The sequence below is a fragment of the Melanostigma gelatinosum genome, assembly GCF_949748355.1.
Source record: "Melanostigma gelatinosum genome assembly, chromosome: 17".
In the NCBI taxonomy this organism is placed as follows: domain Eukaryota; kingdom Metazoa; phylum Chordata; class Actinopteri; order Perciformes; family Zoarcidae; genus Melanostigma; species Melanostigma gelatinosum.
The window spans coordinates 12,742,463-12,814,551 of record NC_136650.1 but is presented as its reverse complement, the minus strand read 5'-3'; the positions used below and the strand labels follow the sequence as shown (position 1 = coordinate 12,814,551).

General features: G+C 42.5%; 1 protein-coding gene across 1 annotated transcript; it reads left to right on the top strand.

The window, feature by feature from the left end:
* The first annotated feature begins 53,978 nt into the window (after positions 1-53,978).
* Positions 53,979-59,738, top strand: cibar1 (CBY1 interacting BAR domain containing 1). Its single transcript, XM_079287774.1, has 9 exons — positions 53,979-54,109; positions 54,550-54,784; positions 54,904-54,972; positions 56,009-56,110; positions 56,370-56,414; positions 57,005-57,109; positions 57,293-57,406; positions 58,433-58,552; positions 59,361-59,738. Exons 1-9 carry the CDS (start codon positions 54,081-54,083, stop codon positions 59,481-59,483), a joined length of 942 nt encoding a protein of 313 aa, XP_079143900.1. The 5' UTR covers positions 53,979-54,080; the 3' UTR covers positions 59,484-59,738.
* Positions 59,739-72,089: the final 12,351 nt, after the last annotated feature.

Below are 72,089 nucleotides of genomic sequence, written 5' to 3'. Positions count from 1 at the left end.
GATTACAGAGAATTTCAGCTGTACAAATGGCTGCTGTTTTAAGTGACCACACCGCAGAGACAGCATTAAATAGAGTTAAGCACTGGCAGGTTCCCGAACATGATCATCTAGCTTTGGAGATCTTTTTTTGGGTGTGTGCATATCTTTATGAGTTTTTCTCATTTCTTTCTGCCTGTCTCTTTAAACATCACTCAGTCACACTCCCTCTATTCCTCTCTCTCTCTCTCTCCATCACTCCTTCTCTCAGGCAGTTAGACGGCCTTTAATTGCCAGACATTAAAAAGAATGCTAGAGGAGAAGAATCCCCCGGGGCTATTGGCAGGCTAAATGGCAGCTCGGCTGCCATCGCCTCCTCCTACATGCAGCAATGAAGACGTGTCAACATAATCTTGGGCAATTTGCAGTCATCATCAGGGGGACTGATTCATTTTCCAACTGAGTGTCAGTCGTAAACAGCAAGATTGTCTTTCTACATTTTCATGTCTTTTCATGTCTCTTGACTAAAAATGCTTCAAAGCAAAGTTGAGATAAACAATCAAAACAGTGCATCCACCTGGATTCAGACCTCAATCTGTGTTAATACAGTAAAAACATGTTGTGAAATGCAGATAATCGATTTGTTTTAAAAAGTGGCTTAAAGCTCCTTAACTCCGTATAACCATAGCGATCTTACAGGTTTATTTTATGTCGCACTGTGTGGGACACATCTAACGAAATTTTAGTCACAATCTCCGTCTGACAGTATCAATGCTGAGAAGTGCGATTAGGAAATAAATTGCTGGTGAATTGTAGTTTTATGAATTAATTGGGGGGTGAATATGTTTGCAGAGACCCTTCAGCAACTTCAGAAACGTTCACGTTTTGAAAACGCAGCCAGTGTATTCTGCAACATTCCATGCCGTATTCAGATCAGTTTGTTTATAGATGTGGGTTGTAGCAGCAGTCATATTGTGAGAGTTCGCTCATACAGTTCTGACTCCAAAACAGCCAATGGTGGACATGCCTCACAGTGCTTTGGTTGATGAATAAAATGTTCACCACATTTCTCGAATGAGACTCTTTCACCTGGGACAGGCAAAAATCTAAAGTGTTGGGGCCTTTAGAATCTAGAAGTCTGTTGTCATGGATACTTGACATTCCATAATCAAACTGAAATGTTTTACAATTCACTGTCCTACAACACATACTGTCGAAATATACAGAAACACACTCTACCCTTTCAATTTTGTTTTCTGAATTCTTAGAGACGGAATTTGAGAGATTTCTTTTCATTTCCATCCTCAGTCACATTATTGGTTTGGAGGAGACGACACAATTCTTCTTCCTGTTAAATATTCTTATCTCGGTTTCTCCGCTATGCCTGCAGTGTGCGGTGGATTCTCCCCCCCCCCCCCCCCCCTCCCTTTCTATCTCCCAGCCCCAGAGTTCCCTCTCATTGACGGGGAAACTGTATCAGCACAGATGAAATTAATTCAGTCCTCGTACAAGAAGTAAAAAGTCCCACAGACCTAGAGAGATAAGTTATCCTACAATGAATTTCGTCCTGTTTCGCTCCAGTGATTATCCTGTATCGAGGCATAGCGACTCTGATGGCTGGGAGTTATCCTCCAGTGTGTGAGGAGGGTTTGGATGTGTCAGGACTATCGCGACAGACTTTGTGATCTGCAGCAGTTGAAAAAGACTTTCGAAAAAGGGGGGTGCAGTCCCAGGTGGGAAACAAAGTTGAGCATAAAACACAAAACCAATAAATACAGAAAAGTCATACTTTACCCAGCTTATTTTATCTGTTTTGACAAATGTCTTTGTGAAGAATCAAGACAAATAGGATAGTACGTGGGTGAGAAGATCAGCCTTTAGCCTTCGTCTTTTAGTATATTATTACATATGCCATAAAGTGCATATTTAAGTCCCTTTTCACAGTTCATTTGAATCATAAAGAAGTCCACCAGTAACGGTATCAACAAACTCATGGAGCACAGATTTGCTTAATTAAAATAATTGCCATCAAGCAATTTCTTCTATGACATCAATGGAAAAAATGTTACCTCGTCTTGCTAGAGAGCAGCTTGGGGTTTTTTTACCTACCGGTAATATGACTTCAACAATGGCGTTTTACATGCAGCTTTATTTTCTTAATTTACTGGGATCCCCATTAGCCTCCACAAAGTGGTGGCTCGTCCTCCAGGGCTCCACGTGTGCTGCCTTGTTATTCCTGCCGCTCTCATCTACTGTTAGTTACATGACAATGCCGCCCCTTTTGGATGCGAAAGGAGGTCAAACCACAGAGCAGTGTCTACTTCATTCTCCCAAACACAGTGCTTGCCTGTCCCCCCCAGCTGTGTGTGGTGACTGCCCACACTGAGTTTTGGTGTTTATGCAGGTGCTGCAGCTGGATCTCCACTATAGCCCCCCCCCCCCCCCCCCCCCCCCCATGGACACACTGCAGACCGGCTGGCTGGACCAGAGTATTTCTTTTCACTGTTTACTCTGCCAATTCAAATCTGGGCCCTGCTGAGAGCTATTCTTGAGGCGCTTCATTTTTATCACTTTGACTCATGTGGTGATCCACACCAGGACAGACACATAAGCACTCATTCTTTCTCTATTTATCTCAAACACACTCACAGACACACGACAACTTACTGACTCACTCTGTAAAATACCCGTAATAATCCACATGACATTCACACACACACACACACACACACACACACACAACCATCCACATAAACCTCAGCTACCCTGCTAACTAAATTTGGTACACCCCACCATTACCTCGCCTGGTTGTCACGAGACAGCTGCAGAGTTCTGACATGTTAATTTCAGCCCTGAGTTGACCCCCAGCTAATTATCCTTCAACTCTGTAAACACTAGTAGCACCAGTTAACACCAATTAATGGCCACTAATCATTGCCAGATGCTGCATCTCAAGTAATTTGCCCCACTTCCTACACTTGCACTTACAATTTCACACATTCCCTTGATTCTGGTTTCCTATGGTTTGTTGATCCCTTGCAAAGACTATTAACAAAGGGCATTTGTGCACCGCTGAGTTCCTGCACTCGTACTCTTTCACATATCATTAAATACACAACTAAATGGCAAATGTCTCTGTTATTTAATAATCAAGCCTGAAGGTCTTCCCTAAGTAGTCCAAATTTGGCAGTGCCATACCTATTACAATATGAGATGAATGCATGTGAATTCAACTAAATAATCAACACAAACATGCCAAATATAAGAGTTCATAATATAATAGTTTTGCAGGGGCTATTGCCGCAAAGACAAACAAGGGAATCCATTTCCTCACGCCAACAATCTAGACAAGAGACACAATGTGACATTTACTATGCATCCATTGTTAATATTCCCTTAAACACACACAGAGAGCAGAGTTAAGCATTATGAAAACACATTTAACTAGATCCCAAAACAAAATCATCTCTGAGCCGCAAATAATCAAAAGCTGTATTCTGTCTGCGCTAACATTATTCTTGATTTGCTGCTTCATTGTTTGTATTGATTAGTCGAGTGCGTTGTGCTTGCTGTCTTGTCTGCCAACTGTACTGTTGCCAAGGGAAAGCGTGAACAAACCTCTGCCAGCACCAGCCTCCTCCGGCAACAGCTGTGCCACATATGCTGCCGATCAATATAAACAAACATGGTCTCCCTGCACCAGGGAAGAGAATTGACAGGTATGATTAATCTTCCGTACCACCGGCGGGAGGTGCACGTAATAATAAGCAGAGACAGATCTCTTCCCGTTGCGGAACGACCACTGGGGTTAGTAGGGGTAGGTCGGAGAGATCTTTCTTCGCCCCCCCCCCCCCAAGGTAACTGGCAGGGTTCCCCACATAACCCCTCACAGTTCTTCTGAGGATTAGAGCAGCATGAATCCACCAGGGCTGTAATTTGCGGCGTTCCATACACAGAGCGAGCAGCGAAGATAAATGGGGAACGGGCATGGATCATTGGTGCCGTGCCAGTCACACTGCAACTGAGCATATTCAACACAGACAGTAGGGAAGATCACAGTATCCAAGTGATTCATGACACTCTGCCTTCTAATAAGCACTTTGTAAGCTGCACCACTTCAGCATATGAACAGCTCATCAAGCGAACGGTGTTTGATGCATTTGACTCCCACAATAATGATGAAATTGCTATGCAAGAACCATTTAAGGATTTTGATCATCGCGCTGTGGTCCTTTGTGGGTGCGTGACAGGAGTTCAGCAGCTTGTACATCACGTTTGCCATTGTCTCAGGGGCACAGCTGAAGACACGGGCCATGGAGGACAATAGCTGCATAGAGTGAGTATGACGTCCCCCTGATGAAGAGTAATGGCTTGAAACAATATTTCCCCACGGAGTAGAATTGAAATCTGAACACTGTGATCGCCATGTCATTTTGAGATGTCAGATCCGTTTTGCTGGGGCCACCACTGGATGAAAGAGCAGAGCACAACCAACGGAGGAGCTGATAATACACAGATAGCAATGCTGTGTTCATCATCCGCTCCAAACGTGGGATATCTCACGGTGAATGGGTGAATGAATGTCGTTTTTGAGAGTAATGTGGAAGTTTGAGTCTGTTCCACAGCGAGGAGGCCAGAGCACGTGTCCGGCTGCTTTGTACAGTCGACACGCTGCAACAATAAATCTACCAAACCTGGTTTACAATTAAAAGGAATTTAATCCCACTGATGCAAGTACAGTATTTACAGTGAAGTACACTATTTCCATGAAATATTAAATCAATAAAACCCCGTTTGCAAAAAACTCAACTCAGCTCCTCAGGTATAAAACCCGTCCGTCCTCTGAGAGCCATCACGCGAGAGAGAAAAAAGACTTGAAATTAAACCACCCACATCCGTTCGAAACACCTCCTCTTCCGTTTATCCCGATTCCTATTGGCTAACTTCCAGGAGTGTATTCGCCTGTCTGCCTTTCTGTCCCTGAGTTTACTGACACATTCAATGACCGTCAGTTACGGTGTAATCCCTTCTATGATAAACATTCCATATAATAGATAAGACTTTGCAACTTTTGGCAAAAGCTTCATGTCTCAAATTCTCCATCTAGCTGGTTATCCTAAAACACTTTATGCTTATCTTAATTATGCATTTCCAAAACACTTATGATTATGACTAATTATGAATTCTTAATGATGAATTATTAAACACTTTTATTGTATCTACTGAACACAGTTCTTTGCTCAAATTTCTTACAGTGAACAAGAAATAAAGTCAGATGTTTTGATGCGTTAATATTCCTCATGCTTAAAGAACACAAACTGAATTTTTCGTCAAAATAGTATTCACTTACTCTAGACTCTTTCTTCGGCTTTTAAACGGAAATACAAGTCACTGAAGTTTACAACAGCTCATCAGTTCATTTGAGGACTTTTTTCCGAAGGTATTATTCCTTTTTTAGCTCTACTGCCAACATGGTAATTAACCAAACTTCAATTAAATTCCATGCAATAATTTCATACTCTTAAAACCAGATATTTTCACACCTAATGTCTCCGTGAGCTAAGATTATTGGAATAATTAATGATCAAATGTCTTCAATCAGTGCTACTAATATGGAGCGACTTAATAATCAGGGTTGATATTTAGATAAGGGTTGATTGGTGCATTTAAATCAGGCCCATTGTGCGACGCAGTCATTAACAAGACCACGACTCTGTTGGAAACCTCCATCACGCTGGCTGTCAAAAGTCACTGCTGACAGTTTCCTCTGGCAGCCTCAACAACATCCAAAAAAGTTACGGCTGCGAAGGATGAAGTTAAGAAAAGTTTAAGGCACAAGACAGTTGTAGTATTTCGGTGATGGCTTCAACTAAAACTTAATGGACAAACACATTTAAACAGAAAGTCAAAAGAAGTAGCAATTATTGCAATGTTAACAAGAAACGCTCAGAGGAAAAGGAAACGTACACGGCTCAATCTAAAACAAGCATCAACATTGAATACTAATGCATCTCAAGTCAAGGCCATGGCAACAGTCTTTTTCTTGCCGATTCTTTGACTTGAGCTGCACAGCTGTGGAGATAATTTATTTGTTTACTGTATTTACCAGTCAATTACATTTTAATGCGACTTGCCTAATGTCCGCATTCTGTCTTCAGATGTGGCCCGTGTAATGACTGTGATAGCTAAAAGACAGTTTAATTACACGAGACCCTAATTGTCTGCACGCAAAGCCCTCCATTACAGCCGCCTCGAATCTATACCATCATCGGGAAAGTCTTTGTCTGATGGCTCCAAAGAAACGTGATGTAAATGTTGCCTGTGGGGCCACGGGCAATGACAAAAGATTTCAAGGTAGCTATACCGACGCTGGAAATGGGAAGGATTGAGGGAATGTTCGAGCGAGGAGCCCCTGCACCTCCAAACAAAACAGCTGAGGTAAAAGATGATGAAGATGTAATGGACGTTTTATGGCAACAACAGCTGCATTCTTTTATCCCAGTGACACACACAGCAACCGCCCACACGGTTATCATTCTGTGCCTGCGACAAGTTGTTAAGAGGAAATAGAATATTCTGGTCATTCCTCGCAGTTCGCCAGGTGTATGTCAGTCCCAGTGTGGTGCCATTCATTACTGCTCTGTCGGAGCTCTCACGACTCGGGGCTTAACAACTAATTGAGATGACATTTCCAAATCCACACACACACACTGCCCACGTTGCTATGAGCTACGAGCGGCTACAGCACACACAAGCACACAGAGCCCGATGTGCTCAAACAATGACATACAACTTCCATTTGAGGTCATGTCAACAGAGTGGACTCCTCAGTGCCTCCATTATTTTCCACTATTTCGCTCCGCAATAAAAGCAGGAATGCTCTTCTTATTTTTTTTTAACTTGGCAGAATATAATACAGCATCAATTAGCACTGAAAATAAATTCCCCCGCTGCATCAAACATCGCTATCCTGTCATTTACTCCATTATAACTTGGTAATGTAATTCTTTAAATTAACATTTGTTAAATGTGTCAATTGACGATAGATCTATTGATGAGAACCTAACCAGTGGTATCAGAAACGCGTGTGGAGGCATTGTGCTGGTAAGACTGCACGGTCACACGTTTTACAGATCCGCATGAATAAATTCTCAAGAATGTTATTTGTATGTTTCCTGACATTATTTGTATAATTTGTCAAATGTTAATTATAGGTAACAGAGACAATATTAAAGTCTTTCATTCCTATTTATTGCTCGTGTAAAAAATGTGTCAACAGCTAAGCACAAAACACAATATATGATGAATAACGTTTTACATAAATATATTTGCTGGAGTTCTTTCCGGGAAATTCCTATTTTACCCATATTTAACACCAAATTACATGGACAACCTCCTAATAAATAATAGGAGTAAGACATTTTATGTCCCTTGTCTTCCTGCTACCACTTTCATGATGAAGTATCCACTGCCTTCCTCCATCCCACTTTGCAGAGAGCAGGACTCAAAGGAGTCTTAATGTGTGGGCGCTCAAATGTGCTTCACAGAGACACCGCTGCAGGTTGGCTGTGTGTTTATCAAGTAAGAGTTGTTGGTTTGTGCTGTTGGAGAAAAGAGACAAGGAGGATAGTTTTAATCTTTTTAACTCAAAACTGGCAATTGAAAAGCATTAAACTGAATGTCATTTCTTTTTTTTTAAATCACAATTTCCTGAGACAATAGTCTCATCAAACCCTATTTGAGGTTGACTGACATGGGGGAGACATGGGCAAAGGCTTGTTTAACATCGTTTCAGTGTGCAGGGGCATGAATAAAGACAGTGCAGTTGCACAAGGGTGTGTGAGGAGGGCAACATGAACTATAAAAACTACAAATAAAACATAAAAACGATGTAATTGAATAATTTATTCGTTTCATCTTGTAATTATTGTCAATATGCAACGATTGCTTGGTATGTATTTGTATTTATGTTGATGTTGTCCAACGTTTAGTCTCTATCTGATCCTGTGATGAGACGATTTGATAGGATGCGTTTGTGTTCGCTTCATAACTGGTAACTAGCATGCACAGGGCCCATCATAGTGGTGTGCACTGTGGCCCATCATAACTACAGTACGCCACGACCAGTATGCTTTGAAAATCCAGATGGTCAAGATGGATTCTCTCATCAGACATTTTGGCCTTTAGTTTCTGGCTGTTAAGTTGGCAGCAGCATGAACACAGTCAGTGTCAGTCAGGTCCCTGAACCCTCAACCTGTCTCTGAACAGGGTGGACTATCAACAGGAGAGACTGTGTACTTGTGCTTTATTGGTTTCAAGGAGAGGCCAGTACGACGTTAAACTAATAGTATCGCAATCAGTTGTCAATTCAGTTCACTTTTTTCCCAGTTCTTCCCTCAACTTCTTGTGTATTTTCTTTATTCTTTACATGGAGCTGCATGAAAACACAGAAAACTTACAATTTGTTGTTTCAACTTATTGCCCAGAAGGCAATAATGTTTTCCAGGACTGCAAATTACCGTACCACTTTATACTAATATATAAGATGATAAATAACTAGAGATTTTTGTGATTAGAAGACCATTAGGATTGTCCGTATCCATAACTGCCAAACTTGTTTGGACAATAGTATTTTAGTATATAATAGTATTAAGTATTAGTACAAAGTATTTTTCTTTATTTAAATGATCCAAAATCATTGTTTTTGTTAAAGGATATTTGATTTACTATAAAAGCTGGGCAGCATTTATTAAACCAAAACATTTTCAGATAACTTATTAGGAGGGAGCTGGGGTCAGACCTTTTAGTTTGTTGTTTCATTTTGTAGTCAGCTAAAAGCAGTGGGGAAACATTTGTTGTTAACTAAGGGTGCTGAATAATGACTTGATTAAAACACAGACATACACACACACACACACACACACACACACACACACACACACACACACACACACACACACACACAGTCATGCACAGACACTGGGTCCTTAAAACCTGGGAGACATCGCACATGAAAGGTGCTCGACATCAGAGGGAGTCAAATTGGCCTTGGCTGGGAGGATTGGTCCAATCAACCTCCAACCGTATAATTAGTAATTAGATTGGGATTAGAGTCAACTCTGAGTGGAGGAGCGTGGCCAATTCAAATCAGCATATGAAATGTGATTAAATTAATAAGAGAAAAATTGAAATATTAATGTCCTTTTCTTCCCCACTGGGTCTCAGTTTGATTTGTTTGAACTTTGGTTAATTATAGACTCACACAGAGTAAAAGATCGGTGGCTATTTGTTATCTATTGTACATTGAAGCCATTTTATTCAAAATAGCAACCAGTCAAAAATCTCACATTGAACCTTTCAAACTCGCATTTAAATAGGCAGAAGAGTCTTTCTCCTCTCGTCCCTCTTCTCTGCCGGTTTGCATTGGTTTATGTCACCAGTTAGGTCAGGAAAAGAGATTTTGATATCAAGAGAATATCCTTGAAAAAAATATACATATACACACCAAACTAAATGATCTTGCCAATTTGGAGGAGTAACGCTGCTGCCTCCAGCGCCCGAGGGTTATGCCCTGCACCTGAGATACTCTAAACTTCTCTGGCTTGATGAAGAAAACTCCTGTTCACCTTGAATGTTCACACTTTGGCTTCCTGGAGTCCTGCAGGTCAGAGAGGACTTCTTAGACGAATGGCCATAGAAACAGGAGCTTGCCTGCACAATTAGACACGGTGATTGAGCTCCCTTTCAGTTCTCCGGTAATCATTTGTGTCAAAGGTTTCCTGCGTGATTCTTGCTTAGGCATTAAAAGGATTAATTCTTAACAATATACCTGTCATTATGATCTGGACTTTTAAAAAAAGATTGAATAAGCATAGTGATCAAAGGGGTTCTTATGTGAAGCTGACAACCACTCATTTAGAAGGGGCAGGTATTTCTCCTATTAAGACCTAATTTATAATGTGTCTAACTTCCGTTATTCAAAGGTACACTGTTCACTTTAGTCTTGCACTGGAAGCCACTTGTCTTTTGAAGGTGCAGATGCCTATCTCTGGTATTAAAAGGTTTTAATTATTTTTCACATGACTGATATTATTTTATGATTATATCTTAAACCGGTGCTAGACACTGCTATAGTTTTTCAGCACCTATGAAAAATTCAGGTCCAACAAGACGTGTCTGAAGGGAGGAAGTTAAATATTAACGAGCTAGATGTGTGTTGTGTTTCAACAACAGGGAATAGTGGATTTCTACCAGCAGCCAGGTGTGTTTTACAGAAAACAATAACAGTCCTGTGATGGTGGGATGGACAGAAGACAACGAGAGAGGGGGGGGGGGGGGGGGGGGTTGGAAAGGAGGGAAATAAAAGGGATGTAACTCAAGCATGTGCAAACGTGCAAATAAGTATCTGCCGTGTTTGAGTCCCCGGGCTTTGCCCAAAGCCAACTGCCTGAGCCTCAGGTAACTTCTGCACCAGCCAATAACTTGATGTTGTATATTTTCACACATGTGTAGAGTTCCAGATTCAAAACAAAGTTAAGGTGGAAACGGAAGCAATTATTTCCCAAAAATATAGGTAAGCTATTACAATTGTTTTGATTAGAATGTAATTCTGTGATTGATTGTGGTTTAATGTGACCATTACAATCAATGTTTTGTATTAACAATGGTTTAAAGGTCGACATGCTCATAATAATGAACCCAGAGAGAGTTAACAGTCACCCGACTAAGTGGTTTCTCCTTCTTATTCAGTGGGCAACTTCATCACATTTCAGGAACTAAAGTAAAAATAAGTAAATAAATACGGTGTACCTGGTAATCTTTTTAATAACAACATTTTCAGAATAAATGTAAATGTTTTTGATGGTTTGATAACAACACCTGAAGATGTATGTGATTTTCATATGAATGGATAAGTGCTTTTATGCCAGCCTGCTATACGCCATATTTATTGGAAGGGAGTGACTCTTGGCAGAGGCATCCATTATGTTTTATTAATGAAGATGCTTGTACTACAGAGGGAGGGGTAGAAAAACTCGCACACACCGCTTGCGGGACGTGATCACTCAGAGCATTAAAATGTATGATACAAGGGAGTTAGTGAGACGGTTATACGCGGAGGAAAAAAAGATGAATAAATATTGAAACGTGCTTATGAAATATTTACAGCAACACAAACAATGAAAGTAACTATGGGATTTAGGAGTGGCCAAAAAGCCCGCAGGGGATACATTTTCAAAGGCAGCAAAGCTGTATACAGTCTTTTAGACATCTCTCACTAAGAGGGAATCGGAGCAATTTTCTGAAGCATCTCAGATGAACTGCTTCACAGCATGAGAAAATAAATATTTCTCTGAGATCACAGGTTTCTCCTCAGAGAATCCTGTGTGTTTAATGCATCACCGGGAGACAGAGGGGCAGGAAAAAAGAGCCGCGTATTAAATATGATGACTCCTGAGATGTGTGATTGATGGTGGTGGGTGTATCTTTTGATGCAATATTTGCCTAAAAGAGCACTTCTGAGAAGAGAGAACCTTTTTTTTGGATGAGCAGGTTTGTCGTGCAGCGCTGTTATCAATGTATTCATTGTCGAACTGGTAATGTTTCCATCTGTTCCTTTGATATGCTCGTCATCCTATCAATCCCTGCTGTAGTGTGTATGCAGTCTTAAACGTGTGCATCTCATCCTGACCTCTTGTGTCAACACAATAATACAATAAATATCAAGGAAGATTTTACATTTAAACCTGTATTGGTTCATATTCAACGGGTTTGTGGGATGAGTTTAAGAAAAATTGCAAGAGAATTCTGTCTAAACTTCTGTCTAGTTTTCATTGCCCCGAAAAAAGTTTCAGCTTTTTCTTTATTTCCTTTTTCCTTTCCAGGGACTGCACTGCAGATATAGACTTGCATACTATCGGATACCGTTGCATAGCTCAAACCTGTAGAAACATACAGACTACCGGGATCCTCGAGGGATTAGAAAGGGCAAGACAAGTATACAACCTCTCAGACACCCTCTCACTGCAGGAGCAAGACAAGGAGACAATGCCAGAATGCTGATTGATACACTTTTGATCTCTGCACAATGTTCTGGGAGCAGAGCTACCAACTGCGGTGAGATTGGGGAGAGAGAGACTCTCTCTTTTGGGAGAAAGACATTTGAAAGATACAACAAGCTGTCCATTCAAAAGAAAACCAATGTGATGCACTGCACGTGTTCTGAAAGTTTGGAAGTCAGAAAGAATGGAAAGCAAAAAGAAGCGCGAATGCATACGGAATCAAGAACAATATGCTGAAGGGAATTCAGCACTGGTTGAAAAGGTTTCAACTCGGGCAAAGATTGGTGCTTATTGCAGGGATAAATCAATGTTGAACATAAGTGTACATAGACAAAACAAGACTGTAGGAAACCAACAGAAAGAACTGAAGTTCCTTGTGAGTTCTGCAATCATTAAGAGTCAGCAAGTTCTGTCTGAAATACATCGATTATAAAGCTGCGTGTGCCTTTGGGATGGATGTCGATTCTTTTGTGAGTACTTTCTGTTTTCAGCCAGAGTTAAAATGGCTGAAAATTCATTCCGACAATCAAACTTACTGTTGTCTCTCTCTCGGAGCCTTCTCTGCTCTTTGTGTCTTTATCGACACTTTTCAACACACACAATGTTTTCTATTTTTTGCAGCAGGATACGGTCTTATAGTAATTGTCCGCTGGCTATACCCACTGATCCCTTCATTACCCACGCTCACCAAGCAAATACAAAGGATAGTGACAGGGTTCCTGCTGTGTGGCAGAGCACAAGGTATATCTCCATGTTCTCCACTCAGCGCTGTATCAAGCATGACGCGGGGCCGGAGTGGGAATTCATCGTTGGAAGTGGGAGATATTCAAATCAAATCTCACACACAACGCACTTTGTCACTACCGCAAACAATTATGAACCCTTTCCGTAAGTCAGCATGGTATGCTGACTTAGCCTAAGGGAATTACCCACAAATCATTGCAATGTGACTTTAAACACGGGGTAACCAGTGGACGCATGGAGGCGTAAAAAAAAAAGGTTCACGTGTGTTCAGCCTGTCATAATAAATTTACTCAGAAACATCAAGGGTTAAAGATGGAGCAAAAAATAAACATGAAATCAGAAGATATGTATTTATTTATTCATCAAATATTTGATTTAGTCATTGAAGCAGTTTTGACAAAAACAAGTAAATAGATGATATAAAATGACCTCTCATCTTGTGAGGAAAGAGCCTGGAAGACATTCAAATCAGGGAGTAGAAAGTATAAAATAGATACACACAATTATACATCATATTTTTTGCAGTTGTCATGGTAACGTGATATGTTGCAGCAAAGTACTGTCCCATTCCTATTTACACCATCGCAAGCCCTCACAGACTCTCACACTCACCAGGTGACGTCAGGAAGTCCTTGAGGGTTCAGGGTTTGAGGATTTAGGGGGGACATTGGGATTTGGCCAATGTGTTGTAACTCTGTTATGTTGTTCACTCTGTACACATGACATCTATCGCACTTCTGTCCATCCTGGGAGAGGGATGCTCTGTTGCTCTCTCTAAGGGTTCTTTCTTTTTTCTCTCCGTCAAAGTATTTTTTTGGGGGGGTGTTCCTGTACCGATTCGAGGGTCCTGGGACAGAGGACGTCACGTGTACAGATTATAAAGCCCTCTGAGGCAAATTTGTGATATTGAGCTGTACAAGATAAATGAAATTGAATAATGGGATACAATTCACGAACACAACCTGATCGTAGTAGACTTGTTTAAGTCAGCATTTCTGATGCAGGTGAACAACACTTATCAATACAATAAGCATTTTGTTACATATATGGTTTTATGGAACAGAAATATGGGTAAACATGGTCCATTTATACTATTTATTACAGTGGGAATTCAAATTAAAGACAAGACTTTGTCCGTTTCCTTCAACATCAACTCGCGAACCGCTCAATTAACAACTCTTTTAGTAATACTAATAGTAATATGGTTTAAAGAATATTATAAATTGAAGACAAAATTAGAAGAAAGTGAGAAAAAGTAGCTTTTACAAATCCGTCTGCTACTTCAGCACCACGGACCGCGACATGGATTTATCAACACACAGCACAGCCGGGCTGCTGATATTTCAGACCCATGGTTGATTCTAACTCCCACAAACCTCAGTCACATGAAGGGCCAATGAGTCGGGCAGCCGCGACTGACATTATTCAACCGAAACAACCCTTCTGTCCCTGCGTTCTCTCTGGGGATAGAGAGGGGGGAGTTTCAGGTTAACAAGTGCAGCGCCCACCCTCCGGTTCCCACTCAGGTAAACACTGCTGCTAGCTGCAGGCTGAGTCGTTGCCATGTTGAGAGCTGTTAGAAATAGAAATGCTCCCAATCTCATTTATAAATGTAGCCCTGGCTAAAAATGATTTCAGACATCAGGATGTAAATAGTTTTCTAAAAACCAAGTTAAAAGTATGGATAAAAATAGATATGCCAATATGGCACCGGTTCCTATACGTCCGGTATCTACTGGACCGAAACGCAACGCAGATTTCGGTGCTTCCTTTCGGTGCCTGAGCCGATTGAAATACTTTTTTTACACTACTCTGATGACTCCGTCCTGGCAGCAGGACTCGGTCCTCCGCTCCTCACTCATAGTATTATTACAACGGGGTACGTAGCGCTGTCGCTCATGAGCACAACAACACAGGCAAGCGAAAGCTTCTTCTTCTTCTTCTTTGAATTGGCATTACCGCCACCAACTGGTAAAATAAAATAAGTCATGAGATGTGTCGTATTTTGCCAGAGAAGGAAAATATGCTCATATTTCTGCAAAATAATTGATGAAGTTTGAAGCTGTAGTGTGTACAGCGTGTGTGTTTTGTATTTATTTATATTTATTTAAGTATACTGTAAACTGTTAACATATTGTTCATAGTTAAAAAGTTTGAAGCTGTAGTTTGAAGCCAAGTGTTTTGTATTTATTTATATTGATAGTGTACTTTAAACAGTTAATATATTGTTCAATTTGAAGAAAAAAGTATCTGTTCAGGCACTGTTTAGGCACCGGTATCGTTTTAGGCACTGGTATCGGAAAAAACCCAAACGATACCCAACCCTAGTTAAAACAAATGGTTTGGAAAGCCTGATGTGCTGACAAATGACGGAAAGGTAAAGGATTGTGTCTTTCCTCCACACAGTGCAGGCCTTCTGAAGTTTAATTGAGGTTCCGACAGCATCCATCATTTTAATTGGACCGAGAGTAAGGTAAATAAGACATCGCTGTCTTATTAAGGACCAGAATGCTGGTTTGCTGGGCAGGATCTACCTTCCTCACGTTCCGTCACACAAACATACATTTAGAATAATCAATGCAGCTCGGCATTATGGACACACTGCAGACAGAATATAGAACAGGCAATAAAAAAAAAGACACAAAAGAACGCATGACGACAACACATTATCTCCCAGGTCACACCGCCTCCTCCTTTCCTCTTCCTTCCTGCCACCACCGTAGGATATCACAGTCTCTACCAATCCATCCCACCCACCTCCACCCCTCTGTCATTTAAGTACCAGGCCTTCAGGTGGGAGCCTGAGGGAGGAGAAGAAACGTGTGTGTGTGTGTGTGTGTGTGTGTGTGTGTATCTTATGCGTAGGAGTCCACAGCTGCATGGCGCGTCTGCTTCCCCTGCCTGTAGACATGCTGCCATTCATCGCCTCATTACCATGAGGGAGAGGAGCAGAGGATGGGTGAAGGTAGGCTGCACAGACTGCAATCAGCTCCCTGTTGCTGGGTTGTTTTTTTTGTGCACTGCATATCACATTTCAGTTTCTACATGCTCCATAGCCTCCAGCACCAAAAGTTACCTCAACTAAAATACGCTTAGTAACTCTTTTTGACAACGTCGGCAGTTTAACGCAGTGGTGTGAATCATAAACATGAATCGGCAAGTACAGTAAGTGGCTTACCATTGATTTTAATTCGATGCCTTGATACTCTTTATGATTTTTCTCCTGACCTGGATTTACTATATGGCGATAATTGATTTTGTGGTGTAGCCTCTATGACCTGTGCACAGAATACATAAGATTAGCAGGCTCTGTATTGGATGTTATAATATTTAACGAGGCAAGTCATTTCGGATAGCGTGTGTGCATGCGCTGGCGAACAGGAAATGGTGTACGAGAACAAAACTACCGGTACATGCAGGACTTTTTGAGAGTTGTCAAAGCAAGATGCACGCAACATGTGGAATTATTCTGTTTATCATGGTCAGGATATTGTTTAATGACTCGAACATAGATTGGTGGGTTTCAAAGCATGCTGGCTCGGCAAATAATGTAACAAGATGGATTTTCACATAGTGGCGTCTCCTGTGTTTCAGCGCTATTTAAAGTTTGGCCATAAATTAAGCGGTAATGCATTATTCATGACGCCACTTCGACACTCTCCCGGAGGGGGTTATGCAAAGTCTCTCTCTCTCTCTCTCGCTAATGGTCTGAGTCAATGAGTCACACTTACAAAGCCACGGGATTGTACAGGTTGTTGATACAAAGTTAACAGCAAATTAATTGTCTTCAAAAACACAGTACAATAATTCAAACAAACTGAATATTATTGTGGTCAAAACACTGACTTGATTGGATTTAAATGCTAGACAACTTTCTAGATTTGTTTTCCTTCATTATATCAATGTTGGTTACAGCTGCCTGGAATAAAGTAGCACTTTTCATTCAGCGGCAGTACCGACAGTTACAGAGAAATCACATGTTACTACTGTCTAATTCGCCTGCAAAGTAAAGCGAGCTGTCAAAAACAATTCGCTTGCGGACTCCTGGTTTTGTGCAGCAGACCACAGCAATGAGAGAAAGCAAGGTATCGCCAGAAACGCACGATATGAAGAAAACAATCATTTTCTCCACGCGCGTTTGGAGAGCCGAAGGTAGGAAATGTGGAGTTGTGGATGTAGCATGGTGCTCCTCCCAGTGGGGGAGGTGTGGATAGTGGACAGAGCAAGCCTGCTTACCAGAGCCTACCAACGCTGAAAGGAGGGGAAATGTGTTGACAGCAATTTCACCGCAGGGTAGGAGCACACACACAGAGCGCTCCAGGTGCCCCGGCACATACAGTGTCTGATTGCAGTAAATTGGGGTGCTGCTTTTAGTACACAAACAAACCTTACAGTGTGTCTGGCTGCTCCGTTCACTGAGCAGGGTTTATTGAGGACAGAGGAGAGGCCGCAGGGTCTCTTGGTGAAGATTTTTACGTGTTCCAGTGAGTTTTCTCTTTTGGCGAGGCAATGAACAGTGATAGTTTTATACGTTATGTCATTTGGTATTGAGGACTCTTGTTTGTGAATCGAAATTAGGGTCAGAAAAAAATTTGCTAATTGTATTATTTATAGATATGTAATTACTTCAAGTGCTCTGGTTTGTTCACGAACAATCAATTATGAAACAAAATGCACTCCCCTAACTTCAATTTCACAGTCACACTTTTTGCCATTTTATCAGTCATAGCTTTATATATTTTATCAAAAGCTCCCAACACTTAAAAAGTTATTACAGCAAAACGTTTGTATGAAAAAATGAAGCATGGCCATACTAATAGGCTGCGACATCTCATCTGAGATTCCCACATCGTCTAACAGTGCACTTATTTTCCAGAGTGAAAAGTGTTTCCCTCCTATCTCATCCATCTCCCTTATGCAAATTAGTGTCTTAATTTGGTTTGGGGTAGAGTCATGTGGGAGATAGCAGAAAGTACAATCTTGTTTACCTTAATGGGGAATGTTTTCAGCCCAGTTAACCAACACGGAGGCTCATTTAGTCAAGCTGGAAGCAGGGATGAGGAGGCTAATAGAACATGAATTTGACCATAGCTTAGGAAAACATCTCGTGTTTGAAAATGAAAACATTAAAGCACTGGCTGCGTACTGTACACCAATTATATAATATTATTATATGTATTATCTTGAACATATATATTTTTAATATAACATTATCCTGAATGTATGTTTTTAAAGCATATATCTACATTTATAACGTATTCAAAACTAAAAAAAATGTAAAAAAAATTAGCAGAGTTGCACAATTAATAAACAGTAACACAATGCATATGGCCATAAACATCACTGGCCCTGCAGCTCATTAAATCTTTGTTTTGTTATGTGTCACGACTCACATGCAACATAATATGTAATGTAATGCAACCCTGTGGTGCAGATAACCATGGAGATGTGAACAGCTCCTCCACAGGAAGTAACAATAATGATCTGAAATGGTAAAGAGAAGAAAGGGCTGAAGTATAAGAATTACAGCTGCCACTGACCCTTCTGTGATAGCCGCGCACAGCGAGAAAGGCACGGGAAAATAATTACAGTCAGCTGAATCCAAAGCATTTCACCGTGAACGTCCACTCGCTTCTCGTTCTTTCTTTCAAAGATGAATGTTGGTTTCTTTCTGTGGCCCGGACACCTTCTCTGGTCGAGGACAGCTTTCCGTTTATGTCATGATAACAAGGAAAGAAACCATTTGTTTCTAGCCTTGTGTAAATCGAAACAACATTGTATCTGAATTTAAATGGGGGCATTAAAACGTATCCAATGTACTTTAAACAGTAAAACTTAATATGCGTAAAAATACAGAGTACAGAAAATTGACAGGCTGGATTCAAAATCTTAAATAAAGGTATGTCTGACTAAACACAAATGCCAATGGGCAATTATTATCCTGCCGATGCTTATGCATGTGCGACCCCTAACCTTTAACACCATCACCACCCACTACTCCTTTCTCTCTCTGCAGCTTTTTCCTCCGTCAGTAGAGCCTGAGAGGAGAGTCACACCAGCACGCTCCGCTGCGCACTGTAAAAGGACACGAGGTCAGTGTGAAAGGCAGCCCGAAGGACTCTCTCCGTGTGTGTGTGTGTGTGTGTGTGTGTGTGTGTGTGTGTGTGTGTGTGTGTGTGTGTGTGTGTGTGTGTGTGTGTGTGTGTGTGGGGGCAGGTAAATGGACATCCAGGTTATCCCCTTGTAGCGATGCCAGCTACAGTGCATCATTACCTGTGCACTTTGATGGGTGTGACATTCACCTCACAGTCCACTGTAGTCATCCACCCACTCAACGCACACGCAAACACACACACACAGGCTTAGGAATACTTTAGGGACGCATTTAAAGACTACCCCTCTTTGAGGACACTACTTTCTTGGTGGTTTAGAAGGAAGATATCACCATCAACAGATTACATGAAAATCACTTCGTATTTACGACACAAGTCTTTCGCAATTTGTCAAATTATACCTTCAGTTTGGTATAGTATAGGTAGTATGACTTAAAATTGTTACGGTTTATATACCGTATATATATATATATATATATATATATATATATATATATATATATATATATATATATATATACATACACATACATACATACATACATACATACAGTCTTATCATTAAGAAGAAATGATTGTTGTCTAACATGAATTGGCGTTTTGGGGTACTCTGGATGCAGTGTAATCATTCTGTCTGACGCACACACACTCACACACACACACACACTTTCATCCCGCTGAACCACTCAGTAAGTCACATTCTGGCGTCGTGCTGTGTGTCATTTCAGCGGCCTGAAGGCAAAGCTGAAATGTTCTTCTTTGATATGCAAAGAAAACACTTTCGGCATCACTTGGCAGAATGAGTTGCAGTTCGGGACCACGGTGTCATTGAGTCATATTCCCCACACGTTTACCCTCACAACACCTGCTGCTTTAGTGACTGTCCGAAGACCATATGAGCCGTTCCTTGAAGTTCGTATTTTGCAGATTTCCTGCAGGTTTTCTTGCTGTTCTATGTCCGATCACTTTTAACCAGCTGGATTTTGCTGCATTAACAAGAGAATAAAATAAAGTTATAGAGGAAATATTCTGATGCGATAATAAGATGCTGCAGGATTTGCTTTAAGCACGACAAAGCCCTTTGACCAAGTTATCTCAACGCGTTACAGCCTATTGAGATCCCCCATTAGTCAATTCTACATTACTTCACACTTGTTGGTTTGCTATTTTCTGCACACATCTTTGTGTCGTATCATCCCACGCAGTTCTTCACAGCCTCACAGTGCCTGTGTTTGAGCATTGGAGCCATCTGTTGGGATAAAACGCGTCGCAGGAAACAGTGAAAGTGAGATGGCAGCGAAGAGACGCTCGCCCCGAGGCCCTTCCTCTGTCATCACTCCTAGAATCCCGTTGTGCAGACCATGAACATTAACTTCCGAAGGCACTCTGGGTAATCACTTGCAGCCTCACACTAGCCAAAACAAAGATTGCAGGGGATTTTCTGATGCAGACAGTTGGCACACGGCACAGGAATTGACAGTGAATGAACACTTCACACTTCATTCAAGAATGTTTTATATAAACAGCGAGTGTTGAAAATCAGGGAGACGTGAAATAGAAAAAGTGACTTAATTTGTCGAGAGATCAGCATGGCAGATCTTTTGTTGATGTTCATGCTGATGAATACTTATCTTGAAACAGTTTTTCAGTCTTTATGTCCCCCAGGGCAGTGTTTGGCATCAAAAGACAATCTGCGGTACAATGCTAAGGTGAATATAAGGACGCTCTCATCCACTTGAACAGCTTTTCTCCCTCTGCTGCCTTTTCTGATACAAAGACCTGCAGCATCGAAACATCTGCCACAATATAAAGAAGCAGATAGATAGAACAGAGCTGATAGATGAGGAAGCAGACAGGCAGATGTTGAGGAGATAAAAAGGAAGACAGACAGACGCAGTGACGGGCACACACAAGTGCATCCAGTCCGTGCAGCATCACAGGCCAATCTATTTTCTTTGAACTCCATCTGGTCATGAGACAAATAGAGTCATCTGTCGGCCATCGAGGTGACTATAATTTGTTTGCCTGCATGGATGTAATATTCAGCTTCTATCCAGGTTAAAACACAATTACTTCCTAGCAAACACGACTGGACTAAATCGGCCCACAGTGCCCAGTCCTTCCATCTGTTGCTTGCTTGCAGCAGGATGTGAGCATGGCTGGAGAAATGGCTCCTGATTAGATGTTCAATAGAGACGATGCTGTGCCCTCATCGGACACATGTATGTACATTTAGACGTCGACAAACATCTTTAAGCATACAATAAAATACTCACAAACGCAGTATATATATATATATATATATATATATATATATATATATATGGTAGGCAAAGAAATGCACGCAAGCAAACACACATGCACGCAGATGCAAAGTCGAGCTCAACAGGGGTTTGGTGTCTGAAGTCAGTAATCTGGCAGAAAAAGGAGCAGCTAAGAGTTGTTCTCCATTATAATACTCAATACATATGGAATGTGTTTTCACCCAAACTCAGCTGGATGCCCAATCACCCGAAAGTGTCTTTCTCTTGATTCTGCAAAACTGTCAACTTCGACGATTTTCCAAGAAAATGTTCCATCTTCTGACGCAGTGCCTACCGCTGTTTTGAATTCATGCGCCAGCCAAAGACTCCTGCAAAATCTTTTCACTAAAAAAAAAAGCTTAAAATGAAACTTTGAGATAAATTCAGAAAACATTAAGAACCATAAAGATCATCTGTTTATTAGAGCTAAGCACTAATAGGATGTTGTTAGGTTTTGTTTTACATTTGGCGCAGAAAGAAAGCGTCCTCATGGTAACAGCAATCAGCCGGAGCCCTTCCAGCCCTTTGTGTGTGTAAACCATAGCAAAGAAATGCCCCCTTTCTCATTCTAAATTACACCTTGGTGCAGCCCATGAAGTAATTAAATAAATACAATAAGCAAAAGCATGCCTAAGCTAATTAGCAGCAAGCTGCCTCACAATGAATGAAGAATACAATTAATCAGTGTGTGTGTGTGTGTGTGTGTGTGTGTAGGGGGTTGCCTACCAACACATATGATCCTTTTTATTGATGCTCCCTTTGTTTTGCCCCTGCTAATCTTCCGCCTTGTGTTTTTATTCGACAACATTGTTCTATGAAATCAGTTCTTTGCATGCTTACAGTTACATTATGCATAAACGGAGGCGGTGTTGGTGTATTTCTTCCAATAGATAATGCATTAGCAAAAGTCTGTTATTTCTAATCATATTTCCATCCCCTGGTAGGTAACCTACCACTAGTGTATGAGATAAGTCCGTTGGCTTTTTGCTTTCAGCTCAGTAAGGAGTGCGTCCAGAGTTGGATCCTTTCCAGATGCAAATCATAACGTCATGATGTGGCCCTATTAATAGATTACATATTAAACATGATTTAACATCTTGGCAGCAGTTCCAGCTCTGCTAACCAACCCTGGAATGAAACACACTAACGTCTCAGAGTTAGAATCAATTAAGTCATCACTTTGATTGTGTTTTTGTTTACTATCGTTCTTTAATTAAAAGTCTTTGTTCATTTATATGAAGTACCAGAAACGCTCGGGCTCTCATCGCTGTGTCATCACCAGCACATGAGGCAGTCACATCTTTCCTCATTAAATAGTTTCACTCAGCAGAATTGCTTCAATATTACTCAAGTATATTTCTGATCGAGAAATCTTCAGTCAGGATGATTATTATAGTCGGCAAAATTACAAAAAAAGAAATACATAATGCACAAAGTCATGTGAAATCCTTATATCTATATTAAACATGTCTATCTATCCTTTTTAGTAAGTATTAATTCTGAATTTTGGAGCATGAAGATGCCAAAACTAGCACCGTCTGATGTCGTCTGTGGCGACTGTGTGACAGTCTTCTCCAGTGGCAAAGTGCCCCCCGCAACAAAGAGAGCCTGATGGCCGGGCCCCACGGTCTAATGTGTACTACAACAACCCCCCACGCCCCCGACCCCCGTCAACCCCTCAGCACATCAGAGCAGCGACAGACAGCGGAGGAAAGGCTGGACCTCATCTCACCTCTCAAAAGAGCTTCGTGACCTTGTTGCTCCCAGCTGCATTCACGCCGCCTGACACCAAGTTCAAAGTCATTTCTTCTCAGTGTGTGTGTGTGTGGAGTGAGGAGAAGGAGTAAATTAGGAGTTTGTTCAGGGTGCAGTGTGTGTGTTTTTGCGTGCATGTGGTTGTGTTCTTGTGTGTACATGCACATGAAACACGTGCGTAAATGCAGAGACACTGTGTGTGTATTTGTACGTGTGTGTTACTAAACCCACTGTTTAGCTGAGCTGAATATCTCTCACATCAGCCTGCTCTCCGGTCAATCCGTCTCTAGAGGACAGACAATAAAAATATATTCTCTTTCCGGCTGCTTTGTAACAGTGGAATGATAGTTTACAGTGTACACGTGCAGAAACTCGTCTCGTGAATATGCCTTAGGTAGTTTTAAGGGAAAGAAAGTGGCCATGGCAACTGTGTCTTATAAAAGATTTGTTTTGTGTTGTCTTATAAAAAAAAAAGAATTCACATTCAGTACACCCTGTTTTTTAAGAGAAGATCGAGAGAAGTGAGAAAAAGAAAAATGAACAGATGTAGGTTGATGCACCTCAAAGGAGTCGTCTTAACCCCATTCTCTCCCCTCCATTTATTTCAGCACAAAGGCAGTCTCTTCTGTCTACAAGACCCATTTAACACATGAATGGCAGGGAGCTCGAGCGGGGGCGGGTGAGGGTTCATAAAATTGATGTACTTCGACATCAGCTGACCTCTGTCAGATAGTTCTGTCTGCCGAGGCTCTCTCCGACACATATAGCAAGCCTGCTGCGCCGACTGAACTCAGGCATTACCTTCTTTGCAAGTCCTCCCAAAGAATGCATTGCACTGGGAACCCATTTAATGTACTCAAGACCTGAGAATATCTTACCGTATGTTTCGAGGTGACGTTTGAGGGGAGCAACGTATTCATTTCATTGCAGGGACATTTGTATGGCGGTGTCTTTAAAGTGGTGTTTCACAATGTAAAAGAGGCCAAAGAGGCAGGCTCACAGAAGCGCCACTATGAAAGCTCTGAGAAGTGTTTCCAACAGAATGCGTGAGGTTGAACAATACTCGTCAGTATTCAGCAAGAGAAACTGAAGACGTATCATCAAGTCGATCCTTACAATGCGGAACCACATGGCCTTAAGATACTATTTCAAGTAAACTGCTGAGCTCCATGGTGCTTAGTCAGAGTCGACGGCCAAAGACACAATTGTGATGACGTCTACCAAACTGACTCGCTCTTTTGAACCTCATTTGCATGTGAATTGGCAGAACTGAAGCCAACACAGGTGCTACAGTTCATCTTGTGGAGAGTACCATTGTGTCACGCATTTGATCACGTTCTCAGGCTGTGTTCCACGACAGATTCTCTTTTTTTTTAAATATATGAAGGGCTTTATTTACCTTTGAAGGCATTATCTTTTATTGTCACAGATTACTAGTTTCATTTAGACGTAATCGTAAACAAGATGAATTGTGTTGACAGACACCTTGAGTCTTACTATTTCATTTTGGCTGTGATTCCTTAAAGATGCGTTGCAACTAAAGAGTGAGCTCATACAAAAACCTTGACGAGAACTCAATGGAGGTTTTAATGCATTGGAACTAAATTGAGCCAATGAAGCAAGGGCGAGCGATCAAGAGTCGACTTCCCTGGCACTCTTTCAAAGCCCATAATAAAGCTCGAGACTTTCCATGTCATTGCCATGAAACTAAAGCTTTCATTTGTGATTGTGTGCAGTGCCAGCAACACCTGCCAGTAGAGGAAATTAAAAAAAGACACAGCATGAGTCCCTCTAAAAAGCCAAGGCGTATAGAAGTGAGCAGAAGTAATTGACAAAAATGCTCCTAATAGGCTTTTCATCGGGGGCTGGCTGAAATGGCGGCTGAATTTCTGCTTCCATCTCAATTCATAAAAACTTTTTTCTCTCGCCCTCTTTCAGCTCCGAAAAGACTTTATGAAATTGCCACCGCCCGGCACAAAAAGAAAAGCCTTTTATTACGCTTGCCTTTCAAACAGGCTGTCGACAGCACACGTTCTCTGCCTGCCATATAGCGAGCTATTTAGGACCTGAGAGGGAGGAAGACGCCGCAGTCACATTTTCCAAAAATGGCTTGAATTGGGTGTGACAGCATTTTGCATCACAGCCTCTTTTCCCTGTATGGTGCTGTGAAGACAGCACATGAACCTTCTTTTCTCCACAGACAGACTTATGAGTTTGCAAAATGGGCTAAATAATTGGTTTGTTGCACGACTATTAATGAGCTCAGGTGAACAAGAGAAGATACTTTCATTCAGAATTGAAACCGAGTCATGAGGACGGGAGCCATGAACAGTAAGAGTATCAGCACAGCAGAGAATAAATATGTTTAGCCGAACCAAGGTTAGATTTGACTGAAGTGGAATTTTGACTTTTTGACATCAAAGAATGCTGAAGAGAAATAAAAATGATTGCACAAAAAGAATGCACCCATCTGCTCTCTTTCTTTCTTTGACTTGGCACATGAGGCTGCAGCATCAGGATCACCGAGCACTGCTCTGGTTAATACTTAAAACAGGTGCCGCCGTGTACATGCGTCCGTACGGGCCCACGTGTGTCAAACAGGCAGCTCAAAGTGGGCGGAAAGTGCTGATGGCAATAAGCTGCACGGGGGCCAGAGAACCAGCTGGCCACCAGCTCCCAGCAGCCCTCCCAGCCCCAGGATAGGCATGAAAGGGCCCCTCAGACCTCTGGGGAGTGCTTAGTGTCTTGTCGGCCATTGTGGCCCTAATGGTCCCCCGCAGTCACACTCAACATTCATAGCCGGCCATTATCCTGGACCGAAACCAATCGCTTTGCCACGCCTGTTGGAGTCAAGAGGGGACGTAGCCTCCTGTTGGAGCTATGACAGCGGCATAGAGCTCGCTCAGACTTGGACACAGGACTTTCTGGTTTAGTTCCAGCTCTGACACTTCTCCTCCAGTTTCTTTCTATTTTCTGATCTCCTTTGTCTCCCCTCCACTCCTCCCGCCCTCTCGCTCTCTTTCTCTTTCTGTCTGGTCAGCTGCTGGACTGTATGGGGTTGACAGGGCCCTCCAGGCCCACCAGTAGCCGCCACCTGTCCACCTTCCAGAGGATGAAGGGTCACACAAAGACACAGCGGACGTCCATAAGTCTGGAGGGCAAAATACGATTCTAAGTGGCTGCTCTGAGCTCAAGTGATTTTTCACACTTCTTTTTTACAAGCTAGGGCTCAATTTCTTTCATTTAGGTCTGTTTACAATTTACATTTTTGTAACACATATTTACAAGAAATCATTCATTTAGAACCGCTACAAAAGGAACAGGACACAAGGCAGGGGAATTAGCAGAATACCACTGTAGACAGTAATTTATCCAAGTATGTCTGTCCTTATTGAGGCTGATTAAAGGCTCCCAACAGGGTGCTCGGTAATAGCATTTGTTATATTACTAGCGAGTGCAGAGAAAATAGAACGGCAAAGTTCACACAAACAGTGAGGCACAGCTCAGTTTTGTTTTGTGTAAAAACCACACATGAACAGTCTCAAAGTCACCCCATCAAAGCTGTTATCAACTGGGTGGCGAAGCACTTTGATGTCCCAACTGTCTCTTAGGTGCACGCGGGCCAATTAGTGCGAGTTCTCTTTGTGCGGAGGTTGTATACAAGTGACCTGATGCTTGATGTCACAGTGAGTTCAAAGGGCTGACAGTGTCAAAGAAAGTCCCACTGGGGGGGGGGGCTACATGAGTGAAAGTACAGCCTCTGCTATGCAAACACAAACCCCCCCGAAGCCCCGGAGCTCCAGGCAGGGGAACAATATCATGTTGAGCTGGTGAATCTGTAATGTGGAAAGGAGGACACACACACACACACACACACACACACACACACAGAGAGAGAGAGAGAGATGAGGGGAAGACTTTGGAGATTAATTCAGGTTTGTGTGCAGGGAGGCAGGTAAAGTGTGGATTGAAGGCCAGCGAGGAGAGAGAGATTTTGTCTATAGGGAGGAATGATGGGAGAGTCAGAAATACAGTTTGAAAAGTTTGGAAAGTTATTGAACACATGGCTTCAATTCGGCAGCGCAGAAAGGGAAAACTTTTTCTTGTCTTTCGTTGTAGTGTGCCTTGTAGAATTGTGCAGCAGTAAACGTCATTTAAAGCGGGAACCGTCCTAAATATCCTGATGGGGCTTAATAAAACTGGGGAGCTTATATGTTTTAACGACTGGGGACTTAAGCTTTAAGAAAAAAATGCATCTATGGCCCAGACTAATGAAAACAATTTGTCTTGTGAAATAACAGTCCTGCTAGATGGGGAGCCATAAACAAAGTCCCATTTTGGTTTAGGACCCTTATCTCCAAGAAACACTGTGAAATTGTGCGAAATCTGCAAGACTTTTTTTGTTGCTATTCTTGATATTATTTTTCAAAGATGCCTCACAAAGAACTATTTTGTTGAGAATGTTGTCATGTGGGAACGCAGGCAATAAAACTTCAGAAGTAGATTTCTTTGAACAACTGCAGTCTGGGGTGGCATTCAAAACTACGGGATTTATGAAAGTCTTACAGCTAGTGATTGTTTGCTGCGTCTGCACCCACGGGGGGGGGGGGGCTCCAATATGAGTAGAGCAGAATGATCAAAAGATGTAAGGATACAGTGTGTCTGGACTTGAACTTAAATTAGGGATAGCACAACATCCGTTGTATTTATTTTGAACAGTCTTCTTTTATCTGTCTTGTGAGTCCCACAACTTTATAGAAGTGTAATAGTAAATTGCTGTAGTGGCCCTTTAATAAATGTATTGCGGATTCTCGGCAAAGTTGTCATTTTGGTATATAGGGGGCACAGAAAAGGCAAGTAATGATAAGGTAATCATGAATTATTAAAGCATCCCCACCACCGTCTCAGTATGATGAATCATACCGGCACAAAAATAGCAAGTAAAATGTTAATCGTGAAGGATTTCATTACGGTATTGGTCATTTTTTTGGATTAACAGCTGTCTGATCCTTACATACGTTTACATTATGAGCATCTTGAAGTCTGTTCTCCAGGTACCTAAAATCCTGTGTTGAGTTATTCAGGAAGTACTTATTACCGATTTTGAATTTGTCCCCCTCTCGCTCTACATGCCATGACACTAGAATGTGTGTCCCATATAAAGTGTGACCAAAAGTGTTAATTCAAACTGGAGGCTGCAGCAGACTCATCACTGAAAATACAGGGTCTTGAAATCAGACAACACACCTGGACAGAACACACTAGTTCAAGCTTGACGTGCAGTGATACAAAAACAAACACACGCACTTCATTTGCCTTCTCAGCTGTGCGGTCGGGTGTTGATCCCCTGCAGCACTACCTGCGGCCAAGTCAGAGGGCACCATTCAATTTCAACATGCTTTCTTCGGCCCCCCCTCCATGACCCAGGAAGTGTTTAGCATTCTGCTCACACACCAAACACCAACAACTCCAGCTCACACAATCCACCCCCATCCTCAAACCTACTATCTGTGCAGGGAAATTGTCAATTCTATCCTATGTGCATTTGTTGAGTACAAAAAGAGATATGTTGCTCTTTACGTCAGTCTCTTTCTCTCGCTCTCCTCTTTTGTTTTGAGGTTCAAGGACGCTGCACTCTGTGACAGCACGGAGGGAAACTGTCCCTCTACATTTTTTCTCCCATTATTAAGTGTCCTAGTCTAGAAAAGCTTCCTCTGCCTTCTGCAATGAAGAGAAAGAAAATGAATAACAAGGCAGGAACAAGACACGAGGGCTCATGCCGGTTCTTGTCGTTCCCCGGAGACTGAAGGAAGCTTCAGAAAGAACTGAAGGTGGAGGAGACGTGGGGGAGCGGAGGAGAGAGGGGTTAGTGGAGGGAGACGGGGTGCAGCGAGTACAGGCGCGGGGTAGTTGATCAGGTGGATGGGTTTGTTTGTTTTAAGGTCTGACAGAACGTGAAAAAATAAAAAAAATTATAAAAATGAGAAGAAAAAAAAAAGACCTGGAGGATGATTGCGGTTTGTTTTTGTGTCGTTCTCCATCACTTCTCTCACGCAAGTCATTTCTAAGATCTATGAACATCGTAATGTCGATGTAGCAAAGTCCAACCGGCCAAACCATCAGACAGCTTGTAAACAAGCCAACAGTGTAGGCAGGTTTTCTAAACCCCTGTATTTGTAAATGGATGCACGTGAGTAAGTGCAGCAGTACGGTAGGTCAGGAAGTTGGCCAGCAACAATTGCGGTAATAATTTCCTGTTAACCTTTGTTTTCACATTTAATGCAGCGTAAAACCTGTGTGATCCTTTAACCGCCCCAACGGAATATCACAGAATCTCGGACTCCTGTTTTGTCGCTGCCATTAACTTGGTTTGCGTCTCGTCTTATCCTTAAAAATATGAGCACAGAAGCATATTCAATTATCTATTGAATGTATTTCTTTGTCTGTACATCATCCTGAATTTTACACAGTACAGCAGTGTGAAATGTGATTCTATGTGATATTTATTGAGTATGCAGGTATGGCTTTCAGTGTGTTTCATTCTGTTCATAACTGGAATTACATTTGAATCTTTGGAAGCTTTCCGTGCAGTTATTTATGCAGCCTTGCAAAGAATTCGTTCCGTCTATAGCTGGGAGGAAAGGAGGCACTCGTGAAGATTTCAGCAGACCTCAGTACCTTTGAAATAGTTATTTTCAAAAGCACCATGGCGTGTATCCATACATATTTCAGTGTGCATGCTCAGAGAGGCAATGGGAATTATTTATGTGGTCCAAGAAGAGAGGGAGATAAAGGAAAAGAGAGAGAGAGCCTCAAAGAGAGAGAGCGAGAAAGAGCGAGAGAGAGAGAGAGAGAGAGAGAGAGAGACAGAGGTCTGACGCCATTCACACAAACTTCATCACAGATTACGCGGGGCAGAAGCCAGAGAGATACGTGCTCAACTAATTAAACGTCTAAATTAAGTCATTCAGTCTGTGGCCTTTTTTTTATCCCATCGCCTCTGGTTAAAAAGAATTAAATCTCTTCTAAGTTTAGCTCACACGCTTCGTCCTTCTTTCCTCTCCACACCTTTCTGCTGCTTTCTTTCATAATACGACTAAATAGATGTTGGGTCCTAAAACACTGCAGCGTGCCACTCGTGGGTGAGTGTGTGTGTGTGTGTGTGCATGCGGGTGGGGAATGTGCGAACGCATGTGTGCGTGTGGGGGGGGGGGGGGGGGCGATGGGAGATTTGTGATGTTGCGATGTAGACATCTGCTCGGGTTGCTCCAGTTCTGCCTGGTGTCAAGTCTCGGGGGTGACACGTTCCCAGCATGTACTTTACTTCCATCTCTTAGCTCAGCACAGCACAAAAGAGCAATGCAATGCTCTCTTCCTCTTCCTCTCTGTCTCACACTCTGTTTGCACGTCTCCACTTCGCCTTCACCCACAAGCTTTGATAGCTATTCTCTTGCTTTAGAGTCGTCTACAATTTTGATATGTTCTCCTCAGAGGACCATCTGAAGGCTCATAACTAATTATATTCTCCTCATATATATATATATATATATATATATATATATATATATATATATATATATAGGTTTTGTTTGCATCAAAAATACTTTGAAGCAGGAATAAACTAAATGTGTCAGAGCTGTTACACTGAAGAGCCAAATCATTGTGCTCCATGTTAATTCATTGAGTGGTAGGGAAGGAGACAAAAGGATAAGGATGTGTGTGAAAGGGGGGGGGGATATTTGTCAATTAGCATGCAAATTCATGCGGGTGCCTCCTTCAAATATCCAATCAGACTGTCACCTCAGCAGGGGGTGTGATCATGAAGTCCCTGTGAAGTGTGGCTCTTACGCTGCCATGCAAAATAAGGGAGGGGGCAAGCTAGGGACAGGACGACACACTGTTTGGATGACCGTGTGTTGTTTGATGTTTCAGATCAGAGAGGAACATGTGTGTGTAATCTTCATATGACGATGTATCCAGGGTTTGAACTTAACCAGTTTAAAGATTTGTCAGGACTTTGATGTCTCTTAAAAGGCATTATTGTTTGCCTCATGTGCTCTAGCTTGAACACTTTTTGTCATTTCTTGCCTTTACCACTTCCTTAAGTGCCCCATGTTACTGTAACATATATTGAGACAGAAAATGTATGGAATTATGTGATCTTACAAGGTAAAACTATTTCACAAACAAAAGTAGCCACGGTGTCTGCAGTGAAGCACCTCTCTTTGCTGCCCCCTTCTCTTCATCACTTCCTCCTCTCCATTTCAGTTTTTCTCACTCTGTGTCACTTTTCCTCGAGGCAGTGGGCATACCTGCATTAGATGTACACACCTCTCGTGTGTGTGTGTGTGTGTGTGTGTGTGTGTGTGTGTGTGTGTCATGGCCGCCACCGCTAACTCTGCCTGTCACAAGGGGAAATGGCTCGTGAGAGATTAAAGCTTTGTCTTGTCATAATGAAAGGTTAGAGCGATGGAGAGATCTGAGTCCAATGAAACGAGAGGGACAAGACAGACAGAGACACAGAGAGGGAGAGAGAGAGGGAGCGAGATAAAAGGAAAAAAATAACAGGAGCGGTGGAAAATGAAGATCAGAGGCACTCAAGCGTCGCCCCAATGGAGTCTCGCCGTTTTTCTCCTTGAATTCAATCAGGCGAACGACAGACTGCCACTGACAAACGTTGCCTCGGAGTTCTCTTTCTCCATCTTTCCCCTCTCCTATTGTTAAGCCCATGGATCAAGGGGTAAACACTGGTCTATCTCCTCTGGATTGCTGTGCAAAAATTGCAATGACAGAAAACAAAACAAAGCCCATTTCCACGCAGAAACGCAGCAAGACCTCCACATGCATTTTATCCTTCAGAAACAGCCTCCTTACTTTAGAAGACGAATATAGAATATTGTGTCTTCATGTTCCCTTGAGGTACATCTCTCATACTTGCAATGTGCAGTCAATGTTATGCTATGTCTCTGGCATTCATCACTCTGCCATAAAAGCATGTGAGCCCTCTAATAGTATACCACAGCTCCCCCTAGTGGAAGAGAGACATCCAATCACGCGTGAGGACATTGGCTCTTTGCCTCAGTTCATCCATAACTAACCATAATGTTGCTGACAGTTTGCTCTTGAGGTATTGAGAAGGATTTCTATTGTGAATCAGCAGTGCACTCACTTGTCAATGTGAAGTTTTTACTACAAAGTTAAAAACGCGCAGCTGCCATTGTTGGTGTAGCAGTAAAACTTAATATGGATCACGAGAGTCTTCGATTTCAAAACAGTACATTTTATGAGAGTAATCATTTATGCTTTGGAAATATGAAGCAATAAATCAGCCCTTTTATGTGGTTGCCATTTTATCCTTCTGCCAATACTGTTGTTTTGTTTATGATTAACAGAAGGACCCTATCAACGGATATTGGCTGTGACTGTAAGAAAAGCTGCCACAAAGATTACCAGACTTTACTTCTCACTCACAAAGTGTCGTGCAGGCTTTTAGGGGCAAAAAAAGGGGGGGGGGGCACCGCACATCTTCGATTGGCAGCAATCATTTTTGCCCTGAGGGCTGACACAATAGTGGCTCTTGAGCTAAACACGGGGACATTCGGGACAACCAGGAGAGCACTTGGGCTGATCAGAGAGACACTTGGACTGACAAGAAGGGCACTTGGGCCAAGTTTCAGAGGGACACTTAGTGTCTCCAGTGGCCCTCAACTGTGACACTGGGACAGCTATTAAGATCGGAAAAATCCCAATAGGGCAGGTACACATAGAGGTTAAATAAAGGTTTCAAAAATAGAACACTTAAGCAGTCGCAGTGACCGTGCTTTACATATGCACATCACTGCTCTTTACTCCCGCATCGTATCCGTCTTCAAAGCCCGTTCAGTGCGCTGGACCTGTTCTCACAAACTAAAACACTGATAGTAAGCGAGCACAGCTACACAGCCGTTAAGATCATTGACTTGTGCATCTTGTATTTCAGCATCACCAAGAGAAGAGTAAAATATAGAATTTATGCTGAGGTTAATGCTGTACATCAAACATCTTCAGCGTTGGCTGAAGGGACTAGGATGATATTGTGACGTGATAGCAGCTGCCTGGAAAGTCAGTCAGTGTGGGATATATTCTAAAATGATTTAGCTGTCACCAACAGACATGCCTATGTGAGGGAGTTTAAGGTCACTGTACAGTATTTAAGCCTTTTGCGTGTGTTCTACTGAATGAAGACTTCTCTTTCCTTAGGCTGATATTTACTCTTCCAGAACAGTTGAAGGGCAATCTGAGGATGATATGCCCTGCTGTGTCTGAGACTAAAAGACATTCACACATGCATATGCAAGCATGCACTAGTTCATGGACGCATTACGCAAAGACATACCACCACAGCTCCTTAGGAGAGGAGGAGGAGGAGGAGGAGGAGGAGGAGGAGGAGTGAGCACTTCCAGACCTCCAGTTGGATCCAGAAAGCTGCTGCACTTCTGCACACATGGCCCCCACAACAAGGCAAGAATCACAAAGGTCATGAAGAAATGGTTCCTGACTGCTGTGCTAATTTGCCTCTTCACAATCCTATCGAACTCTAACTGCAATCAAGGAGCATCGCGCATCTTCAGTCAGAAGTTTTATGTCGCATACAAAAGATGCAGTGTGGTATGATAACGTGTTTACCTTGGCTGTGCATGCAACTCACAGCTGTGAGTCAGTTTAGAGCACTATTGTAAATACTCTCTCCCTTTAGGTAATCGGTTTGTTTTGGGTAGAGAAAGGTGCATTTTCTATTGCTGCCATTACTTCTTCCAGTGTTGGTGTTTCTTTTTCCATTTCCTTTCATGGCTATAGCGCAAATTAGCCTTCCCAGCGTCAGCGGAGCAACATGGGAAACCAAACAAGCTTGTATAATGCATTGGCCACCGCTGGCAATGTAGCTAGCTTGAGTGGCTAAAAAGAGAAAAGGCTGTCTGTTGTCTCTTCTATTCTGCTCTACTGGCATTACTATTTTACAAGCAAGCAGGCTCATTACAGAACCATATGCTTGGTAACGATGAAAGCTGTGGGTGCATCCCTTGTATGAGCTGGGACGCTTAAATTATTAAATACACCGCCGAGGCTTGATTCAGATGTGGCAGGCAGCCCAGTTCACTCACTCACACACACACACACACACAGGCGTGGGGAAAAACTTCAAACACCTTTCCTGTGCATTTAGTGTAATGAACAATGCCTTAATTGAGATTGGCTAATTACCCAATTTCAAGATAATTAATATGATCCTAATTAGCATATGTAAATGGCACATTGCATAATTGAGAATCCCTGTTTTGAATTAGATGGCTCTAAAGTGAACCCGCACGTGAAAAGGTACAAAGCAGCTATTAGGAGTTTGATGCCGCATTAAAACGGGCCATCATTCAATGTGCGCTGATGAAATTGCTCAGCATCTCACAGATGTTCAGAAACATCGTGGAATGTTGTTGATTATTGTTGATATGTTTTTGGGACATCGCTAATTAACAGTCATTACCTACTTATCACTTTTGTGCCACTACTGAAGCAGGAATGGAAACAGTCTTGGTGGTGGAATTGCCGTTCATGTGCAAGAGGCAAGCGATGGCAATGTGCACCTTCAGCATTCAGCTCGTCCGCGTCCTTGGAGCTTTGTCAGCAAAAGTGTTCCCGCAGCCAAGAACTTCTCGATATGATGGGAAAGTTATTGTTGTGGAAAATGCATATTTGGCTGTGTGCATTGCCAATCAATTAATGCAAGCGCTGCCTTTGCTAGCGTACATCCTTGACAGTATCTGCAGCGATCTGAAACATTGGCTAGTTGCCCATATGCACAATAAAGAACGCACAAAAGCGAGAATGAATGAAATCAGTTCTCTCTCTGTCAAAGCTTGAAAGCCAGTGATGCAATACACAAACCGCACACCCTTACTTTCATACATAAAACATCTATTCTTTACACATAAGTAATATATTTAAGTCTGAATTTATTTTATTTGATGCATTAAAATTGCATTTTTTGCTAAAGTTATCATCATCAATGCACAAGTCTTGTGAGCAGCAAAGGACCACAGAACATTCTGATACAATGGTCTCTCCCAAACCAGTTCGCGATTGATGCTGCCTAACAATGTTGTCTGACCCCTCAGTGGTGGAATGACATGTTGTCCTCGGTGCAAGCCAATATTGATCTGGTAGCAAGTGGCAGTTGACTGAGGGGGCCTGGAGGGCAGCAGTAATGGGAGTGCCAGGGGGCGTAAGGGGGCCACCGAGCACCTGGCTCACCCAGCTGGTAGAAAGAATCCTAAGGCACACAGAGGACCCTGGCTGGCTGGCTGACACCCACACTGCGCCCCACACACACACACACACACACACACACACACAGCACAGACAGAAATGCACATACTCTCTTCTTCCGTCACTCTCTCTGTTTGGCTCTCAGTCACTCATACACTCCAGGCCCTGTCCAGACTTGTGGCATCAGTGCTGTCAGGACACAGGCCTCCATGTTGGATCCAATCAGCAGCGTTGTCAGTCAATGGCACACACACTAACACACACACACACACACACACACACACACACACACAGGTCACCGCTGCTTTCCGCCTTGGCAGAAGGGGAGCATGTTGTCCTTCCAGTGTGATTTCCTCTTCCCTCCCGCCTGCCATCTCCGTTCCCTCGGCACTGTCAGCTTTGCCCCCTCTCCTTGTCAGCAGCCATATGGCTACCCCCCCCCCCCCCCCCCCTATGTCATCCCCTAGACTCCTTCCCCATGCCTCATCCCCCTGTTGCAGCTTTACTGACAGCTCTAAATGCACCACTCAGCCTCAGGGATCACTGGACGTACTATACAAGTTCTTGACGATCGCTCCTGAAAGCATTTAATTCAAAATTTGACTGATGATACTCAGACATATTTCCTTCACACTGCTATGGCTACACATCGTCTATTTAACGAGTCGGAGTGTGATTGTTGTACAAATAATATTTTTGCCAAATATTCTCAAAAAACAAAACCACTGTTGCAGCAAATGTCGGCGAATATTGTTTTCTAACTACTTTGACAGGCGCTTAGAGGAAGTGGTTCATCTAGTAGTTGGATTCCTTTAGCCCCAAGTGAATGAACTCCTTTTACTGTAATTCTAATCTTCTTATACGTAGTTTAACACTACTTTCGTGTTATGTGCACATGCAGCATATTTTACAGTAAAATATAGTTCTGCATTTTTAAAACCGACACAACAGCTAACAATGAACAAAGCATTTGTAATAATATAATCAGAAATGTATTTCATTTTGCAATTCATATAATCTGCAATCTATTGCTCTTATTTTTCTCTCTTCTCTTTTTCCAAAGGGAGCTTTATGTGACACACATTTCACACAGAAATGCAAGAACAATAAGCAAACAAGCTAACTCAAGGTCCAATTACTAGAGCTTTCATTGCAACCACATCTCATGGCATTCAGCAGTTTGATGATGATGAATGAAGACCCGCTGATGAAAGCTGACTGAAAGCTTTAAAAGAGCTCTAACAAGTGAACATCGTGCTTAAATTTCAGGCACAACTTTTAGAATCCGGAGTATATGTTGGGACATAAGATGTAAAGTTTTCTGTTGAACAGGCATGTCCATTTGCCTTCTCTCTCTTCCTCCCCTCTCTTTATGGGCCTGAACTCCGGAGCTGTACCATCAATCTGGGGCCTGTGGGGACAAGTGTGAATGCGGATGTGTGCACTCGTCACTGTGCGTGCGTGTACTTTTGTGTGTGATGAGAAGCAGAAAGTGATGGAACACCACGGCCCATACAGTAATAAAGAGTGTGCGATGGGGGGGCACAGATCACTCCAGTCCCAAAGACATTGAGAGAGAGAGAGAGAGAGAGAGAGAGAGAGAGAGAGAGAGCGAGAGAGCGAGAGAGCGAGAGAGCGAGAGAGCGAGAGCGAGAGCGAGAGAGAGAGAGAGAGAGAGAGAGAGAGACTGCCAATGCCACCGTTGCCTGCCGACAAATATGCCGTCAAGACTAAGGGCTGTAAAACTGTGATGACTAAAAGCTAATGTCAGACGTTATGTGGAGCTGTCATCTGCTATTAGAGGATTATTGCCACTGTCTTGACTCAGAGTAGGACAGGGTGAAAGGAAAGGACAGCAGATTAATAGTGAGAAGGATTCACAAGACGACAGAGAGCATACAAAAGAAAAAAAGCTCTTGTTGACAAGAGACAAGTCAAACTAGTCAGACTTGACAGCAAAAGACATTTTGAATGTTGAACGGTGACAGGCTGAAGACTGCAGCACATAAACTTTAAACTGCACTGATCAACGCTCATGGCTAAAGGCGCCGTGCTCTTAATAGCTGTCATAGTGTATCAGACAAAGGTTGGCAACAAGATCCTTACATCCCAATGGCCTCACAACTCGTCCCTGAACTCAATAATAGAGTTTGAATCGCCTAAAGCACAAGAGTAATCCGGATAGACAAGAGTTTATCTGATGCAACGAAGCAGAGGAGAGATAATAATCTTTGAAACACTTAAAAAGGTTGAGGAGTCACAGGAGACAGTTATACAGAAGGTGTTCTATCATACGCTAATAATTGCTTTCCTTTTTCTGCCCCATTTACACTCATAACAGCATGAATTTCCACTCGTCGATAGCCTTATTTAGTTGTTGAGTGCACTCCGTGAGTTGTTTTATGTGAAGGGAAGTGTTGGCAAACAACATTTTCATGCACTTTTTTTCAACCTGTCTCAGACTGCTTTTTGACAACACTCAGCATACTTAAGCATTTCAAAAATAAAATTCACTGTCAGGCATCAAAATGGACATACAATTGCAAGATACACCATCAAAAACTGTTTTTTTATCCCTTTGAAGGAGATTTCTTAAGAGGTAGATGAGAAAATTGATCCCACTTTCATGTCTGTAAGGTAAATATGTAGCTTACGCAAGTAGCCGGTTAACTTAGCTTAGCATAAGGAAAGGGCAGGACTCAACAGAGGCAGGCTAGCTATTCCTCATTTCCAGTCTTTATGCTAAGCTAAGCTAACTGGCTGCTGGCTCCAGCAAGATATCGAATGCACAGACACGAAAGAGAAATTGATTTCCTCATCTAAATGTCAGCAAGAAAAGGAATAACCATATTCCCAAAATGTCAAAGTGTTCCTTTAACACTGACCAGTCATTACAAACTGAAGCCTCGTCAGATTTAAACCAAAACACATAACTTCAGTAGAGATTTTCGAAAGATACCAAATAATATCGGGATGAATTTTGGGGATGTATAAAAATTTAAAATAAAAACATATAGAATATTTCCATTTGATGGAAAAGTGCAACCTTTAAGAACATGGGTTCTTGGGTTCAGATTGCATCACATGTAGCTAACTTTAAATGAACTGGGACGAGCTGACAGAGAATATAGGGTATGTGTGATACTGTAAGACAGTGTGAGATACAATTTATTTTTCAACCTTGAAGTCAATACGAGGGGAACACTATACGTGAACGGGTTCAGCGGGCTAAATTATTTACATGAGTTAGATAGGTTACGTGAATCTATCCTTCACTTTCATCAAGGACGCAAAATTGCACGAGTGAAGCCAATTACACTCCTTAATTCATAGAATCCATCATCCTTGAAATAGTCTTTAATGCAGCCATATAGCTCCATCCATTGTGGCGAAACCCCACAAAGAACAAGTTTTAATTGAAACACGTTTACTGTTCTGTTGATTCCATTAAAGCTACCAGCGAAGCACTTCTCTCCCTCCATGACCAGCTGCCTGTCAGTCATTATCACCCGCCGCATTCCAGTACCAGCTAATACATAAAAATCACAGTAAATCTACTGAAGGTCTGGAGCTCAGGAGTCATAAAGTAAATCGGCTGCTTTATGTTTACTGTGCTTCGGGGGGGGCAGGGCCACAGGCAGTTCGAGGGCACTAAATCTGAGAGGGTGTTGGGTGGGGTGGGGGGGTGCAGAAGGGGGCATGAACTACAGCAGTGTACACATGTGTAAATGTACACACACACACACACACACACACACACACACACACACACCCAGGAGGTATGAAAATGGGACTCTTAATTCATGGACTGTAAGATTAACGGTTATTAATATTGGCAACCGCCCATTACGACAGCAGAGCAAACAGAGTACACGCACATACACACACTTGCACGTACAACACAAGTATCATCTGTCAAATCACGTTTGATTATTGTTCCTCCTTCCCGCACGCGCACACACGGTCATGATGTCGACATCTGCAGCTTGGTGCGTACAGACAGACAAGGAGCTCGAAGGCATTTGGGTGGTGTGAAGTCCCCCACCGCGACTCTTTCGAACAGTTATGTTAATGTGTCACATATGGGCGTGACAAATGAACTTTGCAGTGACACAAATAACTGATAAGAGTTACTCGCAGATGATAACATGGGCGTTGGGTGTCATCGTGGGCGATGGCTTGTCTGTCATTGTCTGTTTGTTTGATATCATTCAGCCACAAATGACACCGGGTTGGCATCCCAGTTTGAGATTTTCATTTGTGGCGACAGAGAGTGGATGTTTAAAGGCTCGTGTGACGAAGCATTAATATCAAAACTATACGGTGTAATGATAAATAAAAATTCCATCTTTTTTTCCCCCACTGATGTTGCTGATGCCACATGCCTTCGAGTAGAGCAGGACATGCATACCTGGTACTTCCATTGTCTGCATAAGCTTATGAATGTCACTGATAAAATATGCAACAGATCCTGTTAACAACTGAGTAGATGTAACGTCCACCCTGAGAGGTTTCAATATTTTACAACAGCAAGGTGTGCACAAACAGAGCAGAGATAGAAATGTAATGCTTCAACCTGCTATAGGAGACACATCTGAATAATGTTCCCCATACACTGGGCTATACAAATCAGTGGCTATATCCTAACTGTGCATTTACATGATTTATGCATTATTACTCTTTTAATGCATCCTGCCGGCCATTTTATAGCTGGCCACACATCGTTGATTGCTGTATTCTCCTGTGTACGTATTGGTATGTGGAAAATACACACTATACTCTGCAATGTTATGTGGTAATTTCATATAAAAACTGAATTCAACATCATATGTTTCAGTCTCGTGTGTGACCTATAGCAAAGCAATACAGACATATCCTTAATGTGCTTTGGTGCTATTTTTGTACAGTAGACTTAGCACAACCATTAGTTACCAATGACTTGTGCACAACTTTGCTAACTCTTTGCCTCAATACGTTTGCATACAGCAAGCTAATGCATTGTAGCATCCTTGCCCCGCTTTCTCCCCACACGGCCATGAGTTCCTTCAACCTCATTAACTGGAACAACAGCCAAGCTGGCAAATACCAGTACAACAAATGACGGTGTAGGATTTGCTCGGAACGATTACATCTTTAAGAGCAACATGCCCTGTGAAAAGCAAAACAAAGAGTCTGTCCTGTATCTCGCTTGAAGTTGACAGACCAAACTATATCAAAAGTGTTCAATGGGATCTGATGATGTGCACAGACAAATCAGCCACAGCTGGATTGGGTAAGCAATGATCTTTGAAGTGTACTTGAAGCAACATGTCTGCACTAGTTTGGTTTTCTTATATGGTGATTGAGGTTGACATATGCCTTCAGTGCTTAAGGGAGGAAATATTTTTTCATGCAGTCATCAGAAAAGCCCTTTCTATTCAAGCAAACTTGAGTCTACAGAGCTCCATCAAAGGCAGGACTTGGAGCAAGGCCTACGGCCTTTTTGGGGCAGTTTCACAATGCCGGGCTTTTTTTTTTTTCACCCAACAAAGCTGGTCCAAGATGTAAGTTTGGCTGAGATTTTGTTGTGTCGCACACATACCGTGGTTTGACTTACACATCAATATAACATGTACTATGATATATTTTCTGGATGTCCATCATTAAATAATAGCTCAGACATGAAATGAAGGAAGTTGAATGAAAATAAAGAGAATGCAAAGGTCTCACCCGTATTTCGTCCCAAGTGTGATTGCGCTTGTCCTTTTGTCGTGCTCTATGAGGGATTCACGTTCCCTGTAGACAACAGATACTGACCTTGTACATGGAAATCAGACCAGGAGAGAAACAGTACAGAGTGCGAAGGTGAGAGCAAGAGCGACAGTGACAGAGGGTTGCAATAAATGTGTGTGCATGTGTGTGTCTGCAGATGTGTACACGACATGTCTCTGCCTGTTTGCCTGTCTTGTTAGTGACACGTGTCTGGTGTGTATATGTGTGCGGGTGCTTGCCCCGTGTGTGTGTGTGTGTGTGTGTGTGTGTGTGTGTGTGCGTGCGTGCGTGCGTGTGTGTGTGTGGCCGAAATGAAAGGCAGGAGTCCCATCTGTTGTCGTGTAATGACTGTGCTATTTGGAGGCAGGAAAGGTTTGGTGCGGGAGCAGCTGGTACCTCGCCCGGTGACCTTTTAGCATTCCTCCTCTCACCAGCTGACAGATGTGTCAACTCGATTATTTCAAAAGGCCCTGAATAAATAAGCGATTGTGAGAGAGCGCCGCCCGCTAACCCAAAGAGTCGACGGAACGTAGGCCCCGGACACAAACGCGCAGGTGGAAGTGGATGCAACAAGGAATACGCCTGCGAGCACACAAACGCACTCTAAACACCTGCAAGAACGAAGACCGACACTAGCACATGGACCAGCACAATCAAATTCACCTCCACTGAACAAAGTAAATGATCAGAGAGGTGAGCGGACGCATCACCCCTGTTGCTGCATGGCTCATTTCCCACTTCCCACTCGCTCTGCTCCACCCTCTCTTTCTTTTATCATCAGCTAAATAGCAGTCGAGTCGCTGGTATGAGGCTTGGTAAAAGGGGTACAATGGGGGTGAATTGAACGCCATTGTGGTTCGGGTGCCCTTGGAGCACCGCTATTAGCTGACTGTGGGTGGAGGGAGGGGCTGGGCCCGGGTGCTGGGGGCTCAGGTGTTGCCGGGAGGCCACCGATGGACTCTCATTCCCTGGCGGAACCCACAGCGGACGGAGGGGAATGGGGAGTCTGTTGTGCATATTGTATGTGTGTGCGTGCGAGTGTCTGTGTGAGTGTGTGCGAAGGGGCGGGGGGCTAATTGACTCACTGAGTGATTGGGGGACTGTGAAGAGGCGACCGCAATCAGACCTGCCCTGATAGAGTTTGATGCCTCCCTAAATAGTTTTCAAATGGAGGAGCAGGTGCTGTTTTTCCGAAGCAATCCCCACTGCCCGGGTGTATAAGAGAGGGAGGTGTGTGTGTGTGTGTGTGTGTGTGTGTGTGTGTCAGTACATGTGAACCAGTAAGGCTGTATCCAGGTCATTGTGTGGTCATTGTGCTTGTTTTTATGAGAACAACCAGAGGGAAAGTAATCAGAATTGTTATGTGCGTGCATTTGTTGTTGCAGTATTAATTGTATTTTGTTTTGTTTTTGTGTCGAGGTCACCTTTATTTTTTAAATTCAACATCTCAAAATATTTCAAACAAGATGAGAAAAGAAACATATTTGAGATTATGTGGAGGAGAGTGGTGAGCGAATACAGATGAGGGATATATCCCACAGAGGAGCCTCTGTTACCTCAGAATTCAATTTTGGTGTCTAAAATTGGAGAAAAGCCCTTCACTTTGTCTATTCCTCTGTGTTAAGAATGACGAGTGTTGGAAATGCTCCGACGCTCTTGTTCAAAACCCCGGGGATTTTAACAAGCCTCGGACCGTCCATCTCTCTCTCAGCAAGTGTGAAATGGGCTTCATCAAATTATGTCCAGTCCTCTTGATTTCACTGGATGAATCCAAACCGGTTTGGTCTGCTTGTTGGGATGTCATGCTTTGAGATGAGTAGAGGCAGACTTGGCGCAGTCCATTCTCTGCTTGTTTTCTTGCCTTGTTTTACATCAACACACTAAGTGCTTATCGGAAAATGAATTATTTGAAGCAAATTTATAACGCTTCTGGCACAGGAGCAAAGGCAAAGTGGGTGAGTGCTCCAAACACATGCAACACCCGGAAAACTGACTAGAATTGATTTGAATTTTCAAAAACCAGTCTGTAGATTTCTTGACAGTCCAAAGTCGTGTCAACCGAACCTCAGCACGAATGCGAGATCAACATCAGGGCTTTTGCCTGCTGGGTCAGGACCACGCACCATAACCGTGGTGGTTCCTGGACTCCTGTCTCAGTGCTTCTGTCAGCACAGCGAGCCCTCCCCATCTATCATCTCCATTGATCTACACTGATGACAGATGGTCGTTCTGGGTTGGGGAGACAGATTGCCTTCAGCACAGCGTGGCTTCACGGGCATGTTCGGGCAGCAAAGACTGTGCGTGTGTTCTCTGGGCGTATACTGGAATATCTGATATCTTATTTCTCGTGATAAACAAAAGGCCCAAAGCTATTTCGACTGTAAATGGAGAGCAACGCTGCTCTAGGATTTGAAGAATTCAGGCAGGAGCCACAAGCACGGGATAAATGTTTCATCATAGTGGCACGCAAGATGAAGGACACATCGTCAAACCATGGCATCGTTCACAAACAAATCCATACTACTGCATATGTATAGTGGTGCTTTTTTTTGCTGTGTCTTTCATATCAGTGTCTTCCTGGTTTAATGTTTGTGTAATTATCAAAAAGGAACATCTGTCAGAGTTGGGGGGGGAAAAAAAGCAATTCAAATTTTTTTTTAGACACCTAAAATCCCATTACAGAATCTGGGTCACTACCCATTCACTCATGTAATGCACCCAGATACTATCCAGATGCGTAGCATGTGGAACGAAGCACGGATGCTCACTTTCCGCTGTAGCATTTTGCTGAACTGTTGTATATTATGCATTTATGTATATCATGCATTTAAAAATGCACAAGCCATGTGTGCCACAAGCCAGTGCTTGCACTTTAGTTTTGCCCAAAAGGGTCAGACCAGCATCTGCAACACCGTTGTCCTGTTCCAGAGTATTCATGGTGATTGCTGTAAAAGCATCGAATGCAATTTTCAATAAGGAAGGAATTGATACTCAACAGTCAGGATACATATTCAGAGTTTCACACATTTAATAAACAATAACTCGTAACCTTGTTTAGGTCAGGTTTCGGTTTATTCGTTAGTGTGAATCTTCTCAACACACGAGACGTTTTGGTCTGACAAATGACTTGACAGATTCACTGATGATGAAAATAGTTGTCGATTCATTTTCTGGCAATAACTGACTTTTGTTTCAGCTATAATATCGTGGAAACTGAACTTGCGCCGATAACAAAACAGTAATGAGCAAGGTTACACGGGCCAGTTATAGAATAAGTAGGTAGGTAATATGTAGTGTGGCTACTGGATTTCTCAAAGTATTTACTCAAAGGTGTTCAACACTAAATTCAGAGCATACATCTATATATTGCCTCCACGTGGCTCTCAACATTACGGCCATTACCTAGAAGGTAGAGCACAACGGAATGCGTGAGAGGTCGGCCCGGATACGTAAACAAAGCGAGGAGACACTCAGATTACAACACACACACAGAAGGAGAGCGACTTTATTACTCCACTATATCTTTACACTGCAGATAGTCGTCTCCTGCTACATCAATGAATCTGAATATTGAATTTAGCAGCCTGGATTCAAATCTGACCTGCAGCCCTTGTGCTGCATGTCGTCTCTCCCTCGCTCCCAATTTCCTGTCCGTGGTGGACATTGTGCACCAACTCAAACAATGCAACAGATACAAACAAGATATCACTGTGGATGTTGGAATGATAATGAGGTCAGGTGTTGTGCGATGAGGAGTGCATTTGTGCCGTGGAGTCTTTATCCTTGTGTCGTCACAGACATCAGAGGCAATTAAAACAGTATCGCGTTTGCAGGTCACACAACAGCAGAGGTTCTTCTTTTGTTTATGAACCGCAAACCTTGAAAGACTGGCTCTAACTAGCTCAGTATGATTTATTCATAAGACTATGGATCTGCATGAAGCCATGTCAATGCAGCAGGCTAGCTTGAGGTGGTCAATAAGTGGTCAATACTTATATTGTGCTTGCATGGGAATTATTCATCATTTTTTTTGACTGCTTATTCACCCAAGTGTCAGAGGACATCGATATTAAACTTCAGTTACCACTCCTATTATAGCGGAGAGGGTAGGTGAGTTGTCATTATTTTGGTCAGTTATTTGATATACTAGCAAGTCTTTCCAGTCGTGAGGTTGGCCTAATCAATAATTCTATCCTTTGGGACCATGGAAGGTCAATCCACAGACATATATAAAAATAGATGCCATTTAATGCAGAACACTGGGGATGAACACACAGGTTACAGCTTATTATTTAAATGACACAGAGGCTTGATCAATGGAAATGACATTATGTCACTTGCAGCAAGTGCATATAAGAGAAAGGACTGCAATCTGATGAAGAAACCTTTTTGTACCTAAATACATGCTGCTTTATGCGTTAAATAATTCTAGTTAATAATGGAATTCATTGGTTTTGTGTTTTATTTATTAAAATCTGAAATGGGAACAAAAATGTACTTAAATGTCAAGACATACAAAGAGGTCGGATAGATAAATAAGCAGATGGAGCGAGTAGTCTATTCTTGTCTACTAGTTGTCAGCAGGATGAGATCCACATTTCTATTTCTTTTGGAGGAATCAAAAAGTTTGACAATACCACAGTTGTAGGAAGTGATCTTGCTCTCTGCAGCACAACGTGATGGAAACCGAGCCTGCTCACATTTAAAACCCACAGGGGTGGAAAGTTCATGTTGGAATACGACTTGGCGTTCAACTGCTGCATTCAGGCTGCATAAAGTGGGACCTGGATGTGTCAACATTGTTCTTGTGTGCAGCAGCAAGAATAACATCTATAATTCAAAATCGTTATTAAGGCCATGGTGGAGCTGCAATCACAGAGCTGTCTTTGTGAACTCAGATCTTGAAAGCTTGTCCACTCATTGGGTCCCAAAGGTGTCCAGCAGCCAGTAGGGCCCCTTGGACCTGGTACCAGCTCAATGATTCAGATGAGGCCATAAAATTCCAAATGGCAATGGGAGGGTAGTTGCTTAATTGACCTTTATTGGGCTTTCTGCTTCATTTGAAGACTGGATATTAAATTAACATGATAATTCAGGCCCAGCGTGTTAATGCCACCACCGATCCCCCTCTCCCCCCTACATTTTAATATCACCCTGTAACTTTTATGGCTACCATTGATTTAGCGCTGCTTTTTATTAACTGGCTTTAATTTTCCATATTGGCACACACTTACACAAAGAAGGTTTTACTCCAATTGAGCGGCGCCCTGTTACACGATTGAGAGTTTATGAGGCCATTTCTATTAAAACCCTCCTCTATTCTCACAGTGACATATATAGGCTGTAACAGATGAGATCTAATATGTGTAGGGGAGCCCTGGGGTCGGCTATTGGAGCAGTGGCTACAGTACTTGAGCCACAGGTGTGAGTGGAATAGTTTGATTATTATTTCCCATTGTTCTGGAGTATTTCTTATATTAATAGTGTCTTTAGTTAATCATATTCATCCCTCTCGCCATCCCTGCAAATATCTCAAGATGTCAACAAAACCTGGCCACACATGCTCACTGTTTGCAAAAATAGGCTTTCTTCGGCGCTGACTGTGTGAACCTTATTAAGGACTATCATTTACATACCATCAATGTTGACGTTATGAAGGCAGTGTTGTGGTCTGGCTTTGAAGGAGTATCTGACAAGAGAACACTACTGTCCTCTTGTGGAAGTGACGGGGCGAGCAAATGGAGGCAGTGGAGACAGAGTTCAGACTTCTTTCAGAGCATCATATGAGCAGTCACACTCGCAAAACAAATGCATATTTTTGCAAGAAAAAGTAAAACATTTTGATGCAATTAGCAGTGACAAGTCAAAGCCTCACACTGAGTGTGTGTGCGAGAGAGAGAGAGAGAGAGAGAGAGAGAGAGAGAGAGAGAGAGAGAGAGAGCTATCTATCTATCTACTTGATAGATAGATAGATAGATAGATAGATAGATAGATAGATAGATAGATAGATAGATAGATAGATAGATAGATAGATAGATAGATAGATAGATAGATAGATAGATAGATAGATAGATAGATAGATAGATAGATAGATAGATAGATAGATAGATAGATAGATAGATAGATAGATAGATAGATAGATAGATAGATAGAGTGAGCCTGAAACAGAGCTACACCTCCTCACCAAATGTGACAAAAAAAGCAAATTTTTCAAGAACCAAAGCTCCACAGCTACTGGAGCAGGACTATAAGAGCTGTGAGCTGGCAGCAGCCTCCTGTACGTTGCTGCCTGCCATAAACTGAGGGACAAATACATAAAGTCCAACCAACTTTTAAGTTGGTTGGACTTTATGTATTTCAGTTTATTTTATTGATTTGAATACTTTTCAACATTTTAATATGCTTTGGTTACACGTACAGTGTTACATCGCGCCAATAAAGCTACTTGAATTTGAGAGAGAGTTAAATCTAGATGGGGCAACTCCCCACACACACACACACACACGAGACAAATAGGGACACACTGCCAATCGGACAAAAAGCTAATAACCCACCAGCACATTAGAGGTGAATTGCTTCCCGGATGCAGCCCCTTTCCCCCTCTCCTAAGTGGATGCATTATCATTGTGTGTGTCAGAAAAAAAAGGAGCCAAAGAATATGAATATGCGTTTACATCTGTCTGCCATTAATATGCATGCCTGAATCCACATCTCAACACAAAGCCAATTTTCTGGCCATCTGTGGGATGGCTGGTGGAGGTAATGAATATTCTTTATGAATATGCTTTATTTTGCGAGGCGGCGATACATCACGAGCATGCCACTTTCATTCTTTACTCTCTCTCTCTGTCCCTCTCACTCGCTCTGTGCTTCTGAGGGGCACAACTTGATGAGTTTAATTAGACTGTACAGAGGAGGGATGGAGGGAAGGAACATATTTTCTATGTGGTTACAGATATTCTCTCCATCCAACCTTCCCTCCATCTGGGGAAGGTTGGATGGAGAGAATATCTGTAACCACATAGACCAGGGCTATTCAACTCAAATTCCAAAAGGTCCAGATCGAGAAAATCTCCTCGGGCAAAGGTCCGAAACATTACAATAACATCTAGCTCGCGCTATTTACTACCATATATAAATATATTCAAGTCAGTCTCTCTCTCTCTCTCTCTCTCTCTCTCTCTCTCTCCTCTGAATGGTGACGCTGGAGAGAGAAATACGGCTGAAGAACGTAATAGCTATCATGACTTCTGCAGCAACCAGTCTACAGTCCTGATGTTCATTTAATTACCAAAGTAACTCACGACTGAGGTGCACCTCTTCGAATATTCATTAGTTTGAACATATTTTCTGTATGGCTCTGTGCACACAAGCAAATCATCTTCCAGTTGTACCTTTAACTGTAAGAGTCATAACAATAAGAATCAAAGCTTATCAATTGTACAGCTAATTCGCAAGTTTTTATAAAATATTACAACAATGACATGAAGTCAAATATTAAGCAATTGCCCAAATAGTTTCTGGCACAAATCCAACAACTGCATCTCTGACATATGCCGTGTCGAGGGCCATGCTGCCTTAATTACAGAGCATTTTTATGACACAGAGTTACGAAATGAGGATAGAGAAGTGGAGTGTAGGATGTGTCAGCCTGTAGGCACCTTTGTATGTCACATCGATGATTTAGACATCAGTGACAGTATTACTTTTGCTCGCACGTCTATGGGGCCTCGGCACAGTCCATTGGCTACTAGTGTCCTTTAATGATTTATGATTGAAGTTAGCCCGTGAAGTCCCCACAGCATCCCCCAGAGCGAGAGGCACGGGGAGTGACCAGTTTTATGGCAGGACTGGGAATCAATTATGCTAACGGTGGCTAATGAATGCACTTGAGGGAACTGCTCCCCGCACTCAAGGGCCATTTTTCCCATTTGCATATTGATAGCAGAAGGACAGCGGCCACTTTCATCTGCCTGTGATGAAGCACCATGGAAATGGACTTCTGTGTGTTCCTTTCAGTCTTACTCTCGACCATTTTGTTTCTTGTTCATTTCTGCCTCCTCTTTTTTACAGAAATGGTTTACATTTAGCCAAGAAGATCGTTTTTATTTACATGATGATCCACACAAACTATATTTTCCCCACCTCTTAATACTCATAAATACACACAATAGTGTGCCCTCTGCCAAAGCCTCTTCCTCTCTTTCAATAGTCTGAAGTCATTTTCAATTAGGGCTCTTTTGCGGTCGGTCCTGGAAGTGCTCCAGTTTCTCCCCAATGGACTCTGATAGACACAGTTTAAGAGGAATAATGGTGAGGCCTTTTACTGCCGCCAAGGTTAACATGCATTAAAGTCATCTGTTTGCAAAGACGGACGTCTGGCAACACTCCCTCTACCTCCACCAAAATGCATTAAGGTAAATAACGCCAGAGCGAGAGAGAAATCACTATGTCCGCTGCGTCTCAGTGAAGTAAAGAAGGCTATGAATATGAAATGCGCTATGAATAAGTTATGTGGTGGTGGTAACATTGCAAAAAAGACCGGGTGTGAGATTAAGGCTTTTTCAAAACGCCATTGTGTGGCCGTCCTCGTTCAATGACATGATGAAAGTGATTCAAGAATTATTTGACATGAAATCAGAAGTACGTTTTTTGGAAATAAGCTGAATGACTTTCTTGCAGAGAGTTAGATGAGAGGATTGGTACAATTCTCATATTTGTCTGTTAAATGAGAAGCTGGAGACAGATGAAGGTTAGCTGAGCAGAAAGACATTAAAAAGGAGAGGTTGCCTAGCATTTAGTAAAAATATCAGACAATGTCTTTGTTATTATGTAATTGCAAACGTATTATGTCCTTTATCTTAATACAAGATAATCGATGCGTTACTTTCATACTTGCATCTTTTAAGGGAGACTTAAAAAAAAGTATTATCCCGTAAAAAAAAAAAACACAGTAGAAGTTTACTTTAAACCAACTTTAAGAAAAAATTGTTTATTACAAGAGTCATAGAGTAGCATACCTGGGGAAGGTAAAGTTTGGACACAAATAAACTTCTAGAAACATCCGTGAGTGATGCTTTCACTCGGTGGAATAGACAGACAGAGGCAGACAGGCAGTGTTGGAGGCTCACACTAATTTGATCTGGTGACATTTTCTTCTCCAGCTCCTCGGGGGTAAAAGAGCAGCAGCGAGGGAGTGAGGGAGTTAGAGAAGGACGTGTTAGAGAGAGAGAGAGAGTAAGAGAGACAGAGATGGAGAAAGGAAGAGAGAGAGACAGAGATGGCAAAGGAGACACTAATGAACGCAGACAACAAAGACCCTAACCTGAGCTCCAAGTCCCTGGAGACACGGAGAGGTTTTTCATTGGGTCAATAAAAGCACTGGACCGTGTCTGCATTGGCTTGCCCTTCAAGCACCCACTCAACTGCAGTGGGAGGACTTTTGTTCAAGGTTGCTGGAGTTAAAGGGGAATATCGCTGAATTTCATATTTCTGTAATGTGCGATTCTGAGCCACTAATCGTGGCCGTCTGTGCACAGGGAGAAAAGACCTGCGACATCTTGTTAATGTGTGATGTCACACTGATGTTCATCTGCAAAAAGACTTCATCAGGAGAGATGTTGCTATGACAGTAGACAGGATTCCCAACACCACTGCATTGTATTCAAAGCTGACGGCTGAGCTTCACTGAAGTTTAGTTGGATGTTAGGTTTGAGACTGACGTGTTGATTGTCTGTATGATAGCTTTGAGGAGTTTTGCTTTTTCATTCACAAACTCTCCAGGGGAGCGTTGAGTTGCATCCGAGAACAAATCAATTCTTAATTTAAGGACTAAAAGTTGCAACACTGAAAACTGAGTTTTCAGTGCAGAGAGTGGAGGACTATAACTCCCACTGGATGTTTCAGGGTTCATTTCTCCAAGAGAGCAGTGCTGTGTCCCTCTGCCGAATCACAGGAATGCAGCCGCGAGAGGAAGGAGAGCGAGGTATGCCAAAATCAGCATGATGAAATATTGACTCTTGGCATGTCATTTAATTTTATGCACCAAGTGGCAAACAAGATATCACACTGTTCATAATCCTCAGCACACACACATCCCTGAACACACACACACACACACCTCCCACAGACTCCTTGTTATTAACAGGGAATCTAAAGCTGTATGAGATCCTCTGTGAGGGGGGGGGCGGACCTCAAGTCTAGAGTCTTCACACCAGGACTCGTACCTGAAGGGTAAGAGTGAACACACACACACACGCACACACACGCACAGCAAACACACGCTGGGGGAGACATACTTGGTTGCCCCGCTAAGTCCCCCCACGTCTGACATATGTCACTCCCGATCTGTTCAGCAGGCCACACGTTGCTCCAGTGTCGTACCGCCACTGTGGAGTAGAGGGCTGCAGAGGGGGAGAGTCAGGCAGAAAGAGAAACAGAGAGAAGACTGAACAAGAGGGCACAGAGGGAGAGAGCGAGAGAGCGAGAGAGAGCGAGAGAGAGAGCGAGCATGAACGAGGCAGGGAGAGCTGCTCGTGGTTGCTACCCTCTCCTTGCTAATTGATAGTTTGGAAACAACACCATCTGTTCTTTAAGAAAGTCAGATGCACCGTCGAAAAAGATGCCACCTCTCCTGAATACATTTACCAGCAGCCAACGCAAATAACTCGACAGCCCCGGGCTTCTTTCAACAGAAAGATCCTGCAGGACACCGGCTAGACAGACATCTGTTATATTTGTTACAGTAGAATGTTTTGATCGAGTCCTGGGTTACTGCCAGGGAGTCCTGAATAATGTAAACATATGATGACGAAAGAAGCGAGTCGGTGGACTCTTTATGTGCACAAACGGCTCAGAATCCACCTGTAACCGTGCAAATTCCTGTTGAGAGCTTTGGCAAAGTGACGAATGGAAGCGGATTGCCACCATGTGGTTGAGTAATGCAGTCACACTGAAGAAGCTGAGAAACTCTGCTTTGACTTACTGCAACTGTAATGCATTGACAAATCATGCAAAAATGTTCACCGACTCCTTGTAGAAACATAAACATCTGTAACTAACCGCTGCAATCGATGCCAGATTATGTAATAGACTCTACAACTCCATTTAACCTCCTCCACACACACACACACACACACACTTGCACTAAACAGTCACACACCCACACAGACCGACAGTAATGGATAGAAAATGTGCACTTTAACCGATGCCATTTTTTGCATTACAACTGCTTATATTTGTTTTGGACATGTACGGTTGTTTCATATGTGTTTATCCATGTTCTGTGTTATTATTAGTCATATTGAGCTGAGTAAACACACTTATATTCTGCTGTGTACATGTATAGTCTTGAATTACAGTAAAATTGACCTTGTAAATTTAGCTTGATGCCGTTTAATCAAAACTCACACGGCCTGAATCATTTTTCCAGGAAATTCATTACAACACTCTGTACTCAGCATAAATCTAAAGGTGCTTACTTGACTGTACACAAGAAGCCATGTAGGATGTCATCACTCAAAAAAATGTTATCTGTATTAGATTGTCACCTTTTTTTTTTATAATGATGTAATGACCCCTCAGCCGGAGCAGCGGAAGGTTAAACCAGAAGCATTTCACTGAAAAATGAATCTATACCAGCATCAGCTGTACCAGAGAGTATAAACCAGCTCCTCTTGGGATTCCAGGCACACAGCTCAATGCAATGGCCGTGTTTTACATCGCCAATCTGTTACAGTGGGATCTCCCCTGCTTCAATCCCATGGATGATTAAGCGTGATAATTAAGGTTTTTGGACATTTTCCACAGAGGAGCAGATGTAGCAGCTGGTGACATTCATGCATTCCCAAACACAGAGGAGGGAATTACAATGAGGCCTCCATTCATTTCAGTGATCACAAAGTCTGCTCTTGGCACCAGCTCAAAAGCAGTCAAGCTGTTGTTGAAAAGGACCATTTGTGTCTCTCTTTGTTGCAATGTAGGCAATGTACCTTGGTCTATTTGTGGAATTACAGAAGCCGTAAAAACCAGCAGGGATGTTCCAGCCAAGGAGAGAAACCATGGAGATTATCCAATTACTTGTTTGATATTGTGGTTAATATCTCTAACAGGTATGATGCAATATTACAGATTTCATGATTGCTTTTAAAGCTTTCTTGTCTTGATGAACAAAAGACTTTACTTCCTGCTTTGTTTTCATTTATGTATTATTTTGTACTACTTTACTACAAGGCCTATAAGACGGTTTCCTTAAGTCATTGTGCAGATTTGTTTTTAGCTTGAACATTGATTGGGAGGATAATTTCAGACTGAAACATGAAGAAACTAATCCATGCTTTCATTTCCAGCAGGTTAGATTGCGGCAATGTTTGTTTTCTCTGATCTCCCCTAAAAAAACTCTCATACAACTTCAGCTCATACAGAATGCTGCTGCTCGAGTCATGAAGGCCAAGAAAACCAAACACAACACACCAGTTGTCAGGTATCTTCACCGGCTTCCAATATGTCAGGGAAGAAAGTTTAAATTAAAATACTGCTGCTTGTCTGTAAGTCTCAAAATGGCATTTCACCAAAATACACCTCTGACTGTATTTAATGACCTCTCATATCATTAAGTAGAGGACTGCTAACTGTTCCCAGCATGCATATATGGAGAAGCAGCATTTAGTCAGTGTGTGGACTGGATGGAGAGCAGTAAAGGTGGATATAGCATCATTTTGGCTGCTTTATACTGTTGGGTTGTGTAATCTATTACTATGGTATTTTATATATGTATTCTATGTTTAATCTTAATATGCCAAGAAATTACTCCGGTTGATTAAAGATCTGATGAATAAGGAAAAACATGTCAATATTATCCTTTGACGTACTAGTGCAGCGTAAAGACAGATAGGTAAATAAACGGCTCAATTTCCCAGAAGCCACTGCTCAAGCGGAAACGCCAGGGACTCCATGGAAACGGGAGACTGGCGTGCTAGCTTGGGAGAGACACAGCATAGTTAGCTTGCTCGCGCTAAATCTGCGTCCAGATAGGCTTGCCTGAACCCGGAAAACATTTAATTTACTGCCTTTCTGCAAAGATGAGCCGTACACCCGATGCAAGAGCGAGGTAAGGGACACACTGCGTCAAACGAATTCCTCATTTAACGCCAGCGAGTTGTAGGGGAACTAGACAAACCCGCATATGTTAAGCTAGCGCTCAGCCAACTTGTGCTTTCACGCTTTACATTATTTACAGATATAACCAGGAACAAGTTACCTGCTCATCAGTAACGTTATGAGTTAAACACAAGACGCCTTCAGCGTTAGAGAATGATAACATTGTAATCCCCAAATTGACTTCTAACTCTGTCAGCTAAAACAGTTTATAATCCTCAAAATAACGCGCAAATGCAAGCGTTACCTTTTGTAAGATGACATTTTCTATAACGGAAACTAACGCCGGCTGTTACTAAATGAATGGCTTTTACGGGACTAACGCATCCTCAAGATGTTTTCGTGATCGATGAGCTGCTACAAGAAAAACACATTATAATCTCTTCTCTCCAGGGACAGCCAGACCAGAAAGATCCAGGAAAACATCACCAATGTGGAGAAACATTTTGGAGAAATGTGCCAACTGTTTGCCGCCTATGTCCGTAAAACAGCCAGACTACGAGACAAGTCGGATGTCCTGGTTCGGGAAATCAGCGTGTATGCAGACACAGAAACGCCACACCTGAAGAGGGGTATGAAGCAGTTTGCAGACCACCTGGCCAAGATTCAAGACTACCGCCAAGCTGAGGTAAAACTGCTGCATTTTAGCTCCCGCTGCTTTGACTTCATTCATCATTTTATATTCATCTCGCAGTCTAAATGTGGTGGGTAAGAACAGAACCTGATGGAAACGTATTTGCCTTACAGGTGGAAAGACTTGAAGCCAAAGTCATAGAGCCATTAAAAAGCTATGGAGCTGTAGTGAAGCGTAAAAGGGTAAGTGTTGCTGTGAGCTGCAGCCATGTTGACATCTCTACTGATTCTAAAGTGAGCCAAATGACAGACAGCTTTAACCATGTTCCAGTACAGTGGGTCCTCAAAGAGAAACCTGTTTCATAACTAGTTTACTCTGAATAAGGCAAAAGTCTTTAGATATTTAACATTTGTGTAACTGATGTTATCTGTCTTATTCTTCCTTGTTGAGACATAATATTTTAAACACAGTTCTACAGAAACGCAGGTAATGCTGCTCCGGCTGCCAGTGAGATAGAATGTTGTCAGAGAATGGAGCATGCCTCAAAGATGGGGCGATTGCTCACCGTGTCTGCCTTTCTCCATATCACGTCTCTTACTTGTGTTTCAGTTACATCTAAGTTATTGCATCTTTTTTTTTTAAATGGCCCACATGTTTCAAGATGTAATGTGTTCTGGCCTACAAGGATGAGAATAGGGGTTTAGGGGCAACTTTACTGTCAGTGTGTATTACCACTGCATGGCCACATGAGGTCAGTGTTGATTTAATGATGACTTCCCACTTCTTTGCACCTGTGTCATTATCTCCCCCCTCAGCATTTTGTTTTCGGATTAAAAGCAATGTTCTGCATAAAAGAACATATGACCTCTCACACTATGTTGCCATAGATTTTTTAATTAGTCACGTTGCCTCGTGTTGTCTGGTCACCCGCTGTTGCAAAGTGCTATTTAAAGATTGCCTCTTTTTCAAGTCATCTTTTTATTAAAACTCAAGTACTGAATTTAACACCTTTTAGTGTGTTTAAAGAAAACTTTGCTCCTGATCGTGACTGGTCATTGTATAGGCAGAGTGAACGTGTCAAAAAAAAACCTTACAAACTGTATCAGAGTAAAAATAACACAGAAAACCTGCACGACAGGGTGTGCTTGAGGTCTCGATCTGGAAACACTGAGCTATACCAAATGTTTGTTTGATTATGTCCGGACATAAATGTGTAAATAATTGACAATCATTGTCATACTGACGACTTTGTCCGTGTGTGCTTGTGCATCCATGCAGGAGGATCTGAAGGCGGCTCAGAGTGCCAGAGACAGAGAAGCTAAACAGATGGCTCAGCTTGAACGGACCAGACAGCGGAACCCATCAGACAGGCAGATTATTGTATCCTTGCTCGAATACCAAACAGACAAGTAACTTTCTTTCTTACAACAACCACCTGTATGCTGCAGGCAACATCTTGAGCGTAGCTTCATTCCTGGTTCATTTTAGATATTGATTAATATTGCAGCAGAAAAATAAACTTTGATCCATCTTGAATGTTTATCTTGTCTAGTCCAAAAAGGTTTTACTTTACAGTATCGTCTCATCGGTTGTCATGAAAGCTCATGTATTTTTGATGTTTCCTTGACCACGCTTTCAGTCTCAGGTGTGTCCCATGTTGTGTGTGCATCTCATCCCTGGTGATGTAGGACTACAAAGATAAAAAATAAACACACATTTCCATTGAAATGGAGGTGGAACAAATGGACAGAAATGACTCATTAGATGTGAAGCGCGTCTTGGAAGTTACTTGAAACTCACTCACAAACCTATAAACTCCCTGGAGTTTCTCCATTGTCACACCGGTTCTACACGTACACAACCTGCAGCACTTATGGGAAACTAAAGTAATAGCAGCAGCTTATTTTATACAGCTCGGATCCTTTTCAGATGTGTGTAGTTAAGGTGTTAAATTGCATGCATGATACACACATGTCAAAATTGCAGAAGCTATTGTTTTCCCCCTTCCTGTTTTAAAGAGCACATTAGCATGTGAGCTTATGCAGATATGTGGGACTGGAACTGAAGGTGTGAAAGCTATGATACTGCAGCTCTGCTGTTGAAAGCTTTTGGCCTGGGTATCAAGTATTCATTTTCTAATTGAAGTAAATCAACAAGCATAAAGGAATACTGTTGAATTTCTATGTTAATACATGGTTGTTCTCTAGCCATAACCTCTTGTGTTGGTCTGATATGTTTTGTAGTATGTTGTATATTAATTTGTCCGCCCATTAGGCTGAAAGTGAGCTCCAGAGAGCAACCATGGATGCCACACGGACCACCAGGCAGCTGGAGGAGACCATAGATGAGTTTGAGAAGCAGAAGATCCGGGACATCAAGGTCTGCCTCAAATTAAGTACTATTTCAGTGGTTGGAAATACAGTACATGTCTGAAGAAGTTGTTTTTTTGACATGTCACAACTCTTTTTCATCTCTTGTGGCCACCATGTAATTGTGATGTATTTAAATAGTGCTGAAGCCTACTCAGTACTTAATTATTATCCATGTGTTTCCCCCTCATAGAAAATCTTTGGTGAGTTTGTGACAGTGGAGATGTCGTTCCATGCAAAGGCCTTGGAGGTGTACACCTTGGCCTACCAGAGCATTCAAAGTGTGGATGAGGAGGAGGACCTGGAGGTAGGCTGACTCTCCGCTTAAGCTTCACCGGCATTAGTGTGTTTGTGCACAGGAAATGTTTGAAGATGTGAATTCGGGTGTAGTTATCGACCTGCCATCATGTGTCGCAGACAAACCCAGAAAAGGACGTATATTTAAATGTGCTCATGTACGTGACATGAACGCCGACCTCGCTTTATGTACACCCTCTGCCGTGCACTTGATTAACCTGATGGTTATATTTAACAGGTCCACGCTATCATGATCTTATGCAGCCTTTACTCAACGACTCATTGCTCGTGTATACTCTATAGTCCACGCCCTCTAACTCATGTGGTAACTTTGAAGAAACCTGCGGCGAACTCTTCACAATTCAGAGTCACAGCGAGCTACTTTCTTCTGTTTACAGTTTGCTTTGAGACGTTTGCTGTTACTATTTTAAGAGACAAAGCCTGTAGTGAGAAAACGAAGGATCAATGATTCAGTGAGCAAGGTTCCTCCTGCAGTTGCCCGTGTGCTATTTCCCTCCACCCCTTGCCATCTCATCTGTGTGTTTTGCACTGAATCATCTCCCTTCCATTCATATTGAAGCGAAACTCCTAACCCAGATGAGGCTGTTTTTCAATGACTCATAGTACAAAGCATGGGAGATATAATCATCACCAGAAAAAGGCACAATGACAGGCATGAAGATAATCCTGATTGAGCGTCCTTATGGAATCTATTTCTGGCGTGGTTTAAATGGCAGTTTGCTGTGTTATCAGAGGCATACCTGTTGAACTGCTTTGTTTCTGTGCGATTAAAGAAAGACTGCCAGTTGTCGATTTGCTGGTTTATTCAAGTTGTGTGTTTTTGCGCCTGTGACTACATTTTATTTGCGTTAAATCCCTTAACTAAAAATGTGCACTCAGTATGTGAAGGCTGGGCCTATTATTTTGCATTATGTTCAGTGAGACCCACCAAGATTACTGATAAGTGTGTGTAGGCAATGCTTCAATTCTCCTGTTTCTCTTTGGAAAAAAACGTAGCGCCTACTGTCTTTGGCAGGTGTTCAGGAGCTCGCTGCACCCCCCTGACTACCAGTCACGCTTAGACATAGTGCGAGCTAATTCCAAAGCCTCCCTCGATCGGACCGGGTCCTTCCTGAGTACATCAGGGACCTTACAGGTAAGATACAGACAGTGCATAGATGATCCGATGAAAATTTGAATTTCCCCAGAAGCTCTCAGTTTCTGTTATGGTATTGGTATTTTATCTTTGAATTTGGCAGTTGTGCAAGTTTCATTGAGATGGCGAAATAAAAAAAAAACTTTCCTCCTTCCTTTTTCGAACCAAGTAGTCTTCCTCATACTAGTCGAGACTGGTGCTCAAATAACTAATGTCTGAAACAGTTGTGCCAAAGTGTATACGCAGCATTACGTCAGCCATCATTCAGCTTGAATCTCCACACACACACCATCGCATGCCGGTAACATCATGCATTCCCCCCCCCCCCCCCTCTGTTGTCTTTCGGTCTCACGGGGTGTGTTCGGAAGTCGTATCTAGAGATGTCCAGATTGCTGTTCGCACGACATCAGCATGCATCTTGCGCCACAACTCGAGATCATGCTTCGGTTTCATTTTATCAGTGGGAATCTGGAATCTCTGCTAAGCAACAAACACAGAAGCAGTCGGGTACACGGCACAGCTAGAACGGTGGACTGCAGACCCGTTTGCATGCTAGAAACTCCAGAGGAAAACTGACAACGCACACAGAGAGTCTTGTTCTAAGATTATAGTCATGCCATGATATGAACTTGGCAGTCCTTCAACATGAGGCACATTTATGTTCTTATAGTATTACACGACAAATATAACCTGATTAATTCGATGCATATTGGGCGTGTTCACACACGTACCTGAGAAAACCGGAAGCACCATTTGGGCTAGATGACTACCTGCTACGTGCATAGTGACTGTTTATTTGTTGTCACAGCAACAAAGAGCCTCCAGTCGGCAGACAAGAAGAGACGACGAGGAAGAGGCCGACGAAGAGGATGAAGACGAATCGGAGGAGGAGGAGGAAGACGAAGAGGAAGACACAGATGACGAACATTAATTTTTGTCTCACTTTGTGTTTGTCGGTATGGAACAAAAAAAGGATACCTAAAGGTATATTACTGTGTCGTTGCCAAAAATCACCACACAGGTGGTCTGAGCAGTATTGTAGTGCAAGTGTGTTGTAGCTGTGTAAGAGAACATGTTCTTTACTGACGTTTGTCTTTGACATTCCAGCCAATTATTGTCTTACATATTTTTTTATATAAAATATTCCGAAATGTACATCACATTGTACTGGAACTACATTGCACCATGTTATTCATCTTTATGAATTAAAAAAAAAAGAAAAGTCCCATTTGGTGTTGTTCCAGTTCTATAATAAGTACGTGGTGTACCCTCGCTCACTTTGCATAGCAATGGCAGCAGAGAGTTTGATTGTTATTAGATTGTTAAGGATGTGAATCGGCCTAAGTGACAGTAGTTACGTGACGAGCGCAGTTGATGGTGACTCATCTTTTCCACAGAAACGCTAAAGTTGTACAAATGAAGCTGGGGACATTTTGCACCATTCGGTCTGTTTATCAGGATATATGTGCGTGTGGTACAGTATGTGTTTGCCACAGTGGAGGCTGACGGCTCCTGTGTCTGTCTTGCATGAGTCACTCAACACATTTTATTCCTCATCTGCCCAAACACTGAACATGTTTCTGCCCTTGGATTTGTACATACGTACAAAACGCACACGTTTATTTCACGTTTACAAAGAAACCATATACGCACATGTACACACACCTGCACAAACAGAATTCATGGAGCGGCCATGCAAGCAACAAAGATGTTTGATACAACACAAATGAGGGCGACCAAAAGCTCCCTTACAGCGGCACTGATTATCTCGTCGGCTGCGAGATAAAAGCTGCGTAGGTGGTGTGTCATCAGCCCTCTGTGCGACGGCACCTCAATGCATATAAAGGTTAATGTGTGTGCAAAACCAGTCCCACTGACACGCACTCACGTACCGGTTTTACTTTGGTGTACTGTGGATCTGAATGGCCCGTGTTGCAATGAGTCATCACCTATAAAAGTATGTGTTTGAGTGAGTCAGAGAGCTTTTCCAAACGCAGATAAACCTAAAGGCTCCACTCCCTGATCACAGGGCAGAAGAATAGACAACAGGCGAGAGAAAAGGGTCTGAAAGAAAAGAAAGCGCCATGTGAGGCTAAAAGGCCAATCTCCGTGTTAGCCAATAGTCAAAGGCACAAAGGAGGCAAGAGTTAGTTATGAGTCATTGACTGTAAAAAGAAAAGGGTAGGAAACAAACAAGGATACCCATGCAAAGAACCAGATGTGTAGAGAAAGGGAGGAAGAGGGACAGTTGAGAGAGGTAGAGCATAACCCCAAAACCTTATCGTTGACTGACTCATTGCCCCTCAGCGTCATGCCACTCCCATCAACTCCAACACCCACCGCACACGCCAACCGCTGCACAGCCTCATGCTGCTTTCATAATATGAACGCACCTTTCACTCGAACCTCAAGCCGCTGATCCTACATTGCTAGAAGGCGTGTTGTTTTTCTCTTATCAAACTAAATTGCTAGTTCCTTCAAATACAGTTCTGCAGATGACTTCCAAAAGTAACAATAAACGCAACGATTAGCACATGGAATCCCTTCAGTAAAATCCCCTTTGGGATTGAAAAAGCATTTTAATTGCTGTGCCAGTTATTGTGGTTAATCCCCTTAAGTCACCGCCAGAGGGTGATGTTTAAAGCATTCCCTTTTTAAGGGAAACTGAGATTTGAAGACATTGTGTTCCTTTCAACCTGTAGGTAGCTGCAATGTGTGTGTGTGTGTGTGTGTGTGTGTGTGTGTGTGTGTGTCACCTGTTATCGGTTACCTCTCGAGAGAAGCAGACAGATTGCATTTTGAAAGCCACAAAAGAGAGCTTTAAAACTGTCGAGACAAAAACATCCGGATATGTAATTTAAGCAATTACAACTTGACTGAATCATTTCGGCCTCCACCCTCATGAGAGTGCAGTTTTATGCAAACAATAACACACGTAAACTGACTGAGCCTGGGTTGAGTCCACCAGTACATGCAAGTGGTTCGGTCCTTATCCATATTCAAGTCAAGAGCAACCATATCAGTGCTAGTCGGAGCCATTATTTGTGTCTACTTTCTCTTAAATTCGATATTCTGATCTTAGAATGTGACACGGGTATAGTGACATGTCTTGACATTGTGACATTTAAAGTACACACTATTCCATATTTTCTTTCACCTACAGCTGCAAACAGTCTCGTGTGAATGGCTAGGGGGATGAGTCATAGATCAAACCTCATGGAGCCAGTATCTATGGCTGCAGAATCCCATGATTGTCTCTCTTATAGATCTGGCTCACATAGAGGTAAGGATTCCCTTCTCTGCCCCTATGACTCAACTGCAGTCTTCCCCAGTGATGAGCATGCATCAGTGCGTGTGTGTGTGTGCGCACGCGCGTGCGTGCGAATAAAGGAGAGAGGGCATGAAGTGAGTGTTTGTGTGAACATAACTCCAAAATCATATTTGTGCAGGCGTACTTTGTGTGTGTAGATGTATATGTGACAGTATATGCTGGTGTTAATATACGTGCGCGTGTGCCACAGAGTCCAGTACAGTTGTTTGGAATATTAAATACAGTGCCGTGCTGGCGGCTGTGATAAAATCGAGAGGCAGCATAGCCGGAGTGTGACTCACACACTGACTCACTGACAGGGCTGCCATGGTACGTGTATGTTTCTCTGCATGTGTGCGCGTGTGTGTGTGTGTGTGTCTCACACTGTGGTTCCTCCGGCAAACTCACTGTCTGTTGCTGGTGTTCTCAGAACTCTGAACCCTGTCACAATCCCTGGATTTCACACCAGCAAACAAGGTTACATATGAGTGTGTGTGTGTGTTCCTTCCTGCAACAACATATGTGTTGTGCATGTGCAGAGGTCCAGCAAAATATCTTCACACTGCGCTGACAGCACATTTAATTGAACAGAGCAATGTTTCGATGCCTGTGAGATCTTTGTAAGGCATTGCCAAATAAATCATCACAAAGCAGAACAAGCAATACATAATGTATGTATGTATGTATGTATGCTCTGCTATGCAAACACAAACCCCCCCGAAGCCCCGGCGCTCCAGGCAGGGGAACAATATCATGTTGAGCTGGTGAATCTGTAATGTGGAAAGGAGGGGACGGACGGACGGACGGACCCAACCCACACACACACACACACACACACACACACACACACACACACACACACACACACACACACACACACACACACACACACACACACACACACACACACACACACACACACACACACACACACACACACACACACACACACACACACACACACACACACACACACACACACACACTACAAGTCAATCTACTCTCAGACTGGACCAATCAGAGCGGCGCTGTGTCTGATCCTCCCATACAGGGCACAAAACAGTATGTATGGCAAAAAGCCCCCCAAAAAACATAATGATCATAGAAACTACTACGACTACAAATAGTTCAAACTAATTGAAAACTAGAAAATGATGATAATATATTACTTTCACAAAAGGGTTTGAATGACAAAAGCAAATACAAACTAACAACAGGGAAATAAACAAACTATTTAGGATTTAAATACAAAGTGGGATACATCAACAGATATTAACTCCCGGGAAAGAAGGCAAATATTCCTAGTAATATCTATAAAAGAGGAGTAAGAACTTTTAAAATCAGACCCACGTAAAATGTTTGTTTCAACGATAAACGTCTACAAACAAGGGTTAAATAAAGAAAATCTAAACATCAACCCTTAGGTGATGTTAAGGGTAAATATATAGAATTCCTCTCTCCTCGGGAGGATGTTGTTGTGACTGTGTGTGTGTGTGTGTTTAAGCTAGATTGCATGTTTTCATGCGTAACAGAAGTGAAGACGGAAGACCTCGAGCTGCTCCGGAATGTCTTGCCAACATGTATACAACAGCCGCTCATCCTCCCATTTACCTGATTCATGCGGCAAGATGAAAGGCAGTGTACCTGTTGTCAAGGGCAGCAAGTCACAACAGTTATTGTACAGTATCCGTCCCACATTCCAGGATCTCAGGTACAAACGTAAATCAAGGGATGCCTGTGCTTTAAACAAGCGTACAGTACTGTAAATCTGTATGTGTCGTGGCGTGTGTCAGCGTTGCGCCGATGTGCTCTGCTGCAGTATATCATCCGATGGGGTTAAAGTGACTTCTTATTTACTTTGCGATGCCCGATAGTGGTGTCACTTGGATATCCCCGCACAGCATAAATCACTGTTTGCAAAGAATAAGAGGGAAGTGAGAAACCTCGTGTACACACGTCATATATCCTTCACAAAACATAAGACCTCGAAAAAAAAAACAGATAGAGTTTTCCTTACACTCTCATTATAATACATAGTGTGTCTGAGAGCATGTGCATCTCTCGAATACAAGTGTATTTCGTGTTTCAGTCTTGTTTACTGTGTGTGTTGCAGATTTGTGCGAGGTGTTGGACCTGATATCCAGCTTTGGCTTCATACTTTTACCCGTCATTCTATTCCGCCCGGTGGCTGTTAACGATGTCGAAATCATTCACTTCCAAAAGAATGGGAGGGGGGGAGAGAGAGAGAGAGAGAGAGCACACGTTTGCGTCTGTGTATTGCACAAGATGCTTATCAGACAGAGTTGTGTTGTGATCAGTGAGGGAGGCCTTGGCTCAGGAGCTCACAGTCGCCTCAGCCTTGGCGTGTAGCTCTGTGTGCGCATGTTTCTGTGTTTGCCTTTTTTGTTTTTAAATCGAGCCCGTGCCTCTCATCAGCCAGTGGCCTGGTATCAGTGGGTCATTGTGAGTGTGTGTGTGTGTGGTTCCTGCCAGGTGAGCAGTGAGTGTGTTTACCACTTCCTAGTATAACACGACACTCTTATCAGCCTTTTCTTTATCTCTGCTACAGTCTATTGTAATATTAAACTGTTATTATTATGAACCTTAACTCCATAAACAGTTTCTGAACCTTGGTAATAGATTAATTGACCTTTAGCTAAGCCTTGCCACTGCTCCGTCAAGCTATCAGAGCTGCCATGGAGCCCAAACATAAATATTATCTAATCTTTCAGAAATGGAAAAGTGATTTCAGAGAGAAGCAGACAAATGGGTCTACAGTATAGAAGGATATATCCAGGATGTCAAACTGATTCAGCAGTGAAAACAGGTGAAAGAGATGAAAGCTAGAGGCTAAAGCTACGGATCACGGTGTAAAAGTGAACCACCACATCTGGCAATCCAGACAGAATACAGTGAAATTAAGGAAGGACATGTTCCTCGTTATTCACTGCTGCAGTCATTAAAAAGCAAAAGCAGCATGTGATTAACATTTAGTATCCTCTCAGTAGCTAGAGTTGCATACAAGTGCTAACTCTAGTTCATGATGCACTCCTCTGCTTATGGTAGCGACACAGATTTCATAGAAACGTAACGTTTTAGAGACGTACATCTCGTTTAACCAGGTTCCGGCTCAAAATCCACAACACCAGCCTGAAAATGAAGAAAATCTGAAACGGTTGCACATTGGCTCGTGGTTTGGATGCGAGAGCCAACTTCAGCGAGTTTACTAGAACAGATCTGGTGTCTGAAGCAGACAGACCCCCATCGCCGGGGGCCTGTTGGCGGTGCCTGCTGCTAGCCGATAGACGGACAGCGTGGGTGTCCGTCTCAGTCACGACTCTCTCAGAGAGCACACGAGTTCCTAACTCGGTGACGAAAGTAGAAGTTTGAGATCATTTTACAAGTGTGTTTTGGAAAAGCCAGTGCACACAGCAGATGCACGGCCAACTCGAACCATTTGGAGCGAGTGCATCATTGGAAAGTACACAAACTCTACTCAACGACACTAAATTGTGGTGCTTAGATAAAAACATTATTCATAGTAGAAACCACTATGGATTTTTTTTGGTGTTTACAGTTTCTATTCTTGTCTTGTTGTTTGGATTATTTTATAGAGCTCAGACTGTGCATAAAAGGGTATACTGGTGGAACAAGACCTATAGCGTACAGTCATGCAAGGCTGTTGTTTTAGGCACGAGCTCAGAGGGACTAACGCGCTGATATTCTCGCCAAACTTGGTAGTTTGGCCACACAGGTTAAATCAGCAGTCAAGAGCCTTGGCATCGTTCTTGACTCAGACTTCATTTTTAAATCCCACATAAAGAAGGGGACCAACGCAGCTTTCTTTCGTTTCAGAAATATTGCAAAGGCCGTTCCTTTCCCAACAAGATGAGAAAAAACTAGATTACTGTAATGCTCTCTTCAAAGGTCTACCAAACCAATCCAATCCATCGACAAATTACAATTAACTCAGAACTCTGCTGACAGGCTGAACTAGAACAAGGCAGAGAGAGCACATCACCCCAGTTTTTGCTCTCAGTATCTTTTAGGATTCATCCGTAAGTTCTTTTACTTGTTTACAAGGCTCTTCATTCCATACCCATGACTGCAAGATGCAAGTTCCATGAACATTTTTAATCGTCAGTTGAATCCATATTCATTCAGCACTGCATTTAACTGTGTCTAACTAAAGTGTCATCTGGTTTGCATGTATAAGTGTATTTATGCCTTCTATGTTTTATTGTGAGATATTTGCATGTTTTAATCAGTTTGGTTTTATTAATTCTCTTGTTTCTTAACTTTATTGAAAAACATTTTTGCACTACTCCACCTGTATGAAAAGTGCCGTTTAAATAAAGTGTATTATTACTGTTATTATCATATACAGTTATAACATGTACTATGGTCACCCTATAGCTGGGGTTGGCAGGCCACCTTATGCAACACATGGCACACTAGCAATAAGTGTGCAAGAGTTTTGCCAAATCACCACTTTCACAGCTGTTGGCAGTTGCACGTCCTCCCATTTACACTAGTTTGACAGATTTTTCCCCCACCTGCCTTCTGCAAAGACACCTTACTCTGCTTCCGATTGGCTAGTACTTGTTGATTTCTTCACAGAATTGTCTGAAGTTGAATGCTCATGATCAAAGTTGGTGGAAGGTAAATGATTTCAACACATATGTGGATGTTTTCACAAGGATGGCAGCCTTCTTGTAGTGTTCTTATATAGAATTACAATGTCGGGAGAAAACCTTTTTTTAAGAACGTTATGCACGTTGCCTATATGGATGGAATAAAACAACAGATGGAGATGTAAACTCAATCTTAACCTTAATGTTGATATGGCATACTGAACAACAACAAAACAAACTAATAACAATTCTTATCAAAAAGGTTGCCGACCGCTGATCTTTAGCCTGTTAGCATGCTAGCATTTGCAAACTTATACGGGCAACATGAATATCTGAATGAAATCTCATGAAAATCCATCAAATAACTGTTGAGACATTTAAAACCACAAATGTTACCGTCATGGTGGCACTAGAGGAAAAGTCAGGCGATCACCAAAGACATTAAGATTTAAAATCTTGGAATCGCAAACATCTGTTCAAAATGTTACAGCAATCTATCAAACAGATGTAAAGATATTTCAGACAAACACTGCCAACGGGCCATGTCCATATTATAAAAGGTGCACATGATACTTTGGGCCCCCCTGTTCAGTGCAGTGATCTGGTTATTGTTAGTTATGAAATGTTTCATGAATGGTATATAGCATACGTGTGCTGATGACTACCCTAAAAACAGACCGCATGCATCCACTACCGTTTACACTCAACCCTAGAAATAAACACTGGCCCACTGCTCAGCGTCCCTGTGTCAGCCATGCGTAACACCACATGTCACAGCGGCCGTGCATGCCGAAAGCCACGCAGGCCTTTGTTTTGGAAACTGTGGCAGGGGTTGCCATGGAGCTCGTGTTTGATCTATTGTAATTAACCGAGCCCATTGATTGCACAATGCTTCTCCCTGGCTCGTCTCCATCAGCAGGCAGCCCTGACTGGACGTCTAATCAAACGCCACGTAAACCACCGTTTATGAAGTTGCCTCCCCACCATGAGTCGTCCTCACGTGGCCCGACGGAGATGAAAGGAGCACAGGAAGTGGAGGGAAGGCAGGACAATAAGGATCATGAGAGGATTTCACAAAGCTGAGGTTTACGGTTTGAAATAGGTCTAGATTCTGAGCTCAAGAGAACTGATAAGTGTTAACTGATTACTCTGTGTGTGTGTGTGTGTGTGTGTGTGTGTGTGTGTGTGTGTGTGTGTGTGTGTGTGTGTGTGTGTGAGAGACAATCAAGTGTCATATTCGTCATTTTATTTTACACAAATGTGTGTGCTAAATATGAAGCTACAGCCAGCAGTCAATTAGCTTAGCTTAGCATAACCACTTGAAGCATTGGGTAACAGCACGTTATGAAAAGCACCTTTAAAGCCAATAGTCGGGAAGATAATCATTTGTAAAACCACAAACAAATATGTTGATCCTTTTTGTAAGTTGTACGCATTAAGGTGTTGATAAGCCAGCTGTAGCAATGCTTGGCAGATTCTTTTCAACATAGCCATGCTAGCCGTTTCCCCGTGCAGACTATTGATTTCTCACTCTCTGCAAAAAAAGTAAATAAGCATATTTCCCAAAATGTCTGAACTATTTCTTCAGTCGCATATTGAGGGGAATTCCTGGGGATTCACCATTTATCTTCTTGTAGCCACAATGTTTTGCCGTGACTCTAATTCCTCTGAAATCCAGTCACGTTATGTACGGTTTCATACTGAGGAAGTCCTACTAGGTGGCCACATCCCTCTGTAAATGTGTCCTTTGTCCCTTAGTAGTCCAGTCACCGTGTCCTGACGCGTGTCATGCAGCCTGCTTTAAAGTCAATTAGCCCTGCTTTCCAGCCCCAGGGGTGGCAATCTGGGGCTCACACGTCCCGTCAGGGCCGACCTTCACGTGAGGGACTGAGCCAACACTCACATATGGCCAAGCCCTGGGGTGGGAAACTGCCTACTCTGGCCAAGGACAGGACTGCGCATGAAGGGTGGACGGATGGCAATGAGGGCGAGCATGTAATCTCTAGAGATATGGCAACTTTCTACTTCATTTTATTTTATTTATTTATTTATTTCAAAGGATATACAGATAGTAGTTCCAATGATTCCTGTTTGTGTTGTTGGAATTAACAAGGTGGGAAGGAAATAAAAGCTAAGTTCACACAATGTTAGAGAGTGTGGTGTTCACTTTATTTATCTGATGCAAGCGAAAGTGTGACAGACGTTTTTCTGAACACAAAGTACAATGAACTTAGTCTGAGAATTATCTGCAAGGGATTTCCAGTGAAATTGATATGTACTGTTTTTGAGCTCGTTCTTTGAACCGGCTTGTAAAATGTTGCAATAACCCGACAGCTATTTACATCACAACCATGATTAAAACCATGATATGGAACCGAGACCAGGTTTAGTAGTCTATATTGTGACTTAAGCCTGGACTTTCCCAAAGCTGCTGTAAAAGCAACTTCACTTTTTTCATTTCTTTCTTAGTAATCCAAAGTGGATCAGGGGGAGTGGATCCCCCGAAGCAACAACTGAGATCAGCTCCACGAATCTGAAGACTGGGCATTAAATATGGAACAGAGGACCACCCATCATTAGGCTACTGGATACGAGGAGGTCCACCTAAGGCAGCTAATCTGGACCAGGTTTTCTCAAATGCATATTTCAGGATGAATAACAAGCGCTTATCCGTCAGAAGAGATCCCTGTGATGTAAGATACAAACAAAGTTAAGACGCATATAACGTATCTAAAGCCATAATGCATTTTCACAAGCTCTGGGGGTCAACAGGTATACTTCATATGAAACTGAGCTCTCTCCATGTTACAATTCAATCAAAGTGTAGCGTGGGAGTCGGTGTGCGAGATGGCTCACTGCAGTGAAACACGGCCGTTCTAATTTGAGTGTCACTTAAATTGAACTGAATGGAAAAACAAACCTGTAATGCAGCGAATTGCCTCGGCTGGCTCTTCTAAACGGTGTTTACTGCAGTTTGTGTGAAGTTTTGAAGCGCTGGTGGCTGCACAGTTGTGCAACTGCAGTCCATTTGCCCAAAGCAAATAGCAACATTCTAAGAAAGAGGAAAGGGGGGGGGGGGGGGGGGGGGGGTTGTGCTTCAGCGAAGCTTTTTCGCGTGTTTTTTTCCTTTCTATACTCCACCAATGTCATTCGCATTTAATCTGCAGAGCTTGCACAATTTTCTGTTACATTTGATGTTGAGCAACACATTGATAAAAGGTCACAAACGGTTGTGGCACTCCTTTCAAAAACACCTCACTGAAATGCACTGGGTCACAAGTACGACTCAGAGTACGAGCCTTTTTAATGTCAATCATAGTCTAAAATTGCCGCTGCCGCTGGTTCTTGTGATATTTGGAAAAGGTCATCTGCTTTGCACAAATGCCTTTCTAAAAAGGTGTTGGCTCAACTTGTAAGAGCCTGTCAGTCTGCTTGCATTCCTGCATAACCATAACCTCTGGAAGCTACAGGTTGCCAGGTGAAAGCCTCGAGCTTTAATCTGCTCACACGTCTGAAAGGCTAAAACGTCAACCTATAGAACAAAATAAAGACTTTAATAATTGTATTTATCAAAAGAAAACATTTAACTAAACTAGAACAACAAAACTCTAATGCCATGGCTGTTCTATTTTGCTTATTGCTCAGAAGCGGAAAGGGTGTATGTGTTGTACATATACAAAAAGATAATTATTTGAAAAGCGATAAACCTTCACGATACCATGTCACTGAATTTATTGTAACCTGCAGTAAAACCTGACTCAACAACAGCAAAACAGGAAAGAGGAACACCCGTGTCGAAAGACAAATACGAAGGAGTGATGAAACAGATGTTTGGGCAACAAGGTAACCCTGTCAGCACAGAAGTCAACAATGACCTACGCACAAGCTTATGAGTATTCATGTGTGTTGAAGTGCACACATGAAGGGTGTGTTTACTGACAGGGCCACAGCCAGAGGGATTTTACCAAAACAGCAAACGGCAGGAGGGGTAAGCGTGGGCGTGTTGGGGAACACCAACCAAATTCTGACTTCAGCGGAGTTTTTCGATTTCCACTTCCTTTTGTGAAAACTTCGTAAGGGCAAGCTGACTTTAGACCTGTGTCAGGAGCCACTGTAACAGTCATTACCTTTGCCAATGGGAATCCTGTGTTTACTGACCACCAGCCAGTGCCTGGTACCAAGATTGCTTACAGTCACTAAGCACACATGTGTCAGCCTGTTAGTCAGTGCACTTCCCCAATGCGGGGACATACGGATGTCTGCTCCTCCTATAATCAGGATGTAAGTCGGTCATCTGTTCAGTGGTTCTCCTCTGCCCAGTGTAATACTGTCGGAAAGCCGTCCTGTCTAAATGTCACATGTCCATAATTACTGTCCTGTGGCGACAAATAAAGACGGCTCCAAGAAAGAATGAGTGCAGAAATGAGCGATGGTGGTTTTTGCAATTCAATTACAGAATCCCGCTTTGAAACCAGCTCTGCAGTTTGTTCTGCCTGTTTCGCACGACATAAAACCTAATCTTTGTTATGAGGGGGAAAAAAGCAACTTTCTGTTGGTTTAAACCGCATTTACACAGTTGTAAACTGAGGAATAAATTCCACCTCGTTTGAACACATCGCTGGCCCTTTAAGTCATTCTTAGTGGTGTGAAGAGAGAAACTAATTTCAATCATCTGTTGTGTAACAGTGCAATGAAGTGGTGGGTGGTGGTAGATGTTGCATGTGTGTATTTATGATCGTTTCCATTGTGCCCTTTTCTTTAACTTCCAACTCCCTTTCGGTATGCTAATTGTTTTCAAGTAGCTCATCAGGTTTCAACACATTTTCAATTATTCAACATATGATGCAAAATATGTCGGGCATGTAACCCGTTCCAACACTGAAACACAAGGTGACATTTTAATTGCCGGTAGAATAGCTGCGATGCTCTCATATTCCCAGTAATGATGGGTTTCCGCGCTGAGCAAATTCCCAACCACCCGGTTGTCACTCGAGTCATCTCGCCCTGTGCAGTCCTTTGTTTGCCAGCCCGATACAAGGCATAACCCACAGACAGTGGGGGCTTTTGAAATGCAGCAAATTTGAAATGTAATGTGTTTGATTAATGCCCCGGACCACACACACTGTGTGTGTGTCTGTGTGTGTGTGTGGGGGTGCGGTGGAATTTTTCTTCTTCGACTTCGGCTGTTTTCCTTTCATCCATATTCATGTTGCAGTGTCTGAGAAAACAGGCATGTCTGAATCATCATAGCCCATCACAAGGCGACTGTGTGTGTGTGGATGGTTACTTCAAAGTGAATGTCATTTACTTCCCAACATCAAAATCACTGAGAATTATATTCATTATCTGACTCTGAGGAGCATTTGGTTTCCAAGGCTTCATTACACGGCCGTGTGACATCATTCATTTCGCTTTTAGTTACAGTTCAAACTAATCTGGAGGTCAAAACTTTTCATTTCTGAACACAAAAAGCAAGTCACGTAATTCTCCACATAGCTAAAATGAGCAGCATGAATAAAACAAGGTTTGAGTCACATCCCTTTCAACAATAAAAGCATCGGCTATGCAGCAGACAGACTTTTCTTTCTCCAGC

Bases quoted from the DNA above. Each gene is read 5' to 3' on its own strand.
- cibar1 (XM_079287774.1), top strand. From the start codon at position 54,081: ATGAGCCGTACACCCGATGCAAGAGCGAG. The intron at 54,973-56,008 runs GTAAGTGTTGCT...GCATCCATGCAG, and splicing joins CTGTAGTGAAGCGTAAAAGG to GAGGATCTGAAGGCGGCTCA. The intron at 57,407-58,432 runs GTAGGCTGACTC...TGTCTTTGGCAG, and splicing joins ATGAGGAGGAGGACCTGGAG to GTGTTCAGGAGCTCGCTGCA.